Source organism: Monodon monoceros, unplaced genomic scaffold (assembly GCF_005190385.1).
Source record: "Monodon monoceros isolate NGI ecotype Baffin Bay Population unplaced genomic scaffold, NGI_Narwhal_1 Super_Scaffold_16, whole genome shotgun sequence".
NCBI lineage: Eukaryota > Metazoa > Chordata > Mammalia > Artiodactyla > Monodontidae > Monodon > Monodon monoceros.
The window spans coordinates 73,597,897-73,666,764 of record NW_021703772.1 but is presented as its reverse complement, the minus strand read 5'-3'; the positions used below and the strand labels follow the sequence as shown (position 1 = coordinate 73,666,764).

Below are 68,868 nucleotides of genomic sequence, written 5' to 3'. Positions count from 1 at the left end.
ATACTCTAGATGGGATCAATAGCAGAATAACTGAGGCAGAAGAACGGATAAGTGACCTGGAAGATAAAGTAGTGGAAATAACTACTGCAGAGCGGAATAAAGAAAAAAGAATGAAAAGAACTGAGAACAGTCTCAGAGACCTCTGGGACAACATTAAACGCACCAACATTCGAATTATAGGGGTTCCAGAAGAAGAAGAGAAAAAGAAAGGGACTGAGAAAATATTTGAAGAGATTATAGTTGAAAACTTCCCTAATATGGGAAAGGAAATAGTTAATCAAGTCCAGGAAGCACAGAGGGTCCCATACAGGATAAATCCAAGGATAAATACGCCAAGACACATATTAATCAAACTGTCAAAAATTAAATACAAAGAAAACATATTAAAAGCAGCAAGGGAAAAATGACAAATAACACACAAGGGAATCCCCATAAGGTTAACAGCTGATCTTTCAGCAGAAACTCTGCAAGCGAGAAGGGACTGGCAGGAGATACTTAAAGTGATGAAGGAGAAAAACCTGCAACAAAGATTACTCTACCCAGCAAGAATCTCATTCAGATTTGATGGAGAAATTAAAACCTTTACAGACAAGCAAAAGCTGAGAGAGTTCAGCACCACCAAACCAGCTTTACAACAAATGCTAAAGGAACTTCTCTAGGCAAGAAACACAAGAGAAGGAAAAGACCTATAATAACGAACCCAAAACAATATAGAAAATGGGAATAGGAACATACATATCGATAATTACCTTAAATGTAAATGGACTAAATGCTCCCACCAAAAGACACAGATTGGCTGAATGGATACAAAAACAAGACCCATATATATGCTGTCTACAAGAGACCCACTTCAGACCTAGAAACACATACAGAATGAAAGTAAGGGGATGGAAAAAGATATTTCATGCAAATGGAAACCAAAACAAAGCTGGAGTAGCAATTCTCATATCAGACAAAATAGACTTTAAAATAAAGACTATTAGAAGAGACAAAGAAGGACACTACATAATGATCAAGGGGTCAGTCCAAGAAGAAGATAAAACAATTGTAAATATTTATGCATCCAACATAGGAGCACCTCAATAAGGCAAATACTAACAGCCATAAAAGGGGAAATCGACAGTAACACATTCATAGTAGGGGACTTTAACACCCCACTTTCACCAATGGACAGATCATCCAAAATGAAAATAAATAAGGAAACAGAAGCTTTAAATGATACATTAAACAAGATGGACTTAATTGATATTTGTAGGACATTCCATCCAAAAACAACAGAATGCACATTTTTGTCAAGTGCTAATGGAACATTCTCCAGGATAGATCATATCTTGGGTCACAAAACAAGCCTTGGTAAATTTAAGAAAATTGAAATTGTATCAAGTATGTTTTCCGACCACAATGCTATGAGACTAGATATCAATTACAGGAAAAGATCTGTAAAAAATACAAACACATGGAGGCTAAACAATACACTACTTAATAATGAAGTGATCACTGAAGAAATCAAAGAGGAAATTAAAAAATACCTAGAAACAAATGACAATGGAGACATGACGACCCCAAACATATGGGATGCAGCAAAAACAGTTCTAAGAGGGAAGTTTATAGCAATACAATCCTACCTTAAGAAACAGGAAACATCTCGAATAAACAACCTAACCTTGCACCTAAAGCAATTAGAGAAATAAGAACAAAAAAACCCCGAAGTTAGCAGAAGGAAAGAAATCATAAAAATCAGATCAGAAATAAATGAAAAAGAAATGAAGGAAACAATAGCAAAGATCAATAAAACTAAAAGCTGGTTCTTTGAGAAGATAAACAAAATTGATCAACCATTAGCCAGACTCATCAAGAAAAAAAGGGAGAACAGTCAAATCAATAGAACTAGAAATGAAAAAGGAGAAGTAACAACTGACATTGCAGAAATAAAAAAGATCATGAGAGATTACTACAAGCAACTCTATGCCAATAAAATGGACAACCTGAAAGAAATGGACAAATTCTTAGAAATGCACAACCTGCCAAAACTGAATCAGGAAGAAATAGAAAATATGAACAGACCAATCACAAGCACTGAAATTGAAACTGTGGTTAATAATCTTCCAACAAACAAAAGCCCAGGACCAGTTGGATTCACAGGCAAATTCTATCAAACATTTAGAGAAGAGCTAACACCTATCCTTCTCAAACTCTTCCAAAATATAGCAGAGGGAGGAACACTCCCAAACTCATTCTACGAGGCCACCGTCAGCTTGATACCAAGACCAGACAAGGATGTCACAAAGAAAGAAAACTACAGGCCAATATCACTGATGAACATAGATGCAAAAATCCTCAACAAAATACTAGCAAACAGAATCCAACAGCACATTAAAAGGATCATACACCATGATCAAGTGGGGTTTATCCCAGGAATGCAAGGATTCTTCAATATACGCAAATCAATCAATGTGATACACCATATTAACAAATTGAAGGAGAAAAACCATAGGGTCATCTCAATAGATGCAGAGAAAGCTTTTGACAAAATTCAGCACCCATTTTTGATAAAAACCCTGCAGAAAGTAGGCATAGAGGGAACTTTCCTCAACATAATAAAGGCCATATATGACAAACCCACAGCCAACATTGTCCTCAATGGTGAAAAACTGAAAGCATTTCCACTAAGATCAGGAATAAGACAAGGTTGCCCACTCTCACCACTCTTATTCAACATAGTTTTGGAAGTTTTAGCCACAGCAATCAGAGAAGAAAAGGAATCCAAATCGGAAAAGAAGAAGTAAAGCTGTCACTGCTTGAAGATGACATGATACTATACATAGAGAATCCTAAAGATGCTACCAGAAAACTGCTAGAGCTAATCAATGAATTTGGTAAAGTAGCAGGATTCAAAATTAATGCACAGAGATCTCTGGCATTCCTATACACTAATGATGAAAAATCTGAAAGTGAAATCAAGAAAACACTCCCATTTACCACTGCAACAAAAAGAATAAAATATCTAGGAATAAACCTACCTAAGGAGACAAAAGACCTGTATACAGAAAATTATAAGACACTGATGAAAGAAATTAAAGATGATACAAATAGATGGCGAGGGGGCTTCCCTGGTGGCGCAGTGGTTGGGAGTCCACCTGCCGATGCAGGGGACACGGGCTCGTTCCCTGGCCTGGGAAGATCCCACATGCCGCGGAGCGGCTGGGCCCGTGAGCCAAGGCCGCTGAGCCTGCGCGTCCGGAGCCTGTGCTCCACAATGGGAGAGGCCACAGTGGTGAGAGGCCTGCGTACCGCAAAAAAAAAAAAAAAAAAAAATGGAGAGATATACCATGGTCTTGGATTGGAAGAATCAACATTGTGAAAATGACTCTACTACCCAAAGCAATCTACAGATTCAATGCAGTCACTATCAAATGACCACTGGCATTTTTCACAGAACTAGAACAAAAAATTTCACAATTTGTATGGAAACACAAAAGATCCCGAATAGCCAAAGCAATCTTGAGAACGAAAAATGGAGCTGAAGGAATCAGGCTCCCTAACTTCAGACTATACCACAAAGCTACAGTAATCAAGACAGTATGGTACTGGCACAAAAAGAGAAAGATAGATCAATGGAACAGGATAGAAAGCCCAGAGATAAACCCACGCACATATGATCACCTTATCTTTGATAAAGGAGGCAGGAATGTAGAGTGGAGAAATGACAGCTTCTTCAATAAGTGGTGCTGGGAAAACTGGACAGGTACATGTAAAAGTATGAGATTAGATCACTCCCTAACACCATACACAAAAATAAGTTCAAAATGGATTAAAGACCTAAATGTTAGGCCAGAAACTATCAAACTCTTAGAGGAAAACATAGGCAAAACACTCTATGACATAAATCACAGCAAGATCCTTTTTGACCCACCTCCTAGAGAAATGGAAATAAAAACAAAAATAAACAAATGGGACCTAATGAAACTTAAAAGCTTTTGCACAGAAAGGAAACCATAAACAAGACGAAAAGACAACCCTCAGAATGCGAGACAATATTTGCAAATGAAACAACTGACAAAGGATTCATCTCCAAAATTTATAAGCAACTCATGCAGCTTAATAACAAAAAACCAAACAACCCAATCCAAAAATGGGCAGAAGACCTAAATAGACATTTCTCCAAAGAAGATATACAGACTGCCAACAAACACATGAAAGAATGCTCAACATCATTAATCATTAGAGAAATGCAAATCAAAACTACAATGAGATATCATCTCACACGAGTCAGAATGGCCATCATCAAAAAATCTAGAAACAATAAATGCTGGAGAGGGTGTGGAGAAAAGGGAACACTCTTGCACTGCTGGTGGGAATGTGAATTGGTACAGCCACTATGGAGAACAGTATGGAGGTTCCTTAAAATACTACAAATAGAACTACCATATGACCCAACAATCCCACTACTGGGCATATACCCTGAGAAAACCATAATTCAAAAAGAGTCATGTACCAAAATGTTCATTGCAGCTCTGTTTACAATAGCCCAGAGATGGAAACAACCTAAGTGTCCATCATCGGATGAATGGATAAAGAAGATGTGGCACATATATACAATGGAATATTACTCAGCCTTAAAAAGAAACGAAATTGAGCTATTTGTAATGAGGTGGATAGACCTACAGTCTGTCATACAGAGTGAAGTAAGTCAGAAAGAGAAAGACAAATACCGTATGCTAACACATATATATGGAATTTAAGAAAAAAAAATGTCATGAAGAACCTAGGGGTAAGACAGGAATAAAGACACAGACCTACTAGAGAATGGACCTGAAGATATGGGGAGGGGGAAGGGTAAGCTGTGACAAAGCGAGAGAGAGGCATGGACATATATATACTACCAAATGTAAGGTAGATAGCTAGTGGGAAGCAGCAACATAGCACAGGGAGGTGAGCTCGGTGCTTTGTGACCGCCTGGAGGGGTGGGATAGGGAGGGTGGGAGGGAGGGAGACGCAAGAGGGAAGAGATATGGGAACATATGTATATGTATAAGTGATTCACTTTGTTATAAAGCAGAAAGTAACACACCATTGGAAAGCAATTATACTCCAATAAAGATGTTTAAAAAAAAATCTGTAATACAAAATTTCGTGTTTTAAGGTTCTTATTTCCAAGAGTCACACGTGCTACCAAGTGTTCTCTATCAAACAATTTGAGAGAGAAAAATGATAGCTTAAGGTAACCACTCAGGAATTAAATGTCCATCTAAAGTATGCGATGAATTGGGAGGTTGTGATTGACATATATACACTAATATGTATAAAATGGATAACTAATAAGAACCTGCTGTATAAAAAATTTTTAAAATAAAAAATAAATTTAAAAAACCTACATCTTCAAACTTAGCTGAAATTACCCCTAATTCTAGTGCTCAAGGATTTAGTCACCATGGTTCTATATACTACAAGACACATGATATAATATAATGCCAGCTAATGCAGAATGCCATAAAGAAAAATAAAACAGACCGAGTGGATAGAATGACAAAGGGTGCTGCTCTAGAAAGGGTGACAAGAAAGGTCTGTTTGGTGTGATGGTTTTCGCACAGAAACTTAAGCCATACAAATGTCTAGAGAAGGAACAGGCAGAGGAAATAGAGCAAATCCCTTGGACAGGTATGTGTAGGGCAAGTTCAAGGAACAGCCAGATCAGGCATCTCCAGAACAGCTGGTGCTGGAGATAAGAGGATACCGGAAATAAAGGCAGAGACGTTGTCAGAGTCCATATCCCCAAGGTGCTTGTAGACCTCATGAGTGTTAGGCTTTTATTTTAAGTGTGAAGGAAGCTATTTTAGGCTTGAAAGCAGGACAACCCAGCTCAAATATTTTTCCTGTTACTCTACAGGAAAAATAAAACAAAGGCTATTGTCCTAAGTCTCATGTAGAGAAATAGCTGTAGAAGAAGCAAGTGTCACTTCCAGGAAGGAAGGAAGGAAAATTCCAGTGCCCATGGAGCCAGCATTTAAATTCCCAAAACCCCCTCCATATACTGCATGCAAATATAAATACGATTTTAAAATAATAGAACATAATTGTATAGAAACTGGAATATGACACTTTTTCTTTTTATTTAAAATAGAGCTCTATATGCTTCACAGAAACAAGTTCAAGGAGTGCTTAATTTATTATTTTTGCCACTTTACAAAACAATACTTTTTTGGAAAATGCATACATAAAAATATAACATTTAGGCAGATACATATTTACATCTGGAGGCAACTGAAAGTTATGCAATAATATTTTTAAAAGCTTTAAAATAAATACTTTTATGACTTGCTTTTGGTAAAGTTAAACATTTGGTATGAAGGCTATCACTGAGTTCATACTAAATTCTAAAATACTGTTATTTTTAAACAAAATAAGTATACATATATTACTATAAAATGCATATTTCCATCGGCTAGAAATTAATGAAACCTCTGAATATCATTCATTTCTCTTTGGAATTTGGAATTCTCTTCAGCATCAATGATTAAATTGCAACTACTAAAATTTCCATCTACATATATTTTATACAATTTATTGCCTATTTCTCATTTTAAAACCTAATTTATTTCTTCATATTTCTTATATACATTCATTTGTGCCTGTCTGTTGAAAGGTAATATCTTTTTACATTCTTAAGAATTTCAGCTAGCTTACAATGTCTTTACAACAGTGATTCTTTTCACAGTAGTTCAAGAGTTCAAGGCATGCTTTGCAATGTCAAAATGCAATGGTTTTGACATTTGTAATATGTTCTTAGGTATAAGAAAAGTCACACTACCAAAAGAAAAGTATAATTAGTATTAGTACTTTGAAAGTCAATTCAAAATTACTTTTTTTGAGATCTGAATCTAATTTTCTGTTTTTAGGATATTTTAAAACCTGAAACACAGATTAAGTTTGAATGATTTTCTCCAGTCTAGGATCAGAAGAGTACAAAAGCTGAACACTAGTCATTGTGGAAATGAACTAGAATTTAGTATGTTAGCTAAAATAACCTTCCTTTATATAAAGAGAAAAAAGAGTTGGATTTTCAAAAATATTTAACTACTTGTATTTAGCCTACTGGAGGAAATGGAGATATTGGTAAATATCACTTTAATCCTGCATTAGTTAGAATTTAGGCACGTAATTGCCTTTTTAAAGGCGAAGTCAGCAAATAGGTTTGGGTGTGGAATTAAAAACTCAATGGAGATATCAAAATTAGGGTCCATGTGTCTTGCTACCTATTGTCTGGGTTGAAAAATTAAATCAACAAGATAAACATGCAATCTCTTTTGCTCTCTTGGGAATGTAGGATGAAAATCTAAAGTATTTTTTTTTCCAAGTTCTCAACTTGCAGATATCAGGAACCATTTTGAAGTTTTAGTTCTCATTTTCTGAAGATGTGTAAGCAGGCCCGTTTCTAAAGCTATATAAGCTAATACGGTGCTTTTCTGCAAACTATAAAAATATTTCTGCAATTGCAGGTTGGAGTTCAGCCCCTACCTACCCCTCACCTGAGAGGATTCTAGCAAAGCACACACCCAGCTGGATCTGGTGACACTCAGCATAAGGTTAATTTCCCTAATACAGTTGGATTCTTAGTGGCTATGCTAGTATTCATGTTCATGTAGCCCAGAGTAAAAATCTAGCAGTTAAAACTGTTAGTTATGAGAGAAAAACTTCTTGTAGGATAACACTGACCAATGATTAAAAAAAAATTAGTCATATCTGAAAATATTAAAATCTAGGATTAGATAGAGCTCATATTCTCCCAAATGTTGTATTAATCTACAACTTAATTAAGAAGTATCCTAGGGCTTCCCTGGTGGCGCAGTGGTTGAGCGTCCACCTGCCGATGCAGCGGACACGGGTTCGTGCCCCGGTCCGGGAAGATCCCACATGCCGCGGAGCAGCTGGGCCCGTGAGCCACGGCCGCTGAGCCTGCGCGTCCGGAGCCTGTGCTCCACAACGGGAGAGGCCACAGCAGTGAGAGGCCCGCGTACCGCAAAAAGAAAAAAAGAAGTATCCTGGAAGTTATATTAATAGAGGGACTTTTTAAATGGGGATTATTACCTAACATCAATATAATATATTCCAAACCATATAGCATAATGGCTTAATTTTAAGATAGTCAAAGCAAAACAAAGCAATAGTATGAAATATAGCAGAAAGAAATTTAGCAATCACATTATGGGACATATATTTCACATTCTCTGTCCAATCTACGTCTTAGGTGGAATTTATCATTAAGGCAAAAGTAGACATCCCTTGTATGTTAGCTAAAAGCTAGAATATACCTAGACTGCTTAGTCTTTTTAAAATTTAAAAGAAAGTCTTCTCTGCCATTAACAAATACACTCTTCATAATGCTAATGAAAAAGTACCAGAGAAGGCATGAGATGAAAGCTCTCATATGTGGATACGGGAAATTAAAATCTTGTTAAGAGGTTCAGTGTGTAGTAATCTGGACAGGAGCTAGAATACTAAAAGAACAGTGATTGGAATTGATGAAATCTAGCAAAGATATTTTTTAATGCACTGAAAGAATGTGAATGCCGAGGATGAACTAATGAGAAACTAAGAAAGAAGTAAGATAATGTGCTACTACACGTGGTCCCACGTTCAACTACCAAATCATCTTTCACTCCCACTCCAGTGCATATAAAGAACAATCCTTATAGAAAGAAGTCATGAAGCATCTCTTGCACTACTTGCACTAAGAAATTCTATATTCTCACAATTTCTAAATTTTATTCAGCACTCCAGTGGTCACCTACCTAGCTGGACAACTATTTTACAACTCTTCCTTAGATTATTTTAGTTTTACTCACTGATCTCACCATGAGTGAGCAGAATATTTTAGCAGAAATAAAAAGAGAAGGGGGATTTGGTCATCACCATCAAATGGCATGTTAGTTTACATTCAACGTAGGTGTACATGGATGCTAATTATTTTTTAATTAGTAAATGTTGGATGTGGCAGGGCAGTGTGGTAGGTGTCACCACTGGTTTCTCACATTAGTTCTGCTAATAACTAGCGGTCATTTAATCTCTGATCTTCAGTTTCTTCATCTAACAAAATATGGGAATTGAATTATAAAATCCCTTACATCCTTTACAGTTCCCAAATACTGGGTTTGGTTTTTGTCTGTGACACCACTAAACTAATTTAGACCACCAAGGGATTCTCCCTTTATTAGAAGGCTAAATAGTAAAATGATTAAGGTAAATAGTAGCTAGTTTTTTTTTTTTAATTAGAGACTAAAGATAATTTTGGGAGACAGTGAGGGAATATTTTAAAAGGATGCGAGAAAAATAATGAAGCATAAAAGAAAAGCTAGAGGGAGAAAAGAAAGCCAAATATCTGAAAATTTGTATTAAAACACTTTGAAAAATTGTCTATACTATAGAAATTCTATTTAATATTAACATTTTAATGAAATTTTTGTATTCCAACTGACATTTTTTCCGTTTAGAAGAAGTCCTCAGGAGCAAAGGGATTACTGTCTTCACTAAATAATGCATCAAGTCGATGTAGGTATTAGCTTGTGGAGGGAGCTAATACAAAACATTATCAAACACAGAAGAATATGTTTCACAAAAGAAAAAATATTTAGAATCTCTTCAGAAACCACAATGACACCATTTTAAGATACTAATTCTTAAACATTTCCAAATAACTTAAAATGTTGTACTTGTAAATTTATTTAAAGGAACAATTATTGAAGACATCAACTGCCTTTGCTCATTTGCTATTTTTACTTTCTTAATTTCCTGGTGGGAAATAAAATGTCCAGACTTTAAATAAATTTTTGTAAATGAATTACATTTCCGTATTTATTTTAAATAATTAATCAGAAACTATTCCCTGCTAACTAATTTTAAGTTGAACTTTATATAATGGCAAATGTGAGCTCCCTGCCTTCAGATGATTTGCTAAGTAGTTTCCCTGGTACTTTTGCGTAAATTCTAAGACAGCCCTGAGTTTTCTCTGCCCCAATAAGTCACATGGTGGCAAAAATCCAGCATAGTAGAAGTAGTTTTCTTTTGTTTTATTTAATAATTCTACTAAGGTAGAAATATTACAAATAATAAATTTTTATGGAACGTCTAACCTAGTGAATCTATTGTAGATTTTCATTTTAAAATAAAAGCTGATTTTGAAGTCTTCAGACACTGCAATCAGGTTACTATTTTCATATAATCATGGAAATTTAAAATGCAAAGTTAATTGAAAGTATAAAGATGAGAAGCAAGTGCTATACCTAAAATAGTGCACGACACAGTCATGTTTCACTTAACTTTCAAGTCAGAACATAAATTAAGAATTCTAGATGTGACATGCCAAATATTTTAGACAGAAGAAAGCACACAACAGAATCTGTACCAATTACACACTTAAATGCTTAGCTTATAAGGCAACAAGTTCATGCTGAAATATTGACAACAAATGATGTTTCCCTTAGTTTAAGGAAGTGATGCTGCATATAAATCCCATCACCACTTTATACAGTACTGAAATTTCATAAATAGCATTTTCCCAAGCTTCACGTTATACCCAAAGCCAAAATATTTGAAAGGAGCAAAGAACACTGACACTTTGAGCCTAAGAAGAATATTTTTTGCTTGTAACACAATTCAAAAGAAATAAATATTACACAATGACTCCATTAAAAAGAAATAATGTAAAGTTTAACAGCATAGGTTATATACAGTAAATTTGCCTAATGCTCTAAACTGTATCATATTTCTGTAAATGAGCATTTTCTATTTATAATCATTCTGAAAGTTAAGGAAAAATTAAAACTTTTAACTTTTTCTTATAATTTATGTTAACCTACCCTCTTTCTTTAAAAATGCATTTGGAAATTGAAATATAAGACTATTCATTTAGGAGTTATAGTTAACAAACACAAAAACAAGAAAAATATCTCAAAATGTACAGATTTCTCTACAGTGGAAGTTGACTCAATAAAAATATGGAATTATATTTGGACACCTTCAAATAGATTATAAAACATAATGTCAAGGAAAATGGGAGATTATAAAACACCTTCTCTCAAAAATTAAATAAGTATATTCACCCATCATATGTGAATAAAAGAGGAAATATTACTCTTGTTTTTATGAAACTATAGTACAATCATAGTAAATAAATAATTTCATTCTCATATATGCAGAAACAATCTATGAGAAACCAAGGTAACAAGCACAAGCAAGATTACTCCTTCACAGAATCTCTTTTTAGAATTCTTTCCCATATGCACTTTTAAAAATTGATTACATAATTTAGATTGTCTCGAATAACCAATAAAGATACTTCCTACATGTGCTGCAAATTGAGAGCAATTTTTGAAACCCACAGTCATATAGAATTCAAGACATCCTCACATTTGTCAATTTACTTCCCCTACACACCCACATCCCTGTTCCCATTCCCAAATTAGACTTTAAAATCCCTGAGGGCAGAACCTATCCACCTTTTAATTTCCCTGTTGAACCCAAAATTGTGGCAAGGAAGATATGCAGTGCCCCACATTTTTTAATGAATGGATAATTGCATGAATGAGAATGAAGGTATATGTAAACCACAGCTGTCAGATTTTTGCCTTTGATATCTCATCCTAGTCAAATGAAGATGGGTTTAGTAACACATTTCCATAGTGGAATGAAGTGTAGTCACTAGATTGTGCTCTATGTGATAATACACAGGTATATCCTTTAGAACATTGTTACCCAAGTCATGCTTTGTAGAAACTAAAATGTGGGCTAGTAAAAGGTTTCCCGTTTTTTATAAAAGAGTTCCATTGGTCAAATAATTTGGAAAATCCAGTTAAAGAAATTCAAGTAACATTTTTTTACTGCTAGACTCCTCAAAGCACATAATATACTAATATGCGGTATCACTTTCTAAAAATCTATCAAAGAACACTTTTGGTCTTTGATCATCTCAGAAGAGCATTCTAAGGAACAGAGTTTAGGAAACAATGTTTTAGAACAATAAACGATACCATGTTAAATCTTCCTTCACCAAAGCAGAATTATAGATTTGAAGGAAATATTTAATGTTCCATGTATTATTCAGAATGCATCACTTTTGTCTCCACAGGAAATAGAATAAAAGCAAAATTATCATGAGCCTTCTGTACCCATTGCTCATTTTGAAAGGGTAAGGGAATATCTCTTTACTGATAACCCTTGCTTGGGTTTGGTTATCATATTTCATTTAAGAGTTTTCTTAATTTTTCCTCAAAATATCCCCTAGTAGCCTCTTCCTTTTCTGTTCTTCTCTTTCTAAATGTATATGTACAAAAGTAGTAGGGACCTCTGCAATACATCTTAAAGACATCTCTGACAATTTATGACCTTATGACTGATTAATGTCTGGAAGTATTCAGAGAACATTAAAACTCATCTAACAAATAGGGTGACTATGCAATTTCTATGAGGAAAATGTCAGTGGATATTGTCCTAAGAGTTCATACAGATCCGTTATGATTCTGCAAAATAACTTAATTTGTCTTCCGTTTGACTAAACCAACCACAAATTCCATCATGAAAGATGTTGTTTCTCCATAGGGAGAGAAAATGCTATAGGAATTAAAGGGAAAGTAGGAAGCTAGCTAACTATCATGTGGATTATCATAAGATTTGGACCTAGTGCCAGCTCTATCACTAGCTATGTGACTTTGGGACATCTGTCAATGTCTCAAGGTGTCAGGTGTCTCATTTGAAAATAAGAGAAAGTAACAACCTTGTGACTTCCCAACTGTTTGCCTCAGGGGCTGCTGTGGTGGTGGATTATGAAGAGAACAGGGAAGGAGAAACCAAGGAAGTGATCTGATCTCCCTTCCATCTTCCACCTGAGCAGCACTACTTTTACATGTTTTGTATACTAAAGTTCAGAGCAATATTTAATTTTTAAAAGATCCTGTTTAAAGAGAAAACCACAGATTCTATGATCTAAAGTTTTGTTTAGATATAACATCCTCCAGGCCACATTTTTAATAAACGTGTTTTCATCTCAGGAAAAAACAATGGGCTTTTATATTTTCTTTTCTATTCATTCATGTGCTCCTGATTCAAGTAAAATAAAACCTTAATAACTTTCATTATTTCATATAGCTTATTTTACACTTTTGTAATATGTTTCTTAAATAAAAAGATGAGTTGATGTGTTGCTTTTCAAAATAAAATTAAAGACAACATGGGGAGTGGATGAAGTCAACTGCAGCCCATACTTGACTTTAGTTATTTTTTCATGGTGCCTTTGGGCACTTAAATACTGCACTGCATTATCTTTGAGGTAGAACAACAGCAACGATGACAAAACAAAGGCCAAAAAATTCACATAAAAAGGAAAAATGAGAAAGAAAGATGTGAGAGGTTTCTTTTTAACACAATTCTCATCATCAGGCTTTGCAGTCTTCTTTGACACAAAGTTGAGAAATAGTCTTCTTAATCCGGAGGGCGGTTAGGCGGGCTGCCCCATTGGCATACCAACACTCGCGCATTATTCTCCCCATGACTCGGAGTGCCTTTAAGAGAGAAAATATCAAAGTCTTTAGCACAAAACACAGTACGAGAGAAGAAAAGCCACAAACACAGGAATCGATGCTAAGCTCTGATACAGAAATAGTAAACTTAAATCAATATGAGAAGGAGATCAGGGCCAAATCACTTCAAAAATCCTGTCAAGAGTGTCTCCCCTAAGACAAGGAACAGGGCATCTCCCCCCAGACACAGACCAGGGCATCTCCACTCAGACAAGGACCAGAGCATCTCCCCTCAGACAAGGACCAGAGCATCAACCCTCAGGCAAGGACCGTGGCTTCTCCTCCCAGACAGAGACAAGGGTGACTTCTCTCAGAAAAAGACCAGAGCGTCTCCTCTCAGAGACCAGGGTGACTTCTCTCAGAAAGGGACCAGGGTATTTCCCCACTGACAGAGACCAGGTCATCTCCCCTCAGAGGGACCAGAGCATCTCCCCACAGAAAGAGACCAAGGTGACTTCTCTCAGAAAAAGACTAGAGTGTCTCTTCTCAGAGACCAGGACATCTACCCTCAGACCAGGACTAGGACATTTCCTCTCAGAAAGGGACCAGACTGTCTCCCCTCAGACAAGGACTAAGGCATCTCCCCTGAGAGGGACCAGAGTGTCTCCCCATGGACAGAGACAAAGGTGACTTCTCTCAGAAAAAGACCGGGCTCTCCCCTCAAACAGAGAAAAAAGTTTCTCCCCTCAGACAGAGACCAGGTCAACTTCTAGCATAGAAAGACCAGGGCTCTCCCCTCAGACAGAGCCCAGGCTGTCTCCGCTCAAACAGAGATCAGGGCACCTCCTCTCCTAGGGAGACCAGGGTGTCTTCTCTCAGACAGGCCAGGTGTCTCCTCTCAGAAAGGGGCCAGGGGATCTCCTCTGGCTTCAGGCAAAGGCACAGGGCCCACTGATCTGCTAGATGATTTGAAGCCATCATTTGTGGACCTTGAAGGTAGCTATAGGAGATGATAGGGAGCCTTTGCTCAGTGGCATTTTGGTTTATGGAATTACACTATCATTTTTAAGGTCATGTTTGATTAGCATAATGTGAAATGATGGACCAGTTTCATTTGTTTTAGTCTTTTCTGTTTAGTGATTAGTTGTTTATTTGTCTTCCACCTACTCTGTTGAATGTAATTTTAGGAAAGAGAATATGGCCACCTTACACAACATCCTTTTAGAGTAAGTGAAATCAATTGAATAGCTTTATCTTCTTGAGATGATCAATAATCTTTGAAACAATTAATCTTTTTATGCATTTTATGTATGCATTTTATGAAAATTTTCCTCTTCTTTCAAGCTGCATGAAAATAAAATGCTTTCAATTAAGAAATTATATATGTTATGTATAAAAAAGCTAACAATTTCTGCCCTTGGGCTTTCAGAATATGTAAACTTTCTTTAAAATCTTTGTAGTGGAATTAAAATATTTTTAAAAATCCTGTCAAAACACAGATATTAATCCTATAGAGGGAGGCTATTAATCCTCTTTTAATTGAAAATTCTGGGAATATGGTAGAATGACTATCTTTTAAAATATTCTAAGAAAGGGCATGAAAGACAAAAATGGATAAGGGATGGGTTGGAAATTCCCTGTGTTGCTCTGGATGGTAAGTACACACATATACATTTTTTTTTAAGTCATCAAACTATATACTAAGATTTATTCATTTTATCATATGTAAATTATGCCACAATAAAATAATGATCTAAATACTAATATCAAAAATTTTGAATTAAAAAAAATCAGTATAAGTGAACTGGTAAATAAATAAGATAAATACTCAGAGGGGAAAACAATGAGAATGCATGAATCTAGAGAGGTATAAGAAATCACTGAAGCAAGGCGTTGCTCTGATGGCATTTGCTGATCTCACAGTCTAGAATTTCAGAATTGATGGACCATATGTGAAAGACAGGAAATACAGCCCAAAGCACACAGGAGGTGTCAGATCAAGACATTTACAAAGTCCAGACTGTAAGGATGAATTGGTCTTAGAAGGAACTTTGTGAAGAAAATTGTCTAAATCTTTGATCTTGGTAAAGAAAAAATCAAACCTTAGCCTTAAAACGTTGCAGTAAGCCTGAGCTCATAGTGAAAATTCACAAGAAGATGAGGAAATAAAGTATCATAAGCAAGAGTTAGTCAAAACAACAAACAGGAAAATCAAACCTATCAAAACATTAGATGCTAGAATTAAATGATATAAAATATTTTAAAAATAAAGTACATTTTAAAAAGCAAAGAGAAAAGTCTAAACATAAGTAAAAAGTGAAAGTATATTTAAAACAAAACAAATAAATGGCATTTTTCACAGAATCAGAACAAAAAACAAAGAAAATTTTAAAAAGAAAACAAAAACTCCAAAACAAACAATAAAAAACAAAACTAATATAAAAAAAGGTGTCAAAGGTAAGACATGCAAAGTTTTAAGGGGCAAAACTATCATAACTTTCACACAACATTATACTGGAAATCCTAGAAACTGCAATAAGAAAGGTATGAGTCCCCAGACTCTCATTATTTGGGGATATGATCATCTATGTAGGCACCCCAAAAGAATCTATAGTTTTATACCCTAAAGAAATAATTTTTACACACACACACAGCAGTATTGTTTTAAAAGAAACTAAAAATCACACATGTGACAATCAACAGTAGAGTGAAAAAAAGAAATTAGATACATACAATGGAATACTACACAGATATGAAAATAAACAGATTATAGCTATACATATATAAAGTAAAAAAAATTAAGAAGAATATCTATAGTGTCATTAATATATTTCACAAATAAACAAAAGTTAGCCATATACACGTACATATATATATATATGTATGGCTAAATTTTAAAGCAAAGCAAGGCAATAATAAAATGATTAGTTATAATAGTAGCCTCTCAGAGGGGTGAGGAATCTTCAAAGGTATTGGAAGTGTTCTATTTTTTAAACTTGGTCATGAATTCTATTATCTTTACATATAACTTTACATATATGTTAATATCCTCTCATATGCATGAAATGGTTAATATCAGAAAAAATTTTAATTTAATTTCAATTTGCTTATAAATGCCTCAAATTCTCTTCTCAAATGAGTATATAGGTAAGCTATCTACACAAAATAGAAATATCAGGACATAAATCTTGCCTTAAATAGGAAATGAGTTGAGCAAAACATGAAGGAGAGGAAAAATGCGGAAAAACGTAACAGTATAAGATATGACATATGACAGAGCCAAAACTAAAAGATGTCACCAAAAAAATCACCTCAAGCATTACATTTAAATATGGCAGAAGACAAACAGTCATAATTGGGATGGGGGAGATTAAAGCATTAAAATAGTTGTGGAACTAGTTAGATGATTTATAGTCTTTCCTCCACCTTCCCTTTTACTTCCTGTGGGAGCTAGAGAAGTCTCTCTCTTCACACAGGCAGAACAAGCATTGCAATATGTCTGCTCTATGATGGTTACTACATGCGTGGTACAAGATGAGGAGATAAACAACAATGGTCCCTGCCATGGGGAAGCTTTTCTGATGGAAGAGAATAAACTCAAACTTCAGCAAGTTAGGGATTAGGAATAATTTATTGACTCTAAGGATGACTGAAATTGTAATACTCTGTGTAGCACAGACATTGACTACGCACCGAATATGCCTGTGTTCCCGACATTCCCAGCTCCCTTCCAGCTGGATGGGACTGTGTGACTCGTTCTGGTCTATGAACCATGAGTGGAAATGAAATGTGTCACTTGAGCCAAAGTATTAGAGAGCCAGTGTGTGACCCTCCAGCTCCTCTCTTCTCCTGACCTAGACCTCTGGAAACTGTGTGTTTAGATAGCAGCATCGCAAGATCAAAGTCACCTGGATTACTGAATCACCACAGGGAGCACAGATTCCAATGAAAGCTGCCTAACCTATAGGGGACTTGGCATAGCAAGAAATAAAGTCTTGTGTGAAGTCACTGGGATGTCAAGGTTGTTCCTGCCACATAACTTAGCCTTATGATACTGACAGCTAAAGGGAATAAAATCCTTCTGAAGCTTATATGAAGACATATACCTACATACATGAAATGAATTGGATGCCTAGATAAAGAGGACTATGGCCTCTGAAAATCCACCCTGATACTTACCTCAAAATTATAATGGGAAAAATATACATAAGAACATAGCCTTACTTCACAGCTTTGCCACTGGTTCGGAATACTTGGTCGGAACTTCTGGTCACAGACAACCTTCCTCATTTCCTCTATTGAGGGATCTGAAGGCACCATGTCATAATAAGGCAACTGGTAGTCCTCAACAATTCCTATAAAAAAGTTGCGTAATAAATTGCCCAGTGTGAATAATAAACAAAGATGTTTACTTCAAAATAATACCAATTAAGTTTTCTAGGCACTAGTGGTACCCTGGAAAACTGGAAAATCAGGCTTATTAAAATTATGTATCATTGTAAAACCAAAGATATAAGTTTAAAGCACTAAGTTGAATAGTTATATAAGTTTATGAAATTTTATACTATGAAAATTTATATAATTTTGATAATTAAACAAGTTATATGAGACAAAAGTATATGTAATTACTGTATAAAATATATAATTTTATATAATTATACATATATAATTTTAAATAAAATGTCATGTTACATTTACATAACTTAATAATTATAAAAATATAATTTTATATTATGAAAATTATGTAAATTTTGATTTTCGTAAAATGCCATTGTGCAATTCAGGAGTAATATCTAATTACAAAATTTACAGCAAGCCTCACTGATCTGTGAATGACGTATATTTCTCCATGAATGAAGTATACTTCTCCTTTTCAAAACACAATAGCTTTCTCTTTTTGAAAATTGTTAGGCAGTCTTTTAAGAGCTGAGTTTTTTACATTTGGATTTTACAGCTACTAGATCTGAGAATGTTCCAGAGAAATGGCCGAAGGTATTTGAAGATGAACAGTTCAACGTGAAGGTTAATATTTAAAGAGTCTCAAATAATAGACAAAGATTTGACTTTAATTATCAGAATGTTACCTGAGTTCAAGAATTTCCTTACAGAATCAATTGAATTAAACTATAGTTCTTTTAATTTAAATATTTAAGATTGGCATAATTTAGAAAATGAAATTCAAATCATGTTAACTAAATTACCATTTCAACTGTTGAAGAAAATTTAAGGACAAAAATCTAAAAGCAAATCTAGACAAATATCAGTATGAAATTAAAAAAAATAATAACATGTTTGAATCTTGCTATTTACCAAGCACCTTCCTAAGCCCTTTACATGTTTTAACTAATTATTCCTCGAAAGCACTGACTAAAGAAAGTACCATATTATCCCATTTTTACAGAATCAGGAAACTGAGGCACAAAGAGTGTCATGAATTTTCTCAAGGTCACATAGCTAGTAAGTGGCAGATCTGGAACTCGATCCCAGGCTTGGGGATTCCAGTGTCCATGTTCTGTTTCTGCACCACTCTAAGTCTATTGCTTCTGTGAATAGTTTCATCTTCCTGAATATTTTATTATTTAACCTAGGAATAAAAGGGGGAAAGCATGTTTTCTCATTCAAATATAATTTTAAGCTTTTCATTTTTTTAAATATGAGATTTATGTAAGGCAAAATGACATCAATACAAAATGCAAAAACTGACAGTGGTTTAATAATGACAGTTCTTTCATTGAATGTTTACTATGAGCAGGCTCTATACAAAAAGCTTCACATGAATTAATTGAATTAGTCCATTAAATCCTTAAAGCCCAAGAGGTCAGTTTTATTATCTTCGTTTTACAGATGAGGAAAGTGAGACCATATAACTCACCTAAAGTCAGACATTCAGGAAGTTGCTAAACCAAGGTTTAGGACTAAGTCTGTCTCACTTGAAACTGAAAAATCTAAATCATTTTCTACCAGGATTTAACTTTTCTCCACTGATGAAACAACTTCATCAGACTGCATTTACAGGGTTTCATCTTCCCAAATTCTTCCTCTCATTATTAATCTCTAAACTGCTGGGAGCAGTAGAGTCAGGAAGTTAGTTTTTGCTTACCTCTGTCCTCCACTTTAATGCCCACACATACATCATCACCGGAAAGAAATGAACAAGAAAAGCCCGAGAACCAGAAGACTTCAATTTAAGTCCTGCGGCCTTGGCAAGTCATTTAGCTTCCTTGGGTTTAATTTCTGATATAAAATAGGAATACAGCTCAAAGAAGAAAATTTTCAAGTGCTTTGCAAAGTATTATTATGGAAATCAGAATTATCAGGAGAACTAAGCGGTAATCACAACCTAAAATCTCCATTCTGTTCAAAATGCTCCACTTTTGCCACTGGAAAGATATCGCCAAAAGGTAATCTCTTAAATATTTAGAAACGATTCAATATAGTGCATTGAATTAGCGCATCAAGGAAAGGCAGACACAAAGAATATTTCCAAAATCTTACCTCCAACTGAACACCTCCGGGCTATTTCCCAGTAAACCAGACCAACAGAATAGATGTCAGCTCGTTTGAAGGACTCAAAGATATTCACATTTATTGTATCATCAAGCATTTCAGGAGCCATGTACCTTCAAAAACATGCACACTTCAGATTCTGTGTATGATTTTATAGCAGTCCAGTAACACACAATGTTAATAAATCCTGATATACGATATGTTAAGGCAGTTTACATCAAATTTACAGGTTGATCTGCGCCACTATAATAGAATAAAATTAAGTATGATGCTAACTGGACTTCCCTGGTGACACAGTGGTTTAGACTCCGCGTTCCCAATGCAGGGGGCCAGGGTTCACTAAGTGTGATGCTAACTGTAAGTTTTTTGTAGGAGTCCTTTATAAGATTAAGAAAGTTTCCTTTCATTTCTAGTTTGTTGGGAGTGTTTATCAATAATGGAGATTAAATTTATTTAAATGTTTTTACTGCATCTATTGACATAATTGTGTGTTTTATATATTTATAAATTTATTTAATTATTGAACGATAATTTTAAAAACATTTTAAATAGAACTAGAGATCATCCTAGTGTTAAAGCCTGTGGGCCAGGAGCCAAATACTTGGAAAGCACTCAGTAGGAAAGATGGGACTCAATTCCCAGTAGTTTGTAGCCAAGAAAGCTCCTTGAGGGCAAGGAGTATGTTCTATTCATCATGGTGGGCCCAGTACTCCAACACAGTGCTCAGCATCATTCCACAAATACCTGCTCTGAATGAACAATGTTATTATACATTGGCTCCAAAACATATATTCATATTATATATTGGCTCCAATAAAATTACAGCCTTGCTTGAATAGGACTAAATCAAAAATTCTACAGTCCCTGGGACCTGACTGAGCCTAGCTGTCTTAGGGCTATTTCGAGGATTTCTCAGAATATTGAGGTGAGGATGCAACACTCTCCCCAATATTTTAAAAGCTTTAGATTCTCTGAAGGAATCCAGCATCCCAGACTTCCCTGACGGACAAGTTAAGACTTGCTTTTTAAAGGGAAAAAAGAAGAGGTCCCTTAGGGCTGCCCAGTCTGAATAAATTGTCCTGAAGTGTTTCTGGGGCCCCATTAAAGTCTCCCAGGGAACAAAGTGAAGGACTCAGAGGGACTGGCCTGGAATCTCAAATATGGCTTGTAGGCTAACTATAACAGCTTAGAAATTCTCTACTCTCAAGGGCCTTTAACAACTCCAGGAAAGTGTTTTGGTTATTTCTGATTTCAAGGTCAAGAAACCTGGAATTATGCCAAAGTAGCACAGATCCTGAAATTCAAATGAAAGGAAACAGAAGTATGCTGGCCATATGGCCACAGTCTGGCTATAATAAGAAAACAACAGGAATCCCATTACTAATGGGTCTGTCCTGACATACGTGTGGTATGCTCTATATAAATCATGCTTGTTCTTAACTTTCAGAGATTCTGTTCCTTGAAAGTGGGAATTGTGTCCAAACTCATATTACCTTAATACACATCAACTGGGCAGACTTATGGATAAGTACAACTATAGGTAAATATGTTACATAATATTTTTAAATATTGAGAGAATATTATATATATATATATATCACCTATATTATATAGATATATATATTATATCACCTATCTAGTTCAGTGTATTGATTCTATATCTGTTGTTAGGACCTGAACGTATAGAACTAGCCCTGAGTTTCAGTTCATTTACGAGGTATTGAAGTATTGATATAAAGGCTTTGGAGGAGCTATACACTGCTAACATTTTTTTCCTCCTCTCTGTAGGAAAACTATTCTCAGATGTGGCATGCTAAAAATAATATATCACCATCACTTCCACCATTCCTTTCCACTGGACTCCCCACACAAATAGCTACTTCCTATATGACCAAATGCTAACTCTTCTTGATTTATAACCATTGTGCCACTGATTTCTCGGTGACCCAGAGAAGACTTCTTGCTTTCTTGGGCCTAATGGTTTCCCACTTTGGATTTGCACCCACCTCCCTATACACATATCCCAGGCATTCATGTTTATGGGGCAGTCATAAGTCTCAGTATGCTACCAAAGTAAGTTATCTTACCTTTTGGTTCCTACTTTAGGATTCTGAGGTATGTCAATAGTGTTCAGTATTGAATCATGCTTCACAGCCAACCCTAAGTCTGCTATGGCACAAGTTTCACATTTTTTCACTAAGATATTCTTTGATTTTATATCTCGATGAGCAATAGCAGGTTTACCTATGAAGCATAAGGTAAACATATTCACTTTTTTCATTACTGGAGATTGAACCTCTCTGAAAGGAGTCATCTTGAAGACTTGGCTCAAATGTTATCTTCTAAGAAAGGTCTTCCCTGACCCCCATTCTACATTCCAAGTCATTCTCCATCAGACTATCCCACTTTGTCTTCTTCATAGCCCTTATCACTATCTAAATTATCTTACTCATTCACATGCATTATCTGTCCCTCCCAACTAGACTGTAGGCTACATAAGGGCAGTGGCTATGTCTTACTCATCACCATGCCTCCAATGCTTAGAACACTAGGTGACATTTAGTAACCACTAGTAAATATTCGCTGAATAAGTAGGGAAAGTATTAGCATTGCTACGTCCACATAAGAACACAGCAAATATTCTCTTACAAAACATGTTTCAAACTTCTACTACCCTACACCGGCAGTTCTCAAATGGGGCCCAAAGATCCCTGGGGGTCCTTAAGGCTCTTTTCCAACTACATATCTGTGTGATGTCACATTTTCTTCACATACTTCAACCAAAAACAACATACTGGGACAGACTGAATGAAGAACAGGTATGAAAATCCAGACATTAAGGAGATTTGCAAAAGTGTAAAATGGCATTATTTTAGCTAGATTGGCTTTTGTACTACAAAAATTATGTAACTTTTAAAAATTATGTTATTTATTTTAATATTTAATTGGTTAATTATTATACTTTAAGTAAATTAATACATACTTTAAAATTTCTCAATTTTAGTTTCTAATATAGTAAATATTAATAGATATAACCCATATATACAAACTTTTGGGGTCCTCAATAATCTTTAAGAGTTTAAAGGGATCATGAATCCAAATCTGAGAAGCACTATGGTGGCTAGACTGACTTTCTAGAGCCAATTCTCTATTAACTCAATAAACAGACGAGACAGTGTGTATTATTTGGAGTTCAAGTACATGATATATAAGTATTTTTTTAAGGTCAGAATAACTCTTTCTAATTATTTTAATTATCAAAGGTAAACAGTTAAATCATTTGTATTCTCTGAAAATAGAGCATTTGCCACTAAAGCAAGATCTCTCAGGTACATATTGTAAATAGCAAAGATAGAGCCACTAGGAATAAAAATATTATTATGGATAGTATACAAAATGACAAGTATGTAGATGAGAGTTGGCTATATCATGACAAAACCTTCAGCTTTATAAAATACCTTTAGTGTTTCTTTACATTTGATAATTGTTTGTAATAAACTAAAACACAGCTGAACACTAAAATACAACTTAGTGTTTCTATCCTCATATTCAAGGAGAAAAAAAATTGGAAAGAAAATACATACCTTGTGTACCAACAATCTCCATATGAAGGTGGGCCAGACCACTAGCTATTGAAAGTGCCAGTTTGATCATTCCAGCCACTGTCACTATGTTTCTATTCAAATAGTCATATAAGGAGCCCTGTTCATGATATTCAGAGACAAGCCAAAGTTGAGTCCAAGTTCCATTATCTAACAGGAAAAAGTTATTTTGTTGCTGTAAGTTTATGTTGAGAAAGAAGCCAAAAGCTTTTAACAAATGTCAGTGTTTAAAGCAAATTTGTGTTGTTAACAAAGCAAAGTTAACTCCTTCCGTGATAATACTTACAGTCCAAGTTGGTAGGGTGAAAATTCTCAACGAATTCCTACTGATATATTAGAACCTGTTACATGTACCCACCATCGCTATAGGAAGCTGTGAGGCAGTGATTCTACCAACTGAACTACTCCTTTCTTATTCCCTCTATATCAATACCTGCTGGTAATAGCAACCACATTATGGCAGAAACTACTGAGAGATGCATTTAGGCTCAGCGTTGTGTTATAAATTATTCTTGAGCTTTTAAGAAAGATTGTACCAATAAAAAACAGAAATATAACAAATTTACACAAAGTATTATTACTATCATAAAAGCTCTAACATTCCAAGGATGGTCATATTATTCATCTTTCAAAATATGAAATTTATGATTTCCCTCAAAGCTTAATATAAGTGCCAAACACAATTACTAGACCTTTTCAAATAATTTGCCTTATTTAACCAAAGCTAATCCAGTTTATAAAAGATTTTTAGCAGACGAGAAATTAGCCTAAAATTTCTCTAGGTATTAGAGTCCCTAGACTTAGCTTTAGCTTTCAGAATCAGATGTCTACAATAGCCCTGGGAAGTCCTGACCAGTTTTGATCCTCAGTGAAAGGGAACTATAATTAAAGAACATTTGCTAAGGAATTTTTGTACCTAGTGCTTTATGTGCAAGAGCTCCTGGTTATCCAAGTATTTAATTTCCAAATCCAGGTAGTGATAACATTTCCTAGGAATGCAAAAATCAACATAACATGATAAAGTTCACTAATAAACTGATCACATATAAAACTAACACTTACACCTCTCTCCCTGCTTAACACCAGTGGCTATCTTTGCCCTCTCGTATCAATGTCTTTGTCAGACAGTTGACTAAACTAAAGAGTGAAACTGTAAATGTTGCAAAAGATATAGAAATGCATGAAAATGAAAGTGACGTTACAGACCACTTGGAATCAAAGCCACTGACAAGTAAGCCATTGACACAGGTAGACCAGTTAAACTGAAGAAGAGACAATCAAGGGTGATCTTTGCTGTGCATATTGTTTTATAATCCAATAAATGTCATGATTAAATTAGCTCTATCAGGATGACCCATATAACTGCAGTCATTACTGCTTTCATAACATTGCGAATGAAGCTAACCAGTAGATAGTTTAGCTCAATGTTACGAAGAAAAAGTAAAAGTTCGTAACAGCTTAATAAGAAATGTTTCATTTTCAATAGTATAGTTAAGAATTTGGAAAGAACCTTTTCCTTTTTTAAGCTCAGTTTCTCCCTGGCAAATCAGAAAAGACAAATCATCAGCAAACATAACTACGGCCAGAATGTATAATAGCGCTAAACTTCTCTTTGGCCATCTAATTAATCATAAATGCTTTCATGATCAAGCTTATATTAAATAGAAATAACCATAGATTTAAAATTTTCCTAGGTAATGGTAGGTTTCTGATAGCCACAGATAATTTGTGGCTAGATAGATGTTATAATCTCCACCTCTCCCAAGTTCTTCATGAGTATAACTGATACAAATAAAAAAATAATTGACTGGATCAAGTTTTGCTCACCTTTGTTCCCTGTTTCCCTTTAAGGGAATTGTTGCACAGCTAAATGAGTAAAAGCTATGCAAAAAGAAGAAAGAGAGCATAGGTAATCCACAAACTCTATTATCTAGTTCCTGATTACTGGGCATATGCACAAAATTTTATGACTATTGATTTAAATACCAAAAAGTTGATGGTCTGTCTTATTCCACAAATCTCATAAAGCAGTGTTATTTGGGGTTGTTAATGTTAAACCTCACGATATAAATCATACTCAAAGTACATTAATTTCACTAAAATTATCTTGCTTGCCACCATTCTAATAATGTTCATAGAAAACTAGAGTCCTGGAGTTGAGGTCTGTTGTACAGATGAAAGTATAGTCCTAACAAAGATGAATATTCAACTATCATTCACTGGTATCTTTGTACCAGTTATCAAAATATTGAAATATTTCTATCCTGTTTAATTAACAGCTGCTATTCAAAACGTCCAATGGTATTCCTTTGCCCTAGACACCCAAAGCAACTCCTGAACCCTCAAGATGCCTCCAGAACTTTTTATGACCCAGCAACTAAAGGGATAAAACCTAGCATGGCAGGGTTCTCCCAAAACTCTGTTCTAGTTGAAGCTTCTGTTCTGGTTGGTTAGCTCCTGTGCCATACCAGTCAACAAATATTTTAAATATCAAGCTGGCTATAGTGTCATCATGACTTCATATCACTCGTCTGCCCTGCTTTATTTTACATTTATTGCACATTTATCTGTGGAGAAGAGGAAAGCATTTTCTCTCCTCAAAAAAGAAATCAGACTTTTACGTAGATTTTATTAAAACAAAGAGATTATTTATTCTCCTCTGATAGTAGACATAATATCTTATTTGCTGGACCCAATTAGATTGAAAATACCTTTGTTGTCAGCAGCAATGAAACCAAGGATGTTTTCATGTCTCAGCATAACGGTCTGATAAATTTCTGCCTCTCGAAACCAAGATCTTTCATCTCTAGAGGAGAATATTTTCACAGCCACATCTTCCCCGCACCATCTTCCGTGCCAGACCTCACCAAATCTACCTTTTCCTACTATTTCCTGAAGTACAATCGTCCTTGCAATTGTTCTTTGAACCAACAGAGGCAGACCTAACCAAAGAAAAGATGACATTGATGATTAAAAACAAGTAATTGCCAGAAAATAACCGTCATGATGACCATTATTTTCACATAAAAAAGCAAACATTTAACCACTTTAGTAATTTTACTGATTTCGAAGACATAAGCACCATTATACCAAACTTTAATTTAGCCAAAGCATGCTCAAAAAGTACTCCAAATTCTTACTATGATTTCTCTTCTCATATTCACAAATAAAAATTTCTTGAATATAGCCTGCCACTGCAGATATCTAATTTTCCAAAATTGTTGCAAATCTCTCTGATTTGCACATTGAAGCCAGTCAGTTTGCTAAATACACAAAGGTTAAAAAGCATAAGTAGTTAGCCTCTAAAATAAAATGTATGATTCCTAGTACAACAGAGAACGCTTTATGAATTTTTTAAAAAACCAAGTTAAAACTGGAAAGTGAAGAATCGAATTCAATGATGAAGTGAGGCAATCATGTTACACTGAAAGCAAGGTGCAGTCATAGAAAATATCAAATGGATATTTTCTGTGGAATAAAAGAAAGTCAAAGAAAATATATTCTGAATGTACGTAAAATGTTTAGGTTCTTTTGAACCAATAGCTTTACCTCTAGAATTCTATTCCAAAGATTTAATGAAAAATGCAGAAAAATTTATGTCAAGATATTTAATATATTATTACTTATAGAAAAAGTAAGGAAAAGTGTCTGATAATAGAAAAATTGTTAAGTACAGTGCAGAGGTTGGGACCACAGATAAGCAAGGCTTGGGTTCAGATTTCATCCGTGCCACATGGTAATCATGGGCAAATTATTGAACTTCTCGGAGCTTCAGCTTCCTTGCCTGAAAACCTGTGGGCAATAATATTACCTATATCATAGGGATACTTTGAGAATTAATAAGCATGGTAAGCACCTAGCACGGTATCTGGCCTATTACATGCTCAATAATGGTTTGGCGCTTAACATTATGTCTAAGGATGGATTACTTAGAGCCAAAAATAATGATGCTGTTTATGAAGAGTTATTTCTTAATGACATAGGAAAGTACTTCTGCTATAATAAAAACCATACCTTGTTAAATGAAAAAATACTTTTGTTAAAGACAAATAGCATAGCAAATTCTATCCATCTAAATAAGTGTATCTAGCTATTGAAAATATTCACGGGAAAAAGACTGAAAAGAATATATGCTAAATGCTATGATGGGTATTTCTATTTAGTGGAATCGGGGTGAAGTAAATTGTGATATTCTCCTTTCTAATTCTTTACATTTGCTTAATGTCCACAATAGTCCATAAATATTTATTACTCTTATAATTAGAAGGAAAATAGCTAAAGAGGTCACAGTATAATTTATTTGGGAAAGTCATGTTTAGTTGTCATTGTACTCAGATGGCTGGGAAACCCTTATAGCAACAACCCTGTAAGCTCCTGTAGGCTTCGACCTCTACTCCTGAAATGAGCCAGTTTATTCAGATGTTCTCATGTTCATGAGAACCACCCACCATGACTAAATAAGCACAGACTATAAATTTGCTATTATGGATCTCAACAATTAGTCACAAAGCCTCACAGCCAGAAAGTTCTTCTGAGATCATCTGGTTCAACTTTATCATTTAGAGATGAGAAAATTGGGGCTGTGTGGTAGTCAAAAACTTGCCCAGGAATAAGTGGAAGTCAGACCTACAACTAAGACACTGTTTTTCAATCCAAATTCTTATGCTCTCACCATTCAGTGGATATGACTACAGTCCTCCCCAGCTGGAAAGATTTCTAGCTGCAAACTATCCAGGATATTTTTGTAAGCCATAGTCAGTTTCACTACTTGCCACACAATGAAAGTTGTACTAACAATTATTAAGCCAAAGTACAATTTCAATCTCTCTCTCTTCCCTCCCCTCATCTTGCACACACAAACTCACGAAAGCATCACCACGACCAATCACAACAACGATGACAACGACAACAATACCAACAATACAACAACAACAATTGGCTAGAGAACTAGATAAGCCAATGTTTTCAAACTGCAAATTGATTAGGCACATAATCAATGCCTCAGACCGGGGACAAAGAAGGATTTCATCTAAGGTACTCAGCACAGCAATTAAGTTGAGGCAGTAAAACAATGAAAATTGCTTCAGCATCTTTCAAAGCAACCACCAAAAATAATCTGAGTAATTTTTGTGTTACACACTTAGAGATTTCCTTTGAAGACACATGGACTTTGGCTCTCCCTGCTATGTTACTCTTTTTTACCAGGGACTGTAGAAGCTGATGCCTGACTTATGGAAATGTCACCATCCATGAGTAGTGCTATATCACGACAGGAAAGCAGAAACCTACCAAGCCTCTTAGAAGCCACCTGAGACACCATGATCTCTCAAAGACCATCCAGTCAAACACCAGTCCATTTTCCTCTCTTGCGAACATTATATCTCTTCGAAATCTGTCCCTGACCAGGTTGGGATATGCTTCATAATTTTTGTCTCTCAACATCTGACAAAGCTGCTTCTTGCTTAAGGTCGCTGTCCAGGGAAGAGAAGCAGAGAAGCAGAACTCCTGATTTCCTTCCTATGGGTGAGCTTTTGTGACAGAAGCCTTGCTACACATGGACCCGTTCTCCCTGATGATCAAAGGCAGTATGGCCATCCATTACTGTTAGCCAGTGGTCACTGGCAAACATATGCAGCTGGCTTTGGAGAAAAGTGCCTAGAACTATTTTAAGTTGATCATTAAAGAAATCATCCATGCTTGGGTATATTCACGGCTTTCTTTTAAGAGAGAACTTAGAATAATCTAAAGAGGAAAGGGTCCAGCAGTCAATAAGTCCAGATTTAGGTTTCAAGATGCACAAAAATACCAAAAAACTTAACGTTAATTTTTGATTTTATGCCCTGGCTCACAACCACTTTCTTAAACTAAATATCCAGTCTCCAGTTATAAAATCTTCATTACTTTCATTTGAAAGGGAAATCCTTGGTCAATCTTAAGTATAGTCAAGAAGTAGCTCCAAAACACGTATTTCTGCCTTACCTCTTCATACGAACTGAAAGGTTTGGTGGGGATTAAATAGATGATTATTTAATCACTTGAACCTTTTAATAAATTGTATAAGGTTTCAAGGAATTTGGCACAAATCAGAGTTTCTGTGCCTATATTCTGAGCCTAGAATGTTGCCAGGGCTCAGGAAGTTAGGGAGCAGTGGCCCCCAAAAGGTAACACTCAAGGAAGGAAAGAGTATTAAATCCTAGTAAGTTTTACTTTTAAAGAAAAAATGTCAACTTTCTATCCAACAATTTAATCTGGATTTCAGTTTTATAAACTTCGCAATTTGGAGATACTCTTTCCAGTATTCCTCCTTTGAAAACATGCCGCCTGATTTGTGCAGTGATGTTGTAAACATTGAGGCTTTGGTCAGCGAGCAAGCGATCTTGCCCCCAGAAGCAGCCAACTATCTGGACTTTCTGGATGACATAATTAGGCCTCTCTTTTCTTTTCTTTTTTTTTTTTTCTTTTGCGGTACGCGGGGCTCTCACTGTTGTGGCCTCTCCCGTTGCGGAGCACAGGCTCCGGACGCGCAGGCTCAGCGGCCAGGGCTCACGGGCCCAGCCGCTCTGCGGCATATGGGATCTTCCCGGACCGGGGCACGAACCCGTGTCCCCTGCATCGGCAGGTGGACTCTCAACCACTGCACCACCAGGGAAGCCCTAAGCCTCTCATTTCTGATAAATACTTCTGAGTCCAAAGCTGCTTCTTGTTAAATATGGATGCCCACATAGATGCTACCAACACTCTGTCACCTGCCCTTGTTAATTGTGCCTGCCTGGACACTCCCAAAGGCCATGGGCAAGGGAGTTCCTCAAAATCTGTTTGGGGTAATCATCCTTAATGATCTTTCCAAAGCAAGATGGGATGCAGGGGTGACTGAAATGACTCAATTAGTCTTACCCTCGTTCATGTTTCTGCAACACCACATGCTGACAGGATTTCTGGAATTATACATGAAAGTTGGGAGTCCCCTGCCATTTTAGGGAGCTTGTTATTACGGGATGTGGGTTGGGGGTCAACGCTCTTCTGTCACCGGAAACTCAAAAAGCCCTCAGATGCTTTGTGCTATGAGAAAGGCTCATTTAAGCCATAATACAGCCTGGTATTTTGAACTGCTTCATCAGGGGTTCTGAAGTTCCATTAAAGAGGGAAAGAGTTGTCATATAACCTTAGGAGCACAAGCCAGCCCAGGAATGCTGTGCTGTTCCCTTTCATCTTCCGTTTCTATGCTTTAAGACTACATTCTTGATCCCAGGGGTTGCCTACCGATTCCAAAGACCTTTATAATCACAAGCAAAGAACGCTACTTTGCCTAACTAATATGTTTTCCCCAGAACTCAACTGCTTAAGCCCCCTAACTATTTTGTGCCCACGAAACATGACCAAGACGGCAACCATGATTATTACTAACCATAATGTGGGAGAGGGCAGAGAAAAAAAACTCTTTCTGGCTTCAGAAATAAATTCTGAAGGCATGTGAAAATGAGAATCTGAACACCTAAAGGCACAAAAAGCAATTCATTCTTTAGGCCAGGACAGTTTTTACTCTTCATCAAATCCTGAAAGGAGCTTCCATGCCAAAATGTACCATATCAAGCATTTTAAACAATGGAATTAAGAATATTTGGGCCCTTTCTTTTAAAATGGGTGTTATTTTTAAGTAGAGTTTTTCTTACTGAAAAATGAACAATAGGCACATACCAGAGCCAGAGCCAGAGGCAGTCACGTCGTAAATCAGATCTTTTAGAGTTTTCCCAGCATTGACCAGATTGCACTCAGAAAGGGGCTCCTCCACGTTTGGTCTCTTTTTCTTTCTGTAGGTGCACAGTCGACCTTGGCATGCCCATACTGTCAGCAGTGAAGCTATGGACAGGAGGCAAACTGGCACAGTAATAATAATGGTCAGCTCCATGGGTCCGAGTTTTGGGGCATTTGGTGATGCTGTAATCAAAAAAAGAAAGAACATGACCATATGTTAACCCACGTTAAGTATTTTAGAAATTGGAAATGCAATCACCAAAATTTTACATCTATAATGTGCAGCTACACAGTATGCACTCATGTTAGTTGGTGAAGACTCTCTATGATAAAAGCAAAGGCGGGGAAAGGGAGTTGAGGCGAGGATGCAGTTGCAGTTCCGTTCTGCTAGGTGACAATGGAAGATAGAATTAGGATCGTGGAAAGCACTAGCACCTGCGATCCTTTTTAAAACCTCCAAACCATTTGACATTTTATTACTATTTTCTCCCCATTTTTCAGCAATCCATACTTAAGGCACATTCATTCTTTTAGCCACAGATAATTACTGAGCTCTTGCAATATGCTGCCACTATTCCAGGTGATGGAGATATAGCAGTGAGTGAGAGAGCCCAGATCCTTGCTCTGTGGTGCTTATGTTCTCATACAACCACAGATGGGTATGTAATACAAAAGCAAGAGATCATAAGTGCTATGAAGAAAAAGAAAACAGAACAAAGAGACAAAGTGATGGTGGGACACTACTTTAGAGACTGGTCACAGAAGGCCACTCTGAGGAGGGGGCAGGGAGCTTCAAGAGAAGTATCTCAGGGAAGCATGTTCCCAGCAGAAGGAAAGCAAGTGCAAGGTGCCCTGAGGTGGAGACCTACTTGGAGTGTTCAGGAACAATCTTTGCCTCAAGTGCAGTAAATGAGGAGAAAGGTAGAAGGAAATGGGGTCAGGGAGGTCAAAAAGAAAAAGATCATACGGGGTCTTGAAGGCTAAAAGAACTGTGAATTGTATTCCGAGTGGAAGCTGGCACAGGGTTCTGAACAGACAAAAGATAGGATCTAACTTATATCTTGAGTGACCGCTGTGTGAACAGACACTAGGGGCACAAAGTAAAAGCTAAGAAACCAATTACAATGTATCTGGTATTTTCATGGTAAGCATTTTTGCTGCAAACATTTTTGCTGAATAACTACTTGGCCATAAGGCAATTCTGCTGTAAAAGATAAAATAACAAAAAATAAAAGTGACATTAAAAAGGAAACAATGGGGCTTCCCTGGTGGCGCAGTGGTTGAGAGTCCGCCTGCCGATGCAGGGGACACGGGTTCGTGCCCCCGTCCGGGAAGATCCCACATGCCGTGGAGCGGCTGGGCCCGTGAGCCATGGCCGCTGAGCCTGCGCGTCCGGAGCCTGTTGCTCCACAACGGGAGAGGCCACAACAGTGAGAGGCCCGCGTACCGCAAAAAAAAAAAAAAAAAAAGGAAACAATGAAACAGTGAAAAATGAATAACAAAATTTAAAAGACTTTATAGTGAAATACAAAATATTTGAATACATTTAAAATGTGTAAGAGCTTCATGGTGATACTGCATAAATAACTAATTTTATTTAATGAGTTGTACCTAAGCACTTGTCTTCCAAGTCTTTCGTTCATAGTATTTTATGCCTTTTGTTTTTGCTTGTTGATTCGTCTCCTCATTCAGCATCACACCTTTTTGCTAAAATTTACTCCTTAATTAAGAGAGGTATCAGTTTCCAAATGCTAGGATGCATACTTGTAACTGAGCTTTGTATTGCTTTACGAAAGCTTCTATGCTGTTGTTTGTTCTTCGCAAATTGTCACACGTCTACTGATAGACATTCCAAAGTTGCATGGGAAATGTGGGTTCAACTCTGCACCTTCAAATCACCGAAGGATTTGCAAACCAATATGTTATCATTTTCTAGTATCGTACGCAATCTGGCTTTACATTCTCTTATTTCACACTTCCAGTAATTTATTACCGTCTTTTCTATCAAGTCGATATAATTGTTATCATCCAGTGTTTTAAGATCGCCACATCTACTCATCACTGTAGAGACCATTATGAGGGCTAAGATTTATCTAATATAAAAATAGGAGTACTCCATCAATGGAGAAATGAAACCAAACTGTCAACCAGTTATTTCATCTTTCATGGCAAAATTACCTTACGGCCAATTAGTTATATGGCAAAAAATGTTTGCTGCAAAAATGTTTGCGGCAAGGATGTTTACCTGGAAAATACCTACAACCCAATTAGAAGCCTGATGCAATAATGCAGGCAGAGATGATGGTTTTGGCTGACAACTCTATCTAAAATAGTACTTCCTTCTCACTCCCCATTTACTCTCTATACCTTTGTCCTGTTTTATTTAACTTCCTGGATCTTATCACCACCTGGCACATCATAGATTCACTTATTTATTATCTGATTTCTTCCAAAAAACATATGCTAGTTCTTAATGAGAGGAAGAATTAAGTCACCCCTCAGACTTCCTTCTTGGTAATGACAACCCAGGAGAGCTTATTATACTAAATGTACTTGAATTTTACTTACAACATGTTAACCAGAATATGTGAACATAATTTGAAAACAAATATTTAATTCTAAAGGAAAAAGAATCAAATTCCTCAAAGATGTGTTCATAAAAGTTTCACTATAAGCCTAAAAATAGTAGTCTATCTACTACCAATGAGTAAAATATTTAAAACTGTTAAGTGAACTTTGGAAACAAACATATTTCATGCTCTTCTACTTTGCCAGGTGAATTTTGGCAGATCACCAACTTTCCTTCTCCTGAGTGTTGCAGGATTCCTCTGAAATCATTAGAAGTTGTACAGGTGCATATGAGGACAGCTTGGCCTTGAGTGTTCTTAGGACAAGGTGCTACAAGAGATCTCAGACTTGACTTTGAATGAGAAATCATTAACCATGGAAGTTGCACTTCTGAAGTTTGCTGTTATAAAAAAGTTTTATAATCCACTTCATAATAACCTTTCAAATCTACATTTCAAGTTGCATCCATATTTTTATGTCCTCACAAAGGTATTCCAGGAATTCTAAGAAAGCCACAGAATGTACTTAACCATTTGCAACTTACATAAACATGTACCTAAACATGTTTTTAAAAATAAAACTCCACTATTGGATACATTTATATGGCTAAATTTTATTTTGATACATGTTATTAGGAACTATCAATATAAACATTACTGTTAAAAAGCTTATTGTCTTCATTTTAGTAAAGCTCTATTAAGCAGAGCTCAGATCATCACTATGGCAACCAATAAAGAGGTGAAAGGTCAGCAAGCCTGAAAATAGAATAATATCTATAAAAGTGCATGGCTCTGGTGATGGCTACTGCTCTCACGGATGTTTATTACAGATGGGCAATGTTTCTACTTTTGTGAACAATTTACTGAAACGAGTTAGTAAGAAAAAAAAGATGACTCGGCTAGAAAAAGGCTAGCAACACCATCCAGAAAGAGCTCCTTAAGCACTGAGCAATTTTTAAGGCAAACATTTGTAAAACTATTTTCTAAACCAAATGTTGATTGTAATCTCTACAGGAGACAAATGAAGAAAACTGTGGTCTACACCCTATTGGGTGTCATGGTAGAAAAAGACAGTAGTGCAGTTAAGAATACATTTTAATAAGTTATCTCGGGTGAAAATATTAATTTTCCCAACAGATTTTACATTCTTGTTTGTTTTGCTTGTTTGTTTTTGTTTTTGTTTTTGCGGTATACGGGCCTCTCACTATTGTGGCATCTCCCGTTGCGGAGCACAGGCTCCAGATGCGCAGGCTCAGCGGCCATGGCTCACGGGCCCAGCCACTCCACGGCATGTGGGATCTTCCCGGACGGGGGCACGAACCCGTGTCCCCTGCATCGGCAGGCGGACTCTCAACCACTGCGCCACCAGGGAAGCCCCAGATTTTACATTCTTGATCATAGGAAAACTCTTTTCTTTGTTTTTTGCTTTTTAAAATATTGTTTCCATTTCTATAATTTTATTTACTTTTATTTTTTTGTCTGCATTGGGTCTTTATTGCTGTGCACAGGCTTTCTCTAGTTGCAGCAAGCAGGGGCTACTCTTAATTGTGGTGCGCGGGCTTCTCATTGCAGTGGCTACTCTTGTTGCAGAGCAGGGCTCTGGGCATGCGGGTTTCAGTAGTTGCAGCATGTGTGATCAGTAGTTGTGGCTCGCAGGCTCTAGAGCACAGGCTTAGTAGTTGTGGCGCACAGGCTTAGTTGCTCCGTGGCATGTGGGATCTTCCTGGACCAGGGGTCAAACCCGTGTCCCCTACATTGGCAGGCAGATTCTTAACCACTGCACTGCCAGGGAAGTCCCAGGAGAACTTTTATTATTTGATAATTTCCAAATTTTGAGACCATGTCAACTGAGGTGATTTCTCCATGGAATAAGCAGCTCCATGGTGGCATACGTTAATCCCAAAAGTGAGGTCTGGGAGTGTTGCATTGCTAACTCTAGTTATTTCACTCTCTAGTAAATTAAATAGAAGAGGTTGGGAAAAAAGAGACAAACACTAGCCCACATGGATGAGAGTCTAGCTTACAAAAGTCTCCCCTATATAAGTTCTGCAGTCCATTAAACCAAGATGACACAGGAGAAGGAGGTATTAACAAGCCAGGAAGAAGGGAATGTATGAGGTGGAAGATTCTGTGCAGCTGGAGGGAATCATACAAAAGGCAAAAGATTGTAAGAAGGTAAGAACAAAAAAAGGGAGAGGAAAAAAGGAGGGAAAAGGAGGGAGGGAGGAAGGAAGTAAAAAGGAAAGAAAGGAGAAATTTTTTTAAACTATTTTTGTGAATTTGCAGCTTTCCCTAGAGACAGGAGTGGAACTGGTGATTGTGAAAGCAGTGGTGGTTACTCCTGCCCAAATAAAGTTCAGAACCAGTTTAGATGCCTCAGCTTCTCCCAGGACAGTTCCTGTTACCTCCTCGCCACCTCCTATTTCTGGCTTTAGGGAGGCAAACGTCTCAAGATGAAAAGAAAAAGATGAGAAAATGTGGGCATGATCTCCATGTTTCTTCCCCTGCTGACCTTTTCTCTTTCTTTACTAAAAGTATGAAAAATTATTGATGTTTATGAGATTTATATGACCTTCATATTAATTAATTTGTATTTCTTTAGTATATGCTAATAGGAGGAGATGCCTTAGAACTGAGGAGAGATGTGGACTTGATCAGTGCCTTCAAATAACACAAAAATCCTGTAGTATATTTGTGTTCAACTTAAAGGTATATTTCTTCACTGTATTTGAATGGCATTCAACTGACTAGAAACTGATATATTACAATGGAGCGATGTACAGAAAATGAGGATATAGTGACTGAAAAGATATATACTGGCTGGACAGCTGTTTAAAAACAAATCTGAGCAAAGAAAACAGAGGTCTTCATCCAGACAAAGTGAATTTTTACGAACCATTTCAAGGTTAGTGCTTCCTTCCCAAAAGTTGCTATAGCAAGTAGCTACATAAATTTAAGAGGGTCCAAAGCACCCCTAAAGAAACCACAAACTAATTTAGCATTGAACCACTCCTATTCCTTTTATCAAAAGTTTTCCCCAAGTGAAAAGATGCTATTATTGCAAAGTTGAATCCATGAATGTATAAATATCAAGTCTTCAACTGCCTCCCTACCACCCGCCCGCCCCCCGCCCACCCCAGGAAAAGGGAAGCATTTGTTTCTCCAGCTTGTGGCTTTGAAATGTTCTCAGAATAAAGCAACCAAAAAGACAGTGTTGCTCGAGATGCTTTTTGATAGGTCGGTTTCTGTCCTGGCACCAGAAGAAATGCCACTAGGAACAACTGAATGACATGGTGATGTTCAGTCCATCTACCACCCTATAAACTTCTATGACCTCTGACTTCAGTTAAAGAGCTTTTTGTTTAGTTCACAGGTTTCTGGGGGGAAAGTGTGGAAATAATACGTGCAGCTGAAACAGAAAAAAGAAATACATTACCTCTAAGATATTCAAAGCTACCTTGCTAATTAGCTCAACAGGAATGGTTTCTTTTGTCAAAAACAGAGTGACATGTTAAGCAATGAGAAATCTCCCAAGTCTTCTCCTTTACCTGCCATTTCAAAGCACCCAGAAATATGGGTACCATTATCTCAAACATTTGCCTGATGGTAATGAAAATACTTTTCTAATTGATTTCTTGTTGCTTTACTAAATTGGTTCAAAACCTGGAACCAAATGGATTGGTGTGTATAATACTGCACTGAGAACAACTCTCTGGGATGGGGAGCAGAGAATGGGGCACAGTCCACATCTTTGTGGAATTTAAAATCTACTAAGGAATACATGACCCATCTAGGGTACAATTCCAAAGCAATTTGGCTGGTAAAAATACGGAGAAAACTTTATGTAGGAGCGAGAGACGTGGCAGATAAGAAAAAGATCATGATGAAGAGTTCCATTCATGATGAATCAGTCTAGTATAAAGAATATGTAACTAAAACTTTACATGTGTGAAGCACACACATGGGATGTAGAATGGGTCCAAGGAGTTAAGTCACAAGCGCAGTTTTATTTGTCTAACATTTCCATGTAATTCTTTACTCCTGATTACAGGGAGCCCTCCACCACCACCCACGAGAGCTTGTCCTAGCCTCCTACTTCTTCACAGTGACCCTTATATTTATAAATGTCACCAGGAAAAATGCAGTTAGAAGTTAATTTGGTTAGATCCCTCCAACGTGCTTCACTATAGGGGGAAGCAAATGGTCCCACTTCTTCACAGAGTGAGAATAATCATGTCAAACAGTTTGCTTCTGATCAACATGAACCTCAAGTACTGAACAATGGCAGAATATTTTCTAATCTAGAGATTCAACTGAGCCATGACAGTGACAGAAATAACATGAGAATAACTTCTGCCTTTTAACCATATCAGATGAGGTATTGATGGGCCATTCCGTCATTCAGTGATCAATCTATAAATGGCTACTAGTATACAAGGTCTACATCTGGCCTGAGTTCATGCATGTGTAACAGGCAGAGAGCACCCCACATCAAAATATTTCCTGGCTAGTTCCCCTTGTGCTGCCAGTTTTCTGGGAGGAACACTGAGAAGCCTCAAATCTTCTTTTGTCCACCAGCACCTGAATTTAAAAATAACAATGATTTTATATATTAAGGAAATAAGAATGTTAGATTGAAGAGTATAATCTTTGGCATAAGGGGTAGGAAGAACTCTGACTCAAGCAGAGGTGAGATTAATACAATGTAGGAAGAATTCAAATCGGCTTCGCAGTTTTTCTTAATTTTAGGGCACGCACCAGAGATCAGTTTCTTGATCTGTCATCAAAGCACATATTCTTTTTTTTATTTATTTAATTTTTTATTTTATATTGGAGTAGAGTTGATTTACCATGTTGTGTTAGTTTCAGGCGTACAGCAAAGTGATTTAGTTATACATACTCATATATCTATTCTTTTTCAGATTCTTTTCCCATACAGGTTATTACAGAGTATTGAGTAGAGTTCCCTGTGCTATACAGTAGGTCTTTGTTGATTATCTATTTTATATATAGTAGTGTGTATTCTTGAATGATACATATCTATAAAGAAAGTAGATAGTAATTACTCAAAGAATATTTTAATTTTTTTTTTAAGCCAAACTTTTACTTAAGAAAAATGAAAGTTCCTTGGAAGAAGCACCCTATCTTATAGCTGAGGGCATTGTTCAAAGAAGGCACTTAAAAATATTGGTGACAAGGAAAAGTTACACTTCTCTGTCCTAAAGTTCATGCTAATAGAATTTCTCCCTCAGCTAACACATTCACACAAAGCAGCTTGTCCATTTGGAAAAGACTGACATGAGATAATGATATTTTGACCCAGTTCAACATCCTGTATACGATAATCACCTAAACAATATTTCAGTAAACAGGTAATAGTATTTATGTAACTGAGAAGAGTAGGGCTTACATAGTGTAAAATCCTCAATTTAGAATTGGGTATAAATTTTACTTTCAATTTCCTATTAATCCCTATGAACAAAATTTCATAATTAAAACCAGTGTACTTGTTCCTTGAGACAAGAAATGCTTCCTATATTAAACATTTAAGATACAAGTTTGACTTTTTGTATGCTTATATTTCATAGACTTTTCAAAATGTAAAAATCATAGCGTCTTTCAGCTTATGGGGAAAAAAAATCCCTGTCTGGCACACCTGTCAGGTATGTGGGGAATCCTCAGAGAATGAGCTACAAATGGATTTGTTCATGTGGTGGCAGAACAATTCCACAAGGGGTCCCATGAGTACTTCTCAGCATGTTGATATCACCTTACACTGCCTAGAGCAATAAATTTACATTTAAAATAGAAAACCATAAAAGTTGAGACAACAATGGATTTTTTAAAGGGATTAAAATAGCAAGACTTTTCAGCTCCCCAAAGAATAATATTCACTACCTGAGTCTGCAAATTTTTATAATTATAGCACGCTTTAAAATGATTAATTTTGATAAATGCAATTTTAATGTTTTCACATTTTATCTTCCTTCAAATGTAATCCTTCAGTTTGCCTTAAAGTCTAATTTAGACATGTGCCTAACAATATACATTGTTCATCTACCCTAGCTGATATAAATAATAAATTGTTCTTTTTTTCTTTACACAATTGAGAACAGGAAGGTGAAAACTGTACTGAGGTTAATTAGGAAAGTACCCACATTTTAATGTTGTGCATGTATTTTCTTTATTGAAACTAATTATTTGAATTAGTCAAAAATACAATAGTATTAAAATAGTGTATTGAACTCCAAAAGGAAAAATCAGAAATTATTATTACACTTACCCTTTCAGTCACTGTATGTTTTGGTAGCAAAATGGGAACAAAGATACCCAGAACTTGAATGTTTTTGTTGAATACTCTATTTCCATGTGAAGGGTGGTAATTAGTGCACGCATAAACTAAATAGCAGTTCCTATAAAAATTAACCCTATAAATAAGAGGCTTCTCTAGCCCAGGTTTCCTGACCTTATCCTCGATGAATTTTCATAGACAATTTTAGAATGTCCTTGATGCTATTTGACATCACCACTATTTCTCTGAGCATGTCTCTGATGTCACCTAGAGTCACCAGAAATCATTTGTTACAAATCACAATGCAACCCACTATGAAAGAAACAAGCAACAAAATGTGATTCCTTCACATAGGAAAGACATGTTTTAATAATAAGAAAGTCAAACATAAAATTATATTAAACAGAATAACTCAACTATATTAAAATAGAAAATATACTAAACTACTGATAGTAGGAACTCTAGGCCAGTGGATATAAGTTCAATAGGTATTGAATGAGTGAATGAATGAACAAGGAAAGCTCATGCCCAATAAGGAAATCAGTCACTTCTGCTTCAGCCAACTTCAAGAATGCCAAATCTTCTGATTTTTTCAAGATAAGCCAGATGTCTGGATTTTTATACTGACTCAATGTTTAACATTATAAAGAAACTCACTCTTTTCTCCAAGAAACTATGTAGATCAGATGAAACCTGTCTGTGGGTCAGGTACAACCAATAAGCAGGTAGAACTCTCAATGACTTGTTTTGCTGTTTCTATGTTCATTAGAATTAGATTTAGCTACTAATGACAGAGGAAACTATACAGAAGTTTCATTTTCTCTTTCACGTAAAAGAAATTTGAAGATGGATAGTCCAAAGTCAGCAGGTTGGTTCCATGTAGTTTTTGGTCAGGGTCCTTTCATCTCCCTTGTTTCCATCCCTATCATGTAGTCCAAGGCAACTGCTAAACTCCATCCTTTACATCCAGGCAGCATGATGGAGGATGGCATATAAGGTGCCAGTTCTGTTTTAAATGAGTCTTCTCAGAAGTTCTCCAAAACACTGCCAGTCAACTCATTAGCCACAACTTATGCCACACCTACCAGTAAGAGTAGCTGAAAATACTGTCAGTTGGAAGGAGAGCCATACACCTAGCTAAGTCTAGGTTCTGCTACTAAATGGGTATTGGAGGAAACTAGATGTCTTTGAAACATTTATAGTCTTAGCAAACTTTGATCCATTAGATTTTTTCATTAGAAAAAGAACACATTTGCAACAAAACAAACAGTATAAAAATGTATAAAGAAAGAATTAAATAATGTCCTCAGCCGGTTAGCTCTCCGATATCAACTCCAGATGTTAAGAGAATGTGTAATTTTCATAAATTTACCCATACTCAAAAGTTACTTTGGGAGTTCCCTGGTGGTGCAGCTGTTAAGACTCTGTGTTTCTAATGCACGGGGTGCGGGTTTGATCTTTGGTCGGGGAGCTAAGATCCCTCGTGCCGCGCGGTGTGGCCAAAAGAAGTTACTTTGAAACTTGATGTTTTGTTTTCCTTTTGTTGTGAAATATAATAAATATACAGAAAAGTGCATACAACATATACACTGAGGATAAAAATAATTATAAACCCCCATGGATCACCAGCCCCCTTACCCACTACCTGTTCCCCCACTCGGAGATACCCAACATGATCATATCCTTTCCCAACCTCCAGGGTAATCATTATCCTGATTTGGCAAATAATCATTTCTCCTTGTACTGTGCTTCCCAGAATCCCTTTTCCTGTATTGTTACAGGTTAAAGTTGGGATACTTACATATATGCTCATAAATGAGAATGGCTTGTAATTTCTTTTTTACATACTGTCTTTGTTGGGTTTTGATATCAAGGTTATGCATAAAATAGGTTAAGGAGTGTTTCCTCTTTGTCCATGTTTTGGAAGAGTTTGTGTAACAGTTACACAGTTATCTGTTCCTGGAAATTTAGCAGAATTTTGTGGTAGAACGTCTTGGGCTTTGAAATTTTCCTTACAGATACGCCATAAGACTATTATAATTTACATTATAATTTTCTAAAAATTAGGTTGCTCATAAATCATGTTGTTTCAACCTTATGTAGTCTCACTGGTTTTTTTAAAAAATCTACTTATTCTATCAATTACCAAGACAGTGGTGAATCTCCTTCTGAGATCATGGACTTCTTTATTTCTCCTTATAGATCTGTAAATATTTTCTTTATTTTTGAGGCCATATTCTTTTTTCTTTTTTTTTTGGCTGCATTGGGTCTTTGTTGCCACACACGGGCTTTCTCTAGTTGCGGCGAGTGGGGACTACTATTCCTCGTGGTGTGCAGGCTTCTCATTGTGGTGGCTTCTCTTGTTACAGAGCATGGGCTCTAGGCACATGGGCTTCAGTAGTTGCAGCACGCAGGCTTAGTAGTTGTGGCACGCGGGCCCTAGATCATGCGGGCTTCAGTAGTTTGGTGCATGGGCTCAGTAGTTGTGGCTCACAGGCTCTAGAGCGCAGGTTCAGTAGCTGTGGTGCACAGGCTTAGTTGCTCCATGTCATGTGGGGTCTTCCTGGACCAGGGATCAAACCTGTGTCCCCTGCATTGGCAGGTGTATTTTTAACCACCGTGCCACCAGGAAAGTCTGAGACCATATTCTTCAGTACACAGAAATTTAAATTTATTAAGAATCCCTGGTAGGGACTTTCCCTGGTGGTCCAGTGGTAAAGAATCTGCCTTGCAATGCAGGGGACACAGGTTTGATCCCTGGTGAGGGAACTAAGATCCCACATGCTGCGGGGCAACTAAGCCCGCGTGCCACAACTACTGAGCTCACACACCTCAACTAGAGAGCCTGTGTGCCGCAAACTACAGAGCCCACACACTCTGGAACCCTTGTGCCACAGAGCCCAGGCGCCACAACTAGAGAAGAGAAAAGCTGCATGCCACAACTGGAGAGAAGCCTGTGTGCCACAGTGAGGAGCCCACGCACCACAACGAAAGATGCTGTATGCCTCAACGAAGATCCTGTGTACCACAACTTAGAGCTGATGCAGCCAAAAATAAATTTAAAATAAATTTAAAAAAAAGAATCCCTGGTAAATTGAAACTTTAATCATTAAAAAGTGAACTTTTTAACTCTAGTAATTTTTTTTCATTGAAGTTAATTTTGCCTGCTAGTAATATGTCAACATTTTTATTAATGTAATATATGCATGGTATGTGTAAAAGCACATATCAAACCTTCTTATACTTTCCTCTATTTGTCACCCTCTCTTCCATATTTTCCATTATGTATTTTCTTTATTACTGAATACAAAATAGTTTCTTCGGACCCATATTTCAGATCCCTAATTCTCTCTTCAGTTGTTATACAAATTGTTGTTAAACCTATACATTAAGTTTCTAATTTTTGTTATTGTATCTTTAATTTTTAAAAAGTTTTTTTCAATATTGTTCAAATCTGCTAGGTCATTGTTTTATAATTTCCTATTCTCTAACAAATGTTTTCAAATTTGCCTTTTGTTTCTTTAAACATAGAATAGCTACTCTATAATTATTGTCTGATAATTCCAATATATGAAACTTTGTGCTCTCTTCTATTGGCTCATGCTCATGCTGTTTTGAACCCCTGTAAGCTTGGAGTGCTTGTTCTTCATTACGTACTTCTCATGTCCTTGAAAAAGTGTTTGCTGTGTCTCTTTGAGACCTAATATTAAAGTGCCTTTCTCCAGAGAGTTTGAACTTTCTTCTGGCAGGCAACTGGGGAAACTATTAGTCTGGGTATACTTTAAAAAAGTTTTTCTTCTGGAGAGTACCACTCAGACAATGGAAACTCAGGTTTAAAAGCCATGTGATGGCTATGCTATGTCCACAACTTCTCAAGAATAAGGTTTTTGGTTTGTTTTAAAGTTGTTGCTTTTCATTATTTCATTTTTTCCCCTGCTCCGCTTAGTAATAAACCCAAGCCTTCTCCCTGGGGTTAGAAGGAGATGTATTTACGTCTGGTTTAAACTTGCAATAAGGAAAGAGACCTTTGATAATTCTGCTAAACATGGCAGTTTCTATTAGATGACCCAATCTGAGCAAATCATGATTTTTTACTTTTGTCTTCCCTGAATCTTGAGATTGTTAATAGCAAAACCCAACATTTCCCTTGTTAGAAAAAGCAGATACACATGAGGAAAAAAATGTACCAGATAAGAGTATCAGAAAGTTAGATAATAATGTCTTAAACAATAATGGTGTTCACCAATTCACATAAAAAGAAAACTGGAAGTAGGCTGTTGACACTGTTGAGTCTCTTTGTTAACAAATCATAGAAAGAACCTACTTCCAGATTTCTTGTCAAGCTGAGGCTGTGAACTCCCTCACTAGTTAAGATATTATCTAAGTTTCTGATACTTTTAGTTGAAAACATCCTCCTTTACCTTTTACCAATCCAGTGGGTGGAAAATAATAGTATGTTGTTTTAATTTGCATCTCCCCAGCTATTAGTTTTGTTGAACATCTTTTCAATACTTGACCACTTTGAAGATTCTCTTCTGTAAAATTTCCATGTGTGTTTTTTGCCCATTTTTTCATTTAGCACCCCCTCTCCTTCTCTCTCTTTCCACTCTCTCCCTTGCCATGTACACAGGCATGTGCACGTGCACACACACACAGAGGCTCTTTATCTTTTAAATAGTTATTTTTTTTCCAGTCATATATGCTACAAATATTTCTATCCCATATTTCATTATCTTGGTTTTATTTATGTTATCTTTTATTATTCATTTTTATTTTAGTTTGCATGTAGTCAATTATATCTGTCTTTTCCTTTTACAGCAATTGGATTTCCTGTCTTACTTAAAAACAGCTTCCATACTGTAAAGTCATAAAAACCCTTTTTTTTCCTAAATTTTCCTCTGACATTTAAATTGTTTTATGTTTCACAATTAGATATTTAATCAAGCTGTAATTTATTTTTGTATATGGTATGACACTGTGGTACAGCCCTGTTTTCTTCCAGATGGATAGATAATTATGCCAGCATCATTTCAAAAATAAACCATCCTGGAGTTTCCACTTCTGCCAAGTTACACTTTAGATGTCCACAGAGCCCTTCTTAGTACAGCACACACAAAAATGCTGAATAAAATATAAATGAAAAACTCTTTTTTCTATTATATGATTAACCTGGTAGGAAAATAAATGAATTGCTCAGCAGCCAAAAATAAAATACAAATCCCAGGAGGTATCTGAGCACTGGGACTGCCATTTACCCTGGAGGCATCTGCCAGTTCTTGGTAGTTCAGTGCTTAGTTTATCAGATTGTATAACAAGATCAGGAAATAAAACATGGTTCCTGAAATTGTGAAAGGTCAGATCAGAGATCCTGGTATAAATCAGTCAAATATGAATGGCATTACATTGAAAATAAAACAAAATAGAAAATTTCTGCAGAGAGAGACAGGGTGTATATTCATCTATTTGTCTGTCTCAACCTTGACTTTGGGTAGAGCAAAAAAAAAAAAAAAAACCTCTCTGAGAGGTCCTCACCATAAGTGTGCATCTATATAGGCAGGCTTAGAGCCAGAATTCATGCTATATGTTGGCCAAAACTACCTAATCAAAACACTGAATGGGTTGGAGTTGGTAGCACTTCCAGATACCTGGCAGTAGCTAATATAAATCTCCTCTGGAGGAACATATTTTAAATACAGGCATCAAAAGTTTCCTCCAGATATGATTCTCAAAACATGAACTCACAATCAAAATTAAAAAACACGCAAGGAAAGTAGCCACCCAGAATATGAGTCAGCAGATTCAAACTCATAGAAGCTGTAGATATTATTAATTAATTATCAGAGACTCAAATATTAGAAAATATAGGGAAAACAGTTTAAGAAGCTTGAAGAATAGATACAGAAGGCCCAACTTACACAAAATCAGTAAAGAAACTGTGAGAACTTATTAGGGGGCTCACAGACAGAACCCATTACAGGGACACACACCCCAAACATCTTTTGGAACATTTTCCAAAAGAATGGAACTTTTTCACTTATTATGTGTTTGTTTACCCTGAAAACAATCCCCATCCCCATCCTCCACCCCAAAAGTACACACTAATTTGGGTAAATAAGTCCTTTTTTTATTGAAATGGAAATGCTCTTGAAGAGCTAAGAAAACATCATTTATTTTTTTATTTATTTTTTTTTTTGCGGTACACAGCCTTCTCACGGTTGTGGCCTCTCCCGCTGCGGAGCACAGGCTCCGGACACGCAGGCTCAGCGGCCATGGCTCACGGGCCCAGCCGCTCCGCGGCATGTGGGATCTTCCCGGACCGGGGCACGAACCCGCGTCCCCTGCATCGGCAGGCGGACTCTCAACCACTGCGCCACCAGGGAAGCCCCCATCATTTATTTTTGAGGTGAATTTTTCCCACCAAAGTGGCTTCTCTCCTAATTTCAGAGGAAGCTGTGAGTGGTCAATCTGCATGAGTTACTGTGCAGGAAATTTACTGAAGCCTGAGAGTACTAGATCTAAAGTCACTGGAGTCAGGGCAAGACAAGTAGAATCCAGAAAGGTGGGCAGATATTTTTGGAGTTTAAAAGAGCTATTTTTATCTGGTCTAGAAATAAACAGTAATAAGAAATTAGGTTACATTACATAAAATACATATGTTTCTCTTGCTTAACTGATTTGCATAGCATATATTAATTGTAATATTTAAATATTCAGTATGTTCATATAATGAAAATAACATTTACTATTAGTAGAGACATGAGCTCCAAGCACTAGTCAAATACTTGCCTGTTTTTGGAAATGGTTTTCGACTTTCAAGTTTACTTAGAAAAAAGCCCTCTAAATATTTGTGATAATAGTTGAACTTGGAAGGTCACTCCAGTGACATCAAAGATATCTATTACAATAAGCTTCAGGGAAACGAGCAATTTTTCTAATGTTATATTTCTACTAAACTATAAAATTACTTCTATCAAAAAAATTAACTCCTGAAAATTAAACCCACATGCAATGTGAAGCAAGGAAGTACTTTTTTTTAAAGGCAAGTGATCAAATTTAATGTGATCTAAATCAAATCCTGCTTACAATGATCTGAATTAATTCAACTTTAATCCAATTTAGTATTATAAATGAATGGGTAAGAAGGTTTTAAAAGGCCACTTAAAAGAAAAACATTGTAAGTTAAAATAGTAACCAGATTCTTAATAGTTTGTTGAGCTAGTTAATTAAAATAATAAATGTCCTTGCTGCATTTAAAATTACCACATTTTAAATATCAACTAAAGCAGTCTCTCTTAAACTGTAAATATGTAAACAACTTATGGGGTCTGATCAGCATTTTTACTTAATGAAAGAGCACAGAGTACCTTGTACATTTTATGGGTAAGAATATTTTGTGAAATTCTTGCTTCAGATGTGTGTGCATGTGGGTTGGGAGAAATTATATAAAATGTGTTTCTTTCTGTGTGCCACAATGGAAAGCTGTATGAAAGCCACTAGTCTAAGGTTTTAAGAATTAGAATCAAACACTTAAGAGGATTTTTAGGAGGGCAAGAGTTTGTGCCTACAGATCTCCAGTTGCTGAGTTACTAGGACACCATCAGGGAGAGGAAGTGGGGAGAAAAAAAGTCACGAGATGTATTCAAGGTAGGAATTTTGTCACAAAGAAACAAAGCAAGAGCCCAATCATCACAAACAGGACCTAAGGACAGAAAAGAGCCAGCTGAAACATGACAAGAGTGGGTTACTGTACCTACATGAAGTCAGTTATCCAGAAATGACACCACAATCTGGGATGATGAATGAAAGAGCCAAAAGGGAAGGATCCACTTAGCTTTCAGCTGAAACTGAAAAGGGAAGTCCCAGAGTTTCTCCAACCTGTTCTGGTCACCTCTCAACCTTTTCTTCTATCATTTTACCCGTGAATGTGATGCAGAGGATTAAGTACTATGGAAATATCACACTGTCTACTTTTCAGAGTGCTTTTATATATTTCATATACATGTGATCACACTTGAAATTGATAAATTCCTACTAGGCAGAGCAGGGGATATCAATCACACTCACCTGATGATACAAAAACAGCGGAGTTCTTGGCACTGGCTATATCACAGCTCAGCCTAGAGGTTCCCAACTCCTCTCCAACAGCTGCTGTTCCAAACACAGCTAATAACCATTCAGTGCTGCCTCACAGAGAGAACAACCTAACACAAGATGACTGCATATGCAATCCTACTCAATTCAATGTCAATTTACCATACCCATGTCACTAAAAGAAACAAATTTTTAGTTTATGTAAAGAAATTTGATATCAATTAAATGTCACATAACATTTTTTGTAGACATATTAATTAACTGGCTAGATAATACATACCTTCCTTGTTATAAGTAATCTTTGAAAGCCAATTAAGATAATCCATCATATCAGTAGACTAAAGAAGAAAAGTCATGTTATAATCTCAATCAATCCATGAAAATACTTGAAAAATGTTAATATTCATTCATGATTTTAAAAAAGACTTTCCCAAAACTAGCAATAAAAGCAAATTTCCTCAGTTGATAACAGGGATCTACAAAAAAACCTTCATATTTAATGGTAAAAGAGTGAGTGCACTCCTCCTAGAACCAGGAAAAAGGCAAGGATCTTTAACCACGCCTACTCATCACTGTATTAGTGATCCTAGCCAGTGCAAAAAAAACAAGAAAAAGAAATAAAATGTATAGAGATCAGAATGGAAGATGTAAAACTGTCTGTACTCACAGATTATTCTGTATGTAGAAAATGCCAAAGAATTTTTTTAAAAGCTATTAGAACTAATATGCTATTTTCACAAGCTTACAGGATATAAGGTCAATATACAAAATTAATTTTATTTTCATATACTGGCAGTTAACATTTAGAAATTGATATATTAAAAATACCATTTATAGTAGCATCTAAAAACATGCAATACTTAGGGATAAATTCAAGGAAATATGTATAAGACCTGTTTTCTGATAGCTACAATACACTAAGAGTAACTGAAGAAAAACTAAATAAATGGAAAAACATACTATGTTCATGGATCAAAAGAGTTAATATTATTAACATGACTATTTTCTCCAAATAATCCATATTCAACTCAATCTAATAAAAATTTCATCATCATATTTTTGTGAAAATTGTCAAACCAATTCCAAAATTTAAATGGAAATTCAAAGGACTTAGAATAGCCAAATCAATTTTGAAAAAGAACAAAGTTGGAGGGGTCATACGACCTGATTTTAATACTTACTGTAAGGCTACAATAATCAAGAAAGTTTGATAGTGACATAAGTATAGACATATAGAGGCCAGAAATATACCCACATATACATGGTCACTTTATTTTAATTCAAAGGGTCAAAGTAATTGAAAGGATAGATTTTTCCACAGATGATGCTAGGAACAACTTCATATACATGTGGAAAAAATAAAACTCCACCTAACCTCACATAATAACAAAAATTAAATTTAAATTGAACATAGACCTAAATGTAAAAGCTGAAATGTTAAAATTTCGACAAGAAAACATAAAAGAAAATATTTATGCCCTTTGGATAGATAAAGACTTCTCAGGACATGAAATATGTGAACCATTAATAATTTTTCAAAAAGATAAAATATACTTCATCAAATTTTGATCTTCTACTCTGCAAAAGACACCTTCAAGGAAGCAAAATGTCAATCCACAGAATGAGAGAAAATAGGCATAATATACATATCTGATAAAGGACTTGTATTCAGAATATATAAAGAACTCTTAAATTCAACCATAAGAAGATAACCCAGTTTTTTTAATATGCAAAGTATTTGACACTTTATAAAGAAAGAAACACAAATGTCCAATGTGCGCAAGAAAAAAATAATTTACCATCATTAGTCATTAGGGAAATGCAAATTAAAACCACAATGAAATACCACTATACAATCACTTGAATGGCCAAAATTAAAAAGACTGATTATACCAAGTGCTGACAAAAATATGGATCAAATGGAACTATCATACATTTCTGCTGGGGATACAAAATGGTATAAGCAGTGTGAAAACTATTTGGGAGATTAGATTTATAAATTAAACATATAGTTATTATTTGACCATTCAATTCCACTCTTAGGTATTTTCTCAAGAGAAAGGTAACATATCTCCAAAGACTTGTACTCAATTGTTCATTGCAGCTTTGTTAATAACAGCCCCAAAATGAAAACAACCTGAATACCCATTGTGGATGAAAGCGTAAAAATAACAAAACATACAGTGGGATATTACCCAGCAGTAAAAAGGAAACAAGCTGCTGATATATCCAACTTCATGAATAAATCTCAAAAACATGTTGAGTGAAAGAAGCCAAGTGCAAAATTATATCTTCCATAGGACTCCTTTTATGTGAAACTCCAGTAAAAATTAATCTACAGGTATTAGAAAATAGATCAGTTTCCCAGCCCTGGTGAAAGTGGCGATTGACTGAGAACATTTTGAGGTAATGGAAATGTTGTGGCAGTTACACAAATGTATGTGTCAAGACACACCAAACTGTGCACTTAAGATGTGTGCATTTCATTATATCCAAATTATACCTCAATAAAATTGATTTTTAAAAAAGAAAGTCTGGTTCCCAAGTGGACTTGAAGGTAGAACATAGGCATCTCAGTAGTTAGAGTTTAGAGTTGGGCTGGGAAGGACCCACATCCTAGCTGCGCTAAGCACCTTTAATTTGCCCAACTGCGTGTGAACCATTTTGTCCTCCAAGACCTTTTGTTGCAGTCAAAGTACTGTCTTGTACCCATACTGACTGGCAGAACATGGTCTTATGGATAATTCTTTATTAAGAAGACACATTAAAGAGGTCATTGCCACAGCCTAATATGGAGACTTTCCTTCCCCTCCTTAATCTTTTGGATCTTGTCATGGGAAGACCAGCATCAAATATAGGGGACCTTCATTTTAGGGTTCTCTGGTCCACCAAAACCAGGGGAGAATATATAAGGAAAGAAAAATTCAGGTATCAGAATAGATACCAGATCACTATCAAACCAAGGAAGTCTATGGAATCTGAGACAAAATAACTGTGGTCTAAAATCAAAGACTCCTAGTAGCTTTGGGGGATGAAATATGCCAAGTATGACTTCTGAGGTCGTAACATATAGGATAATGCTTCAGAGTAGTGTTTCTCAAAGAATGGGACAAGTATTAGGGGTGGTTCATGAAATGATTTTTAAGGGTTCTTGAGATTAATTGGAGTGGTAAACCAACATGATACTAAATAACATTGAATCATACAAGAATTTCTCCTCTAGTTCTCTTAGTTTTTCTGATTATGTATCAAAAGGACTCATTGCATGTTAGTATGTCTTTAACACCACTGTCTTCTCTTTTAAACAAAAAGAAAATACAAAATACCTAACTGTAATGCAGTCAGTACATTTGTTTGTTTATTTACGTAGTTACCTTTTATTTATGGCAAGTAAATTGGTTTTTCATTTGTAGAAGTAATGTCAAGGTTTTGCATAAAGTAAATGTTCTCCAGTAAAAAAGGGGGAGAGCAGTTAATTTATTAAAAATAATAATAATAATAGGTTAAAAATACTATATTAGAATATGGTGATATATGAACATCTGAGATTGGATAACAGTACATGTAAATGTTCATTTGTGAGGAAGATATGTATTTGTGTATAGATATTAACGTACTAAAGAAAATCTACAAGCAGGACATTTTCATGTCATAAATTAGTTTTTAATTTGAATTACTTGCCCCTTACTAGCCCCCAAAATTTCAGACTCCAGATTATTGATAAAAGGCCAGATTAAGATTTTTGTACCTTGTAAATTAGGATAAAACTCCATGAAATTGGGGGAAAGGCAAGAATATATTTGCACAATAATGAAGGGTCAAATTCCATTCTATCTGTCTTCTGTTAATGAGTGGTCTCACTTGAGTGTGGGCAAAGAAGATATGCAGAAGTTACCTATGAAAAAAAGATTCTGTCTCCATAAAAGTTGGCAATCTACTATTTTTGTTTTGCTCTTTTTTCTCTTCTTTTTTCTTGGTATACATTTTAATTTCTTTCCTTTAAGAGAATCCATAAAAATTTATATTTTACTTTAGGTTCATTAATCACTTCAAAAAATACAACTCATGTGTACAGATTTCTTCAAAATTGTTATGCTGTTGTCAATGTTTTGACAGTCTTGTGCAATTTTTAAAAAATCAATCTCAACTAGGCTCTAGAGAATTTTACCAAAAACAAAAAAAGGGAGAGAGAGAACTGTAAAACAGATTTTCTTATTTAAAGAAACATAAAACAGTTTGATTTCTATCATGTGTATATAACTTTCCAAGAGTACAATTAAATTTGGCATGAACAAAGATAAACCCTTTACCTGTCGGAAGGTGTAGAGTTATGTTGTTGCAAAAATCTGTGAAGCAGCATTCCGTTTTGGTAACATTGTTGGAACTATGACAGAAGACTTGCGCATTTAATTCTGGGAGAGAGACACAGGACTTGATCACCTGTTCCTTTCCGTTGGTTAACATAACGGAAGCCCAACATGCTCCTTCTGTTTGGCAGGTAAAGTTTGAGGAGTCACACAAAAGACAAACACACTTCAAACCTGGAAAAGGTAAGGCAAAAAGCTTTAGGAAGCTATAATGCAAATTTATTTCATAATACTTGAATAGCGAAATTCAATCTTTATGAAGATTGTGAGAGGGTTTAAATAGTACTAGATAGACACACATGCTAAAGCTGTTACTCCCTCTCGGCAATGTGTTTTATCAAAAGGGTTGCCCAATCATCATTTACTATTGCTTATATTTTTACAAGCGATTTATTCAGTTGCTACTATATTTTGAAACAATTTTCTAATCCATGGTGTAAATCCCTCCTTTTTAAGCTCAACCAGCTCTTTCCTAAATCAATAGCTCCTATGAAATGCTAGGATACAGTAACACAGCAACCTAGGGGCGCTGTCCAGCATCACTTGTAGAACATAAGTGTTGTTACAGGAGCTGAGTAACTGTACAGTCCAGTGTATTCTGTTCATTTACAATTTCTCCTTTAAACTGTTAAGTGAATGTGCTAAACACAAACCTAACCATAGATATTTACAGCTTTAAAAAATAGTGTGACTCTTCACATTTATATTCTGTGATTCTTTAACATTATTGTATTGTCACAGTTACCTTTAAGGCATTGATGAGCCATTATACTTCCCCCTCTTCACTAAAGAATACATCTCAGAATGAGAGTCATTTGAACATAGACCATGACCTTCAGGCAATTTTCTTTAATGAACACATCTATTCAGTAGAGCAAAACAAATCAATCATAGAATTTAATATATTCGTATCAATAAAACTTTCAAAAATTAGACTTTGCTAAATTAATCTGTTTTCTTCTCAAGTTTTCTCAACATTCCCTACTTAATAAACACACACACACATATACACACACACCCCACGTTAACTCCCATGTTCAAAGTGGTAGAGCACTTCTGTTCTGACGTTAAATATCTGTCATCACGTCAACCACTGGAATAATCCAGTGGTTGTGAGTAATTTATTCAAATTTTATTTAAATTATTTTTCAATAGAACAATGCTGAATAAGCCTTTTGTATCATTACTTTAATGAAGGTTTTGTTAAATTGTAACAGCACCCTGCAATTTCTGAATGTCCAACATTTTTCCATACAATCATTTTTTTCTCAAATTAAAGTCTTTAAATTGCTAATTACTCAAATTGGAGCTGATTTTATACCTGTAAAATATTTGATACAGAAATGGCCATTTTTATACTCAACTTCAAATACCAATGTAAGCAATATAGATAATATTCCTATATAACTGCATGTGTAAGAAAGAACAAACCACATAGTGATCAATAGAAATTATCTCTCCTTTTGATAATTGTTCTTGAACAGCAAAATACCATCCCTACAAACATTTTTATTACTACATGCTAAGGGACTTACAATCATGAAATAAAATACCATTTTTTAATCAACATTGGATCAAGTATAATAGCTTACTCTTCTATTTATTCTAGTGGTTATCAATATAAATAAATATAATCTTTTGTTGATATTAATGTGCTATAGTAGAACCTAATAATGTAGACTGATTGGGACTCAGTAGAGCTAGATATATAAAATCTAGGTAATTTGGAAATGTTTTAAGTCACTCTCCTTGCATAAAAGAGAGCTCATATAATAAAGATCCATCCACCCAGGCATCTTCTGACAGTGGAATCTCCCTCTCTCTAGCATCTTCTGATTCAAATCTGACAAAAGCCTTCAAATCCTGGTAATAATCTTGGCTATTACTTAGCTCCTCTGTGCTTCCACACCCTTATATGAAAGGTGAGATATACCTCCTCACGGTGTCATTATGGAGAATAAAATAGTTAATCTACATAAAGTCCTAAGAATAATGCCTGGCTCATAGGAATTACTATGTAAATATTAGTGACTCTGTCTTCTTTTACTGGAGGAGTTAAAGCTGGTGGTCCTATGAGACAATCAAAATACATTTGTAATCCATAAAGAAAGACTGAATGAACTAATGTGCACAGACCATTTAAAAAGCATAACAAAGAGTGTTTTTCCTATGTTTTCCTCTAAGAGTTTTACAGTGTCCAGTCTTAAACTTAGGTCTTTAATCCATTTTGAGCTTACTTTTGTGTATGGTGTTAGCTAGTGTTATAATTTCATTTTTTACATGCAGCTGTCCAGTTTTCCCAGAGCCACTTATTGAAGAGGCTGTCCTTTCTCCATTGTATATTCTTGCTTCCTTTGTCATAAATTAGGTGACCACATGTGTGTGGGTTTATCTCTGGACTTAAAACTCTTAGAGGAAAACATAGGAAAAACACTCTTTGACATAAACCACAGCAAGATCTTTTTTGACCCACCTCCTAGAGTAATGAAAATAGAAACAAAAATAAACAAATGGGACCTAATGAAACATAAAAGCTTTTGCACAGCAAAGGAAACCATAAACAAGATGAAAAGACAACCCTCAGAATGGGAGAAAATATTTGCAAATGAAGCAATGGACAAAGGATTAATCTCCAAAATATACAAACAGCTCATGGAGCTCAATATCAAAATAACAAACAACCCAATTAAAAAATGGCCGGAAGACCTAAATAGACATTTCACCAAAGAAGACATACAGTTGGCCAAGAGGCACATGAAAAGATGCTCAATATCACTAATTGTTACAGAAATGCAAATCAAAACTACAATAAGGTATCACCTCACATGGGTCAGAATGGCCATCATCAAAAAATCTACAAACAATAAATGCTGGAGAGGGTGTGGAGAAAAGGGAATCCTTTTGCACTGTTGGTGGGAATGTAAATTGATACAGCCACTATGGAGAAGAGTACGGAGGTTCCTTAAAAAACTAAAAATAGAACTACCATATGACCCAGCAATCCCACTACTGGGCATATACCCTGAGAAAACCATAATTAAAAATGACACATGTACCCAATGTTCATTGCAGCACTATTTACAATAGCCAGGACATGGAAACAACCTAAATGTCCAATGATAGATGAATGGATAAAGAAGATGTGGTACATATATACAATGGAATATTACTCAGCCATATGAAGGAACGAAATTGGGTCTTTGGAGAGATATGGATGGACCTAGAGTCTGTCATACAGTGAAGTAAGCCAGAAAGAGAAAAACAAATACCAGATACTAATGCATATATGTGGAATCTAGAAAAATGGTACAGATGAACCTATTTGCAGGGCAGGACTAGAGACGTAGACGTAGAGAATGGACAAGTGGACACAGTGGGGGAAGGGGAGGGTGGGACGAATTGGGAGATTAGGATTGACATATATACACTACCTTACACGAAACAGATAGCTAACAGAAACATGCTATAAAGAACAGGAAGCTCAGCTTGGTGCTCTGTGACGACCTAGATGGGTGGGATGGGGGAGGTGGTGGGAGGGAGATCCAAGAGGGAGGGGATATAGGTATACATATAGCTGATTCACTTCATTGTACAGCAGAAACTGACACAACATTGTAAAGCAATTATACTCCAATAAAGAATAAAAATAAAAAGCATAACAAAGAAATTCATCTCTTTCTGCATGGCTGAGTGAGTTGAATGCTCTTATTCTTTTAATGGTCCAGGCTAGATCCCCAGTGGTCACAAAGAAGGGTGGTCTTGTGATAGTACAGATAAAGATTTCAGGAAAAGACCAAGTTTCCAGTCCTGGCTCTGTCACTCACTTGTTGATTGGCTTTGGAGAAGGTATTTAACCTTATAGGGCTTCAGTGCCTTCCTCTGAAAAATGGAAAATTAACCAGGGGAAGGGCAGTGGGTCTAGAAATCCTGAAATCTCATAGAGTGCCAACATTTTACAATTTTATGAATTTACAACTTATGGAAATTTACAATTTAAAAATATGGAAAATTCTTTTACAATTAAAAAACCTACCCCACTGTGGTTATTCTTCAATCTCATATTTTAAGGGGCTGAAGTTGGGAAGAATAACTCTCCTGACACATAGTCTCAAACCATTTGTTACTAGACTCTTCATCAGAGTCTCCTTGAATTTTCTATTTCCATGAGAAGCCTAGCCTGGAAATCAAGGCAAGTAACTAAGGGATATGGGTCCAATGAGTGGAGACAACCATAAAGTACTCAATAACTAAACATATGTTAGTTTCATGTGTGCTTAATGTTGCGTATAATTCCCAGTGCAACCGTGGGAATTAGTTGCCACTCTCTCCATTTTACAGATAATGAAATGAGGCTCAAAAAGATCAAGTGACTGAATTTATGTGGCAGTCATCAGACTACTCAAACAATGTTGTCTCTATCCTACCAAAGCTGATATAAAAAAAAAAAAAAAAGATGGGTACAGAAACCATCCTCACACCTCACCAGTTTCTAGCAATGGCGAATAAAATATAACTTATTATAAAATTTATATTTTATATACAAGAAAATATTTTATTTTTAGAATAAAATTTAATTCTAATACAGCAAAAAGACATTAATAATTACTTAACAATGGACAATTGATATCTTGATCTTTATTGTCCTAATTATCTTTTTAAACAAATTCTACCTACATATTTTCTGAGGAGACAAGTGGTCAAATAAAAGTCAATATCCTGTGCCTAACATCTAGTATAAATAACCTTACCTTTCAGTTTGTTTAAGTTTTGTATTAAGTGTAAGTTTCTAAGTACATAATCTGATACTTTCTCTTGGAAGCATTACTAGCTCCTTATAAAAATGATTACAGGGCTTCCCTGGTGGCGCAGTGGTTGAGAGTCCACCTGCCAATGCAGGGGACACAGGTTTGTGCCCCGGTCCGGGAAGATCCCACATGCTGCGGAACGGCTGGCCCGTGAGCCATGGCCGCTGAGCCTGCGCATCCGGAGCCTGTGCTCCGCAACGGGAGAGGCCACAACAGTGAGAGGCCTGTGTACTGCAAAAAAAAAAAAAAAAACCTCCTTCAATTTAAAGTAAAAGGTACCAATCAGAAGAATAATACAGACCAAAGTGATACAGTTAAGACATAGTAAGTGAGACATTTACTTTAAATCTTGCATGGTGGAAAACACTGACAAAACTGAGGATTTGTTGATGATAATGGCTTCAAACAATTGCTAAATGTCCTCATTTATTCCAGGTCAACTGGCTGTACTGTAGCACTGACAGAGAACAAACAGCAAACTAAAACGAACCTAAGATGTATATCTAAGACACAACCTAAAAACATATTCAGTCTTGCACATAGTGGATTGGTGGGAAATGAAAAATGCAAGACTGAACATAGATCCCTAGTGTTACCAAGTAAAACATAGGTTGCCATTAGAGACGAGACATGCATTCATATTTTGTCTTTTTAAAAAAATTATGTTATTGAGTCAATTACACTAGAATATTCTATGACAGGATAAAACTGGTTGTTAGCAGACAACAGGTCAGACTTACATTTCTTTATTTTATACTTTCCCATTATACTGTACTTGAGTCATATGGAAAGGGATAGCAAATGAAGTTGAAGAAGGAGGTAATTACCCGTAATAAGGAGGTCTATTAGATTTTCCCCACAAGGAAGATTGCACTTTTCTTGTGTCTCCTCCTACCCTTTTAATTATCCTCTTCTTCCCCCTTTTTGCCAATTAGTCTATAAAAGCCAAGACATCTGTTACCCACAAGACATCTGTTACCCACATGAAACCAAAGGATGTGCATATTTCTAATCAACCAGAAAATAAATGTTCATCCATATTTACATGTGGTGGCAAGCACACCCTGGTGTCTAGAAATGTAAAGACCATAAGACTACAAAAAAGAACCAAATGTATCACTTGTGTTTGTGTGCTATTCTTACTAATATTTGGTTGGGAAATATTAGTGTTTTGAATTAGATATTATTTTCATTAAACTGGTTTCCTACATTTGGGGGTTATATGCTAAAACATTTATTAGCCAGTGCCTTACATAAATTTCTGACACATACCTTTTCCTCTTTTCCAGAAATTAGGTGATTCAATTTCCCTAGTTTGGGAGCAGGACATAAAATGCAAAATATTTTTTTAATTCAGAAAACTCTCAGGTTTGACCTGCTGCCTTTCATCATTTGCAGACTTCTGAGTTAAAAAAAGAACAACTCAAGCTCATCAGTGTGCTGAATATGAAAAGGACAGCAACAGGATAGGAGCCGGGACAACTGGCACTACTGTCTGTGAAGTAAAGCTAGACAGGGCAATGGAAATTCTTTGACCCTTTGTATTCCTTTTCAAAATTTTATTTTCTTGTCATATGGTCATTTCAAAACATTTTCCTTTCTTAATGGTAAGGAAAAATAGAATAGAAAAAGAAAGTAGCTTTAATAAAATATGGACAGAGGACCTTAAGATGGCAGAGGAGTAAGATGTGGAGATCACCTGCCTCCCCACAAATACAACAAAAATACATCTAGGGCTTCCCTGGTGGCGCAGTGGTTGAGAGTCCGCCTGCTGATGCAGGGGACACGGGTTCGTGCCCCGGTCCGGGAAGATCCCACATGCCGTGGAGCGGCTGGGCCGGTGAGCCATGGCCGCTGAGCCTGCGCGTCCAGAGCCTGTGCTCCGCAATGGGAGAGGCCACAACAGTGAGAGGCCCGTGTACTGCAAAAAAAAAAAACAAACATCTACATGTGGAACAACTCTTACAGAAAACCTACTGAATGCTGGCAGAAGACCTCAGACCTCCCCAAAGGCAAGAAACTCCCCACGTATCTGGGTAGGGCAAAAGAAAAAAAGTAAAAACAGAGACAAAAGAATAGGGATGGGACCTGCACCTCTGGGAGGGAGCTGTGAAGGATGAAAAGTTTCCACACACTAGGAAGCCCCTTCACTGGTGGAGACGGGCTGGGGAGGGGTGGGAGGAACCTTCAGAGCCATGGAGGAGAGTGCAGCAGCAGGGGTGCAGAGAGCAAAGCAGAGAGATTCCTTCACAGAGGATCGGTGCCAACCAGCACTCATCAGCCTGAGACGCTTGTCTGCTCACCCACCGGGGAGGGTGGGGGCTGGGAGATGAGGTTCGGGCATTGGAGGTCAGATCTCAGGGAGAGGTTGGGATCTCTGGGGTTGGCTGCATGAACACAACCTGAAGGGGGCTAGTGCACCACAGCTAGCTGGGAGGGAGTCAGGGAAAAAGTCTGGAACTGCCTAAGAGTCAAGAGAACATTGTTTAGGAGTGCGTGAGGAGAAGGGATTCAGAGCACCACCTAAAAGAGCTCCAGAGACGGGCATGAGCCACAGCTATCAGTGCGGACACCAGAGATGGGCATAAAACACTAAGGCTGCTGCTGCAGCCACCAAGAATCCTGTGTGCAAACACAGATCACTATCCACACCTCCCCTCCCGGGAGCCTGTGCAGCCCGCCACTGCCAGGGTCCCGTGATCCAGGGAGAACTTCCCCAGGAGAACGCATGGTGCGCCTCAGGCTGCTGCAAGGTCACGCTGGCCTCTGCCGCTGCAGGCTCGCCCCACATTCAGTACCTCTCCCTTCCCACGGCCTGACTGAGCCAGAGCCCCTGAATCAGTGGCTCCTTTAACACCCTCCTGTCTGGGCAAAGAACAGATGCCATCAGGCGACCTACATGCAGAGGCAGGGCCAAATCCAAAGCTGAACCCCGGGAGCTGTGCGAAAAAAGAAGAGAAAGGGAAATCTCTACCAGCAGCCTCAGGAGCAGTGGATTAAATCTCCACAATCGACTTGTTGTACCCTGCATCTGTGGAATATCTGAATAGACAATGAATCATCCCAAAATTGAGGAGGTGGACTTTGGGAGCAACTATGGACTTCGGGTTTGGTTTCTGCATCTAATTTGTTTCTGGTTTTATGTTTATCTTAGTTAAGTATTTAGAGCTTATTATCATTGATAGATTCTTTTATTGATTTGGTTGCTCTCTTTCTTTCTTTTTATATATATATATATATATTTTCTTTCCCCTTTCCTCTTTTTGTGACTGTGTATGTGTATGCTTCTTTGTGTGATTTTGTCTGTATAGGGTTGCTTTTACCATTTGTCCTAGGGTTTTGTCAGTCTGTTTTTCTTTTTAGTATAGTTTTTAGCACTTGTTATCATTGGTGGATTTGTTTATCGGTTTGGTTGCTCTCTTATTTTTAGTTTTTTTATTTTAATAACTTTATTTATTTATTTATTTTTCTTTCTTTCTTTTCTACCTTTTATTCTGAGCCGTGCGGCTGACAGGGTCTTCAATGCTCCGGCCGGGTGTCATGCCTGAGCCCCTGAGGTGAGAGAGCCTAGTTCAGGACATTGGTCCACCAGAGACCTCCGGACCCCATGTTATACCAATTGGCAAGAGCTCTCCCAGAGATCCCTGCCTCAACGCTAAGACCCAGCTCCACTCAATGACAAGCAAGCTACAGTGCTGGACATGCCATGACAAACAACTAGCAAGACAGGAACACAACCCCACCCATTAGCAGAGAGGCGGCCTAAAATCATAGTAAGTTCACAAACATTCCAAAACACGCCACCAGGTGCAGTCCTGCCCACCAGAAAGACAAGATCCAGCCTCATCCACCAGAACACAGGCACCAGTACCATCCACCAGGAACCCTACACAAACCACTTAACCAAACTTAGCCACTGGGGGAAGACACCAAAAACAATGGGAACTGTGAAACTGCAGCCTGTGAAAAGGAGACCCCAAACACAGTAAATTAAGCAAAATGAGAAGACAGAGAAATACACAGTACATGAAAGAGCAAGGGGTAAACTTACCAGACCAAACAAATGAAGAGAAATAGGCTGTCTACCTGAAAAAGAATTCAGAGTATGGATAGTAAAGATGATCCAAAATCTTGGAAATAGAATAAATACAAGAAACGTTTAACAAGGACCTAGAAGAACGAAAGAGCAAACAAACAATTATGAACAACACAATAAATGAAATTAAAAATTCTCTAGAAAAACTCAAGAGCAGAAAAACGGAGGCAGAAGAACGGATAAGTGACCTAGAAGATAAAATAGTGGAAATAACTAACAAAGAGAAGAATAAAGAAAAAAGAATGAAAAGAATTGAGGACAGTCTCAGAGACCTCTGGGACATTAAACTCACCAATATTTGAATTATAGGGGTCCCAGAAGAGGAATAGAAAAAGAAAGAGTCTGAGAAAATATTTGAGGAGATTATACTTGAAAACTTCCCTAATATGGGAAAGGAAATGGTCAATCAAGTCCAGGAAGTGCAGAGAGTCCCATACAGGATAAATACAAGGAGAAACATGCCAAGACACATATTAATCAAACTATTGGGCTTCCCTGGTGGCGCAGTGGTTGAGAGTCCGCCTGCCGATGCAGGGGACGCGGGTTCGTGCCCTGGTCGAGGAAGACCCCACATGCCGTGGAGCGGCTGGGCCTGTGAGCCATGGCCGCTGAGCCTGCGCATCCGGACCCTGTGCTCCAGAACGGGAAAAGCCACAACAGTGAGAGGCCCAAGTACCGCAAAACAAAACAAAACAAACAAACAAACAAAACTATCAAAAATTAGATACAAAGAAAACATATTAAAAGCAGCAATACAAAAGGAACAAATAACATACAAGGGGCTCTCCATAAGATTAACAGCTGATCTTTCAGCAGAAACTCTGCAAGCCAGAAGGGACTGGCAGGACATATCTAAAGTGATGAAGGGGAAAAACCTACAACCAAGAATACTCTACCCAGTAAGGATCTCATTCAGATTCAACAGAGAAATTAAAACTTTTACAGACAAGCAAAAGCTAAGGGAATTCAGCACCAACAAACCAGCTTTGACAAAAACGCTGAAGGAACTTCTCTAGGCAGGAAACAGAGACTTACAAAAACAAACCCAAACCAATTAAGAAAATGGTAATAGGAACATACATATTGATAATTACCTTAAATATGTAAATGGATTAAATGCTACAACCAAAAGACATAAACTGGCTGAATGGATACAAAACAAGACACATATATATGCTGTCTACAAGTGACCCACATCAGACCTAGAGACACATACAGACTGAAAGTGAGGGGATGGAAAAAGGTATTCCATGCAAATGGAAATCAAAAGAAAGCTGGAGTAGCAATTCTCATATCAGACAAAATAGACTTTAAAATAAAGACTATTACAAGGGACAAAGAAGGACACTGCATAATGATCAAGGGATCAATCCAAGAAGAATACATAACAATTGTAAATATTTATGCACCCAACAAAGGAGCACCTCAATACATACGGCAAATGCTAACAGCCATAAAAGGGGAAATTGACAGCAACACAATCATAGTAGGGGACTTTAACAACCCACTTTCACCAATGGACAGATCACCCAAATTGAAAATAAATAAGGAAACACAAGCTTTAAATGACACATTAAACAAGATGGACTTAATTCATATTTATAGGACATTCCATCCAAAAAAAACCAGAATACACTTTCTTCTCAAGTGCTTATGGAACATTCTCCAGGAGAGACCATATCTTGGGTCACAAATCAAGCCTTGGTTAATTTAAGAAAATTGAAATCATATCAAGTATCCTTTCTGACCACAACGCTATGAGACTAGATAGCAATTATAGGAAAAAAACCTGCAAAAACTACAAACACATGGAGGCTAAACAAGACACTACTTAATAACCAAGAGATCACTGAAGAAATAGAAGAGGAAATCAAAAAATACCTAGAAACAAATGACAACGAAAACATGACAACCCAAAACCTGTGGGATGCAGCAAAAACAGTTCTAAGAGGGAAGTTTATAGCAATACAATCTTACCTCAAGAAACAAGAAACATCTCAAATAAACAACCTAACCTTACACCTAAAGCAATTAGAGAAAGAAGAACAAAAATACCCCAAAGTCAGCAGAAGGAAAGAAATCATAAAGATCAGATCAGAAATAAATGAAAACAAAATGAAGGAAACAATAGGAAAGATCAATAAAACTAAAAGCTGGTTCTCTGAGAAGATAAACAAAATTGATAAACCATTAGCCAGGCTCATCAAGAAAAAAAGGGAGAAGACTCAAATCAATAGAACTAGAAATGAAAAAGGGGAAGTAACAACTCACATTGCAGAAATACAAAGGATAATGAGAGATTACTACAAGCAACTCTATGCCAATAAAATGGACAACCTGGAAGAAATGAACAAATTCTTAGAAAGCACAACCTTCCAAGGCTGAACCAGGAAGAAATGGAAAATATAAACAGACCAATCACAAGCACTGAAATTGAGACTCTGATGAAAAATCTTCCAACAAACAAAAGCCCAGGACCAGATGGGTTCACAGGCAAATTCTACCAAACAGTTAGAGAAGAGCTAACATCTATCTTTCTCAAACTCTTCTAAAATATAGTAGAGGGAGGAACACTCCCAAACTCATTCTACAAGGCCACCATCACCCTGATACCAAAACCAGACAAAGATGCCACAAAAAAAGAAAACTACAGGCCAATATCACTGATGAACATAGATGCAAAAATCCTTAACAAAATGCTAGCAAACAGAATCCAACAGCACATTAAAAGGACCATACACCATGATTAAGTGGGGTTTATCCCAGGAATGCAAGGATTTTTCAATATATGCAAATCAGTCAATGTGATACACCATATTAACAAATTGAAGGAGAAACACCACATGATCATCTCAATAGATGCAGAAAAAGATTTTGACAAAATTCAACACCCATTTATGACAAAAACCCTCTGGAAAGGGGGTTTACCTCAACGTAATAAAGATCATGTTGACAAACCCACAGCCGACATCATTCTCAATGGTGAAAAACTGAAACCATTTCCACTATGATCAGGAACAAGACAAGGTTGCCCACTCTCACCACTATTATTTAAAATAGTTTTGGAAGTTTTAGCCACAGTAATCAGAGAAAAAAAGAAATAAAAGTAATCCAAATCAGAAGTGAAGAAATAAAACTGTCACTGTTTGCAGATGACATGATACTATACAAAGAGAATCCTAAAGATGCTACCAGAAAACCATTAGAGCTAATTAATGAATGTGGTAAAGTAGCAGGATACAAAATTAATGCACAGAAATCTCTTGCATTCCTATACACTAATGATGAAAACTCTGAAAGAGAAATTAAGGAAACACTCCCATTTACCACTGCAACAAAAAGAATAAAATACCTAGGAATAAACCTACCTAAGGAGACAAAAGACCTGTATGCAGAAAACTATAAGACACTGATGAAAGAAATTGAAGATGATACAAATAGATGGAGAGATATACCATGTTCTTGGATTGGAGGATTCAACATTGTGAAAATTACTATACTACCCAAAGCAATCTACAGAGTCAATGCAATCCCTATCAAACTACCAATGGCATTTTTCAGAGAACTAGAACAAAAAAATTCACAATTTGTATGGAAACACAGAAGACCCCGAATAGCCAAAGCAATGTTGAGAATGAAAAATGGAGCTGGAGGAATCAGATTCCTGGACTTCAGACTATATTACAAAGCTACAGTAATCAAGACAGTATGGTATTGGCACAAAAGCAGAAATATAGATCAGTGGAACAGGGTAGAAAGCTCAGAGATAAACCCACACATATATGTTTACCTTATCTTTGATAAAGGAGGCAGGAATATACTGTGGAGAAAAGACAGCCTCTTCAATAAGTGGTGCGGGGAAAACTGGACAGCTACATGTAAGAGAATGAAATTAGAACACTCCCTAACACCCTACACAAAAATAAACTCAGAATGGATTAAAGACCTAAATGTTATGCCAGGCACTATAAAAACTCTTGGAAGAAAACATAGGCAGAACACTCTATGACATAAACCACAGCAAGATCCTTTTTGACCCACCTCCTAGAGGAATGGAAATAAAAACAAAAATAAACAAATGGGACCTAATGAAACTTAAAAGCTTTTTCACAGCAAAGGAAACCATAAACAAGATGAAAAGACAACCCTCAGAAAGGGAGAAAATATTTGCAAACGAAGCAACTGACAAAGAATTAATCTCCAAAATATACAAGCAGCTCATGCAGCTCAATATCAAAAAAACAAACAACCCAATCCAAAAATGGTCAGAGGACCTAAGCAGACATTTCTCCAAAGAAGATATACAGACTGCTAACAAACACATGAAAGAATGCTCAACATCATTAATCATTAGAGAAATGCAAATCAAAACTACAATGAGATATCATCTCACACGAGTCAGAATGGCCATCATCAAAAAATCTAGAAACAATAAATGCTGGAGAGGGTGTGGAGAAAAGGGAACACTCTTGCACTGCTGGTGGGAATGTGAATTGGTACAGCCACTACGGAGAACAGTATGGAGGTTCCTTAAAAAACTAAAAGTAGAACTACCATACAACCCAGCAATCCCACTACTGGGCATATACCCTGAGAAAACCATAATTCAAAGAGTCATGTACCACAATGTTCATTGCAACACTATTTACAGTAGCCAGGACATGGAAGCAACCTAAGTGTCAATTGATAAATGAATGGATAAAGAAGATATGGCACATATATACAATGGAATATTACTCAGCCACAAAAAGAAATGAAACTAAGTTATTTGTATTGAGGTGGATGGACCTAGAGTCTGTCATACAGAGTGAAGTAAGTCAGAAAGAGAAAAGCAAATACTGTATGCTAACACATATATATGGAATCTAAAAAAAAAAAAAAAATGGTTCTGATGAACCTAGAGGCAGGACAGGAATAAAGATGCAGATGTAGAGAATGGACTTGAGGACACAGGGAGGGGGAAGGGTAAGCTGGGATGAAGTGAGAGAGTGGCATTGACATATATACACTACCAAATGTAAAATAGATAGCTAGTGGGAAGCAGCTGCATAGAACAGGGAGATCAGCTCACTGCTTTGTGACCACCTAGAGGGGTGGGATATGGAGGGTGGGAGGGAGATGCAAGAGGGAGGGGTTACGGGGATATATGAATACATATAGCTGATTCACTTTGTTATACAGCAGAAACTAACAACAACCTTGTAAAGCAATTATACTACAATAAAGATGCTAAGTAAAGAAATAAAATATGGGCAATATAAAAGCAAACTTTTTGGCTAAATGAGCTTTAAGCAGAAATTCAACTTCTAGAAATTATATTTGCCTGGCTGTATCCAAAGAAATTCATAACTCCTAAAATATAGGAATGTATACCCAGCACAACGGAAAACCATTCCTTTGTGCAAGTGGCAATTGTATTCCCTGTTCCAGGAGGCCTCATCCTCATGGCTGAGAAGGAGCAGAACCACCCTAACAGGAGGGATGCTATCTAGGTGAACCACTTTCACTTCCAGTTGTAGAGCTCAATTTAGGAAAAGTCCAGCACATCTTGAATTCTAATATTAGCCATTCTGAATATCCTCAATCCAAAAGCAGCACTAAATTGACTTCCCTGGTGGTCCAGTGGTAAAGAATCCGCCTTTCAGTGTAAGGGACACGGGTTCAATCCCTGGTCAGGGAACTAAGATCCCACATGCCAAGGGGCAACTAAGCCCACGTGCCACAACTACCGAGCTCACGCGCCTCAATGAGAGAGCCGCATGTCGCAAACTACAGAGACCACGCGCCCTGAAGCCTGAGCCACAACTAGAGAGAAGCCTGCGTGCCACAACGAACAGCCCACACGGCAGTGAAAGATCCCGCACGCTTCAGCGAAGACCCTGCATGCTGCAAGTAAGACCCGACGCAGCCAAAATCAATCAATCAGTAAATAAAATAGAATAAAATAAATAAATATTAAAAAAATAAAGCAGCACTAAATGAAACCTGAGGTTTCAGCCCCTTTACCATAAACCACCTAAGACTTCAGACAAATTTCTCAACCTCTCCGCATCTTAGACTCCTCATCCAATATATCATAAGGTCAGGAAGTAGATTCGATTTCTAAAGACCCCTCCAATTTTATAGCCCTATTCTGCTCTGAGCTCAGGTCACAATTCTCAATATAAGTAATTTTTGGGTTACCCTATCTATCATAGATAGAGAGCTGGGGTTAGAAATATGAACACCCAGTGAAGGACAGGTTTGTACCTCCAAATCCACACACATATTTCAGTGGGTGAGTGGATCCTACAGGTTTGTAATGCAACAAAACTTCTCCAGTCAATATTAAAGATGATTTATCTTGCTCTATATTTATCATATGAGAATCTAATGTTCTTTTCGATGTCAGCATGATATTTTGGGGAAGCAGAGGAAAGTTCAAAGCCTCTCTGAATTGATCTTGACATCCTGACTCTTGACTAATCCCTAAATCACAGTATATACATGATTACAACTTTAGACCTTGACTGGAGTCATGTAAGGAAGAAAAGGACTGATGCTGTTTGGGGTCTCCCATCTCAAAGCATCATGTCAAAGAAAAGGCTGTTCCTAATCATAGGACACATGTCTTCTGCTACCCTCCCATATACTTCTTATTGAATTTGATAAGTTTTCTTACGTTGGCAGCCTAAGTGGTTCTTTATCAAACTGTTCCTTCAAGTCCTGAGATTTTGTATTGTCTTCTGCCTAGAAGAGTGAATCTCAATGGATTCCAATTACATTTAGGATAAAACAAAATCCACAATCATTATTATGACCTAAGAGCCTAGTAAGTCTGGATTCTTCTCAATCCTTGAACCTCATTTCTTATAACTAAGCCTCCTGGACACACCGGTCTCCTTGTTATAGTTCTAAATAACAAGTTCTTTCCCACATTATTGTCTTTGCTCAGACTGGTCCCTTTGCCTGTCATGCTCTTCCTTTCCTTCTAATTCTTTAGATCTCAGCTCAAACATCACCACCTCAGAGAAATCTTCACAGACTCCTCTTGCCAGACCATCTGCTCTCCACCTTTTCTGGTACTTAACTGCAATCTGTAATTAGCTTATTTATTGTATCAGTCTCACTAGAATGAAAACTTCATGAAGACAGGGATCTTTTCCTGCCTTATCTATCATCATATTCCCCAACAACTAGAAGAGGGTATGGCATATGATAAAAACCCAATGAACAAGTATTAAATTAAAAATTGTAGAAAACTGCAAAGTACAAAAGAATATAAGATAGCTAAATTCATAA

The 68,868-nt window shown here is 36.6% G+C and overlaps 1 protein-coding gene across 1 annotated transcript; it reads right to left on the bottom strand.

The window, feature by feature from the left end:
* Nucleotides 1-12,125: 12,125 nt before the first annotated feature.
* Nucleotides 12,126-53,535, bottom strand: ACVR1C (activin A receptor type 1C). The gene is made up of 9 exons (XM_029225760.1): nt 53,432-53,535; nt 52,630-52,860; nt 31,313-31,552; nt 26,329-26,559; nt 23,600-23,767; nt 22,103-22,259; nt 20,004-20,128; nt 17,733-17,863; nt 12,126-13,550 (listed from the first exon to the last, which is right to left on the bottom strand). The coding sequence occupies exons 1-9, from the start codon at nt 53,451-53,453 to the stop codon at nt 13,425-13,427; spliced, it is 1,431 nt and encodes a 476-aa protein (XP_029081593.1). The 5' UTR covers nt 53,454-53,535; the 3' UTR covers nt 12,126-13,424.
* Nucleotides 53,536-68,868: the final 15,333 nt, after the last annotated feature.

What these genes read in the sequence shown, in the direction of transcription:
- ACVR1C (XM_029225760.1), bottom strand. Translation starts at nt 53,453, where the DNA reads ATGGCTCATCAATGCCTTAAAG. An exon ending in AACTCTACACCTTCCGACAG is followed by an intron (nt 31,553 to 52,629) that starts GTAAAGGGTTTA and finishes TTTTGATTACAG; the next exon opens with CATCACCAAATGCCCCAAAA. An exon ending in TGCCTCTGGCTCTGGCTCTG is followed by an intron (nt 26,560 to 31,312) that starts GTATGTGCCTAT and finishes TTCTTTGGTTAG; the next exon opens with GTCTGCCTCTGTTGGTTCAA.